The 72,089-nt window shown below is 40.5% G+C and overlaps 1 protein-coding gene across 1 annotated transcript; it reads right to left on the reverse strand.

Annotated features, from left to right (window-relative positions):
* Positions 1-7,272: 7,272 nt before the first annotated feature.
* On the reverse strand, positions 7,273-37,551 carry UGCG (UDP-glucose ceramide glucosyltransferase). Its single transcript, XM_082074869.1, has 9 exons — positions 37,194-37,551; positions 17,704-17,845; positions 13,961-14,063; positions 12,976-13,077; positions 12,485-12,597; positions 10,444-10,622; positions 9,964-10,050; positions 9,358-9,547; positions 7,273-8,334 (listed from the first exon to the last, which is right to left on the reverse strand). The coding sequence occupies exons 1-9, from the start codon at positions 37,289-37,291 to the stop codon at positions 8,164-8,166; spliced, it is 1,185 nt and encodes a 394-aa protein (XP_081930995.1). The 5' UTR covers positions 37,292-37,551; the 3' UTR covers positions 7,273-8,163.
* Positions 37,552-72,089: the final 34,538 nt, after the last annotated feature.

A 72,089-nucleotide genomic window follows, 5' to 3' on the forward strand; every position in this document is an offset into this window, starting at 1 on the left:
GGACATGATCTGTGTTTAGACTTACAGCAACATCAGGAAATGCTACTCTTGAGATGTAAAATGGCATGATTTTGTGGCCAGCAAACAGGCCTCTGTGGTCCTGCAGAACATCAGACACCACCATCCCCTGGAGGTGTTTTAAAGACATATAGACGAGGTTCTTGGAGACATGGTTTAGTGCTAGAGCAAGGTTATGGCTGGACTCTATGATTTTAAGGGTCTCTTCCAACCAAAATGATTCTATGATTCTAACAGATGTCACCAGCCATGCCATTGAAGGGTCATTTCTCCAGGACAGCTGTAGCAGTTTTACTTCGAACTGCTCTATGGTGCACGGCCTCTGGGCACAACTCTGCTGCTGGGTTCAGGCTGCTTCGCTGAGACTGCAAAACCAGCCTGGAGACAGACCCTACGCTAAGTGCAGTCTGTTGTGGTTCATGGACTTGGTTTTATTACTTTTGTCCTGGTTTTGTTAAAAACAAGACCAGTCCTCTTTTAGTGAGTTTTCCTTTCAGCTGATTTCTTCTAAGTAATTGCACTTTCCTGAAGTTAGCTGCATATTTTTTGAGATGCTGTTTGCTCCAGGACTGATAAGATGACCTGCACTACCCCAGGACATTAAAGATTGGGTTTGCATATTTTGTATCATTTTCTCTGTTTATTAGTGGCATTAGTAAAGCCTTTAAAACCTTTCCAACTTGAAGTCTCTTTTCCTTTCTCCTTGTCACTTAGGTAACAGAAAGCATCTGCCACAGTTTATTGTCATGTTCCAATTAAACCCTGACATATTTAATTAGTGGCCTGCACAGGGAAAGAGAAGAGAAACCGTGACAACTTTATACATCGATAAAGAATGGGTTCACTGTTCAACAGCAGCAGCAGACTGACAGGCAGAAATGCACCACCTTCTCTGTTCATCATAGCGCAGAGGGCTGGAAATGCCAAATTTCACTTCTGGTGCTCATTTCAGCTATGGCTTTAAGCAAAATGAAATCACCTCTTGAGCCATCACCTGCTGCATACAAAAGCAACCTGTTTGACAGAAAAAACATGAAAATATTATGCAGTTGTACTCTGGCTGCACAAAGACTGTCTTCATGAAAGTACTACTGGATGTCAAATATGACTGTTCACTCCTAGCACAGTCAGCATATTGCTGACACGTTATGATGAGATCATTGTTTATATCAGTCCGCATACAGACAAGATACACTTTATATTCACATGCAGTCATCATTGGCCATGTGCTACACAGCTCAGTTTGTCATCATAATCGTGGGGCATGCCTGAAACACACTGACATGTTAAGTATCTGAAAAAAAGAAGGGTTGTAGTCCACACCACCAGGGCTAGACAGGTTGAACTCACAGGACAACACTCCTAACATCTGCCGGCACCCTTCTCCCTCCCTGCTACACCATCTGCTTTAGACAAACAGAGTCCTCAGGTCCCACATCATCAGCAGGGACCCTTCACAGTAGGGAAATTCGCCAGCAGCAATTTCAAGAGTAACCCACTGGCATCTCAAATAAAGCCTGTGGCTGCAGACACTCCCAAACTTGGAGAAGATCCAGGTTTGGCCAACGGGCCAACAGTGACAAGCCATCCTTATCCTACAAGTCATGTGCAGGAGCTGGCATGTGACCGAACGCTCCAAGACATGGGGAGCCAAACTGAGAAGGTCGCAGAGTGATCTGTAAGCAGGAGAAAACAGCTGCAGGTTCTCGTGTGTTGCTAATCAGCTGCAGGGTGGGCAGACACCCCTGTTGACCTGCCTTCCTCCTTTGCCAGCCACACAACATAACCCTACAGCAGATCTTGCTGGAAGCCCCATGCAATTCAAGGGAAACAGGCCTCTTCTAGAGAGCTGGCCTGGAGGAACACCCCAAAGGTCTGTCTCTATCCAAGCAAGAACCCTCAAAAACATTCCTAAGGTTTCACCTGTGTGATATTCTTTCCTATTACCCAGCTTGTTGCAAAAGCACCCAGATTTGATGGTATTCCTGCACTCTGGAGCATTAGTCACAGGCAAATTTAACTACTGCATTCACTACAGTTCCCTCCATCTTTCTGTTCTTTCTTCTTCCCACGTTTCTGTCCTAGGAGAAAGCTACTTCTATGAAGAACTTCAGGGGCAAAACAGTCATCCCAAGAGGAAAGAGGAGAAGCCAGTGAAACTGAACAGAAAGGAGACAAGTGACGAAAGTATGTGCCTTGCCTTGCTCAGATTTTGCAGGGCTGCCAGGTAAGGAAGCAGAGTTTCTGAACTCTCCCTTAGTGGGGACTTATTGAGATGACCCCAGAGACAAAAAAAAGATTGTTCAGGCTTATGACTACGGAGTCCAGAAAAAAGTCTCTGACGTTCTTTTGAGCCCTCCTCTGTCTGGTTACTGAGAGATGAAATGAAACTGGATACGAGCCCCAGTGGTTCATGATTTATTTGAGCTGCTGGCTTTTTATATTCAAAAAATGTTATTTTACCTGTCTAGTCCACCCACAGAAAAGAATGGGCTTTTCAAATTCAAGTCTTCTTGCAAGGTTTTATTTTGGTATTAGTACAGATACGATTTTATATAGAAGTTCATATAAAAAAAATGTATGTACTTATAAATTTTTATATATAATTTTATGTATGTGCAAATAGAAAAATAAACTTTATTATCTATACTGACAGAATCCCCCAAAGCCTTCATAATTTCTCCATATTTCTTTATTTGCACAGGGCGGTGGGGGGGGGTGTCACTTTTGAATATGTTACTGCATTTTACATGTGTGCTCTGAGAGTCTTCTGTCATCTCATCACCTCCCCCAACATTTCGGTATCAGAGAAAGGAAGGAGCCATTACCACCAAAAATAAGTTACTGTTGAATACATAAAATACACCCTTTCCAGGCAACAGACGAGCCTTAGAAGAGGAAAAGCTACGCCTCTACAGTAAGGGTGGAGGGGAAGGCTAGCACAGCTTTAGATTCAACTGAGCTCACTACAACCCTCCGAGCAGACCTAAGTTTAACACAGGCCCAGAGGATGCAAAGCCCAAGTCAAGAACAATAACCCGCTTCATGTGAAAGCCCAGTGACGAGATTTCTCTCGACAGCTCCCGTTTCCTGCTCCCAGTGAGCTGGCTCGCTTCCTGCACGAGCACACGAGCTGACCTCTCCCAGTCACCCACAAGTTGGCTGCCTATAAAATGGCCATTAATTCCAGCTGGCACGCGGGTTTGGCTGGGGCCCTTCCTTCCTGTCAGCTACAGGGAAAACGAGCTGGGGGGATGCACGGAGGGATGAGACGGAAACATGCAGCAATCCACAGACTTCCACTGCCAGCTGCCTGGTTTGCACCTCTCAATTGATCATCTGCAGTCACACCAACAGGCAAAAATACTTAGAGCTGATTAAGATCAAGAAGAGGAAGCACATCCTCCCCAGAAGCACAATGAAGTAGCAGCCCACTCTCGATCTGATGAGAAATTAAGAAATAAAGCACTTCAAAAATTGTGTTGGAAAGTATGAGGAATACTACTTTTTTTTCTTTTTTTTTTTTTAGTCTTAGTTTACAGGAATAAGCTGATTAGTTATTTTAACCTAAGCAAAGTGTGAAGACAAGAACCACAAACATATTCCCCTGAAAAGGCTAGTCAGACACACTTGTTTCCATACAGACTGCAGGGCTTCAGCATAGAACATATAACACATACAAGACACTAACCTATATCTGTTTTTGAAAAGGAAACATACTGGACATAATGTTGCAAGGTTATAGCTGAACATCAACAAAGCCTAAGGATCCCCAAGAATGGCTGGTTTGCTTGTAGCTGAACAAGACAGATTTAAAAGGAGAACTGGCCACTGATCTGCATGCAGGACTTAGAACTGAAAACAGAGCCAGCTGTCAGTTGAAACTACCACCAAAATAAAAAAATTCAGCAAAGATCTGCAATATAGTCAACAGCAACCTTCTACATGAAACAGGTAACCAGACTAACACAAAATGGCAAGTGACTGAACTGGCATGAAGGGATTCAATAAACTTTGCTTCCATAGTGAAAGATTCATTCTCTAAGGAGCAGACAAATAAGCACTAAAGCAGAATGTGTGGAATTTAACCATAAGAATTGTAACTTCTCAGTTGTCTGATAGCTGGCAACAGAAGTTCACTTATGCAGTGCAGAAGTAAGAACCTTTAAAGTAGTCAGACTTCAAATGCTCAGCATCTATAAGATACACAAAGCCAGTGGGGTTTGGTTCTGTGTTTTGTGGTGGTGTTGATTTGTTTTTGGTTGGTTTTTTTCTGTCTTTTTTGGTGGGGGTTGTTTGGTTGGTTTGGGGTTTTTTTGGGCACAGGGGGTGTATTTTTTTTTAATATACATTTTTTAATATACATTTTTGTTAAAAGCACATCCCAGATCTCCCACTTGAGCCACAGCGCAGTTCTACAACACTAAGATAGAAATCATACATGCCTTCTCCAAGGCCAACATGAAGGCAGAGATTACCTTCCCAGGGCAGGTTCTCATCTGCCCAGATATGCAGCACTAATTGTTATGGAGCAGTTTATCTGGAGAGCTAAGAAAACACCTTTAAATAAACTTGTGTATTCACCCTGAATATCCAAGTAGTAGACCAAAGCAGTATGATCTGACAGTTAGAAACTTCAGTTTATGCATCCTCAGACCCAAAAGCTGGACTAAGTTTGACGTTATTACCATTCTATACACTGCCATCCTTTCTTCCACATATTTACACAAGCCTGGAGAGTATCCAAGCAGAAGTCACTTTGTATAATTGTAAAAAGTTCATCTATTGCCATCTATTTCCTCAGCCTCAATAGCCAGAATTAGTGTCATAGCTGTTGGGGGACCAGTTCAAGCCAAGACCAGCTGAAGCTCAAACCTACCTTAGAATTACATAATTAGAAATCAGGTGTGAGGATTAAAAGAAGCCTTTAAGATGAATGGAACAGATTTCAGAAGTGAAGCAGAAGGCTGGAAAGAGAGAAAGTTTTCCAGCTGACAGGACAGAGGAAATGCAGGCAATCAACTGTCAGTATCAGGAGACAGAAGCGTGGCAACAAAAGGAATTCAAGTGGGAAAGATTTCATTTGAAAACACAGAATAAAATCAAAATATCATTTGCTATCAGGTAGGAAAAGAATAAAAGGACTCAGGAAAGGGGACTTTAGTGTTGTGCTGTGTGTCTACAAATGTACTGAGCACAAAACACACTCAGGAATATTTACATTTCTATAACTAGTTTTCAAACAACTCCAGTGGTGTTTGTCTAATATGTCTCCCAGATTGCAATAACCATCATATACACAGTCTCTTATTAAGTTCTGCATGAAAATATTAATAAGTGTTAGGAACAATATAAGAAAAAGACAAGTCAGATGATAGAGCAAGCACAGTGTTTTCTTCATGGAGTACGTAAAAGCAAAGTATCAACGCTACTCCTCAACTTCAAGTTTTGTTATAAAAATATCCATCCATCTCTAAAATCCAAATTTAGGCTGACCAGGTACAATACACAGGGAACCATCTGTTCTGTTGTGATGTCTTTATACACTGAAGTTATTTTAGATAATAAGGATAACTCAAAATTAGATTTAGGCACATGTGAGTTAACTACAGCAAAATATAAAATCCAAAACAGACAGCCCAGGTTTAAAAAAAAACTCAAAAGAAAGCCACATCCATTTATTGCTGTTAAGATTAACTAGAAATCAAATCTATTAACACTCTATAAATACTTAAAGCTGTCATGTTAAAGCACTGAACAAAGGGCAAAAAAACCCTGTATTCCAAACAGATTGTATTCTAAATTTATTTCTAAATACAAGAAAAAACAAGACAATGATTTTAAATAAACATGGTATATTCTACACATCTGTAGATCAACACAACTTTACATTAGCCACTTTTAACTTTTAGAAGTTCTGCTGCAGCATCTTCTACAACATTTGACAGTGTTGGTTTCCATTTCATCATCAACTGAACAATACCCAAATGAAACTATTTGCTTAAGTGAAGCTTTATTTTTCGTGACCAAAGATGGTTCTACTAATACAAAAGCACCTCTTAAACAATTATCCCCATCTATTTTTTTTCAAATGAAGTCTGTTCAGTTTTTTTCTTTCCTTTTTTTTTTTTTTTTTTTTTTTGGTTCTGTTCCATTGCCTGCATAGAAATCAGCATACAGCTAAGTTGCAAGCTAAGCTTCACTTTAGCAGTGCAATGAATAGCAAACTTCATAAAACAAACAAAGATACAAACATCAGCAAAATTCAGTATCAAAACCAGAATGTTTTTGTGGGTCACAACTAGACTAGTTTTCAGTGTGCAACCTTCCTCAGGAAAAGTGCTTCTTCCTGATTCACATGAAAAGAATGAAGCATGCAGCAAAAGCCTTTGTTCATACATAAATGCCCATTAAAACTGTTCCATGGTATCATAAGGCAAAGAGATAAACATGGATGAACCATTTTGGCCCAGAGTATGTTTTATGACACATACATACGCATTATACCCGTGTAGCATATGACATGTTAGGGATTGGCTCAGTAGGGTAAAAATGTCCGTTTTTATAAATACATGTCATTATTGCTAATGTGCTACACGTTATCATCCAACTTTTAAAGCTGCTTTGTTGGCATTAGCCTTGTAATTCGCAGCTCACATTCCTAGTGACAATATGCTATTCCATATGAAGTAAAGCAGCATAAATACAATTATGAAAACAAAAGCCTTATGCAACATCCCTCTCGAGCTTTGCTGTGTTTAACTAAAAACTGTTCAAAGAAAACAAGTCCAGTTCACCACAAATTAGGAAGTCTCACAATGAGGTTGGCAACCAAGCTACAGGGAGCAGAGAGGGGAAAAACACAGCATGCATTATAATCTAGTCCTTTTAGTCATACCAGTGGAATACAAAAGTCCAATTTAAAGGCTCGACTAATGGTAGAGGCAAAAGCCAAGAGTAGACTTAGTTTGACAATTAAATTAAGATTACAGTTTTAATAGTAACAGCAAACTCACCTGGCCCTTTAATATAATCACAATATCTACTGCAATTGAATACGTAATTATGACTAGTATAGGTATGTATGTTTACTTTAAAAAGATATTAAATACCTGCATCATGAAATTACATTCTTAAGACATTGTGTAAGAAAATAGCTCATGTGTGAAATGTTCCCAAAATGTGTTTCTGCTCCCTTCTACCCCCTACTATGTCCCCCACACAACCACATCCCCCCTCCCCCCATCAAAGCATTCACTCACAGGGGAAAACAAACACCCCTTAAAAAAGGATGGAAATATTGAAGGGGACCAGCTTGGCTAGTTATAGCACAGTGCTTAACAAGGTTCAAGACAGAACCAGATCAGAGTTGGCCAAAAGATGCCCACAACACATGCCTGACCAGTAATTCCTTCCAACTCATTCTATCAAACTCAGTCCACTTTTGGTTCATTGCAATGACTACAGTATTTCATATATACATTAGATAACACAAGACTTCAGCTTTACTTTAGTTTGTTTTTGCAAAGCATTTTCACCTTTCCATTCATTTTGTTCTGCAGCAACTACAAGAGGTAGGCATAAAGCATTTAAAAGCTTCTTTCCCAAGGTCCTGTCACTAGCTCAATTTAGTGGGATGAAACAGAGTTCAGCTGTACTTCTGTGACTTTACTAGGTACAGCCTTGCACAATCCAGACACAAAATAGCTATATGAACCCTGGATTTGCTAGGCTAGCATACCATGGAGTAAGAAGCTGTTCATATCCAGGAGGATACTTTTTTGTTTTTTTGAAGAGTTTACTGCAGAGTATTCCTACAGAAAGTACATGGTGTTTCAAAAAGATGGACTCAATTTGAAATCAGTATATTTGAAATTGGGTCCATCTTTTTGAAACTCCCTGTAGATGTCAGGACCAATTCTCTCCATTTCTATTTGTACATAGGAGCAAGGTACCATTTGGCCAAGACTACAGATGTATTTTCACAGATGCAAGTGCCATGCAAAAATAAATTAAAGAACAGATACCAAAACATACAAGTAATAAAACTACTGAAGGTAGATCTTTTAAGTATTTATATAAACAATTTATAGTACTTTTCTTCTCCCCCTTCTCTTTTTGACATTCACAGTTACAAAGCTGAGGCTATACGTCAAGGATTTCTTCTGCAGTGCCTCCACAACGTAATCTGTAGCGTCCTGTCCTCCAGCTAATAGTGGGGTCCCACAAAGCGGATAGGAAAATATAAATTGTCATGGATTCTCTGATGAACCAGGCTACTGCATAATCAAGTTTTGAAAAACACAGAGCACCACCCTAGGAATACAAAAAACAAGTATATAAAATAGTGATTATTCAAAAGCAATTTTAAAGTAACTTAAAACATTTGTATTACAGATAAATCTATGCTAAAGCTTATTATACAGATTTACATATCAACAGCATATTTTTTTATAAGCCAGTGACATTTTCCTGGTCAAGACAGGATTACCCATATTAAACATGAGGAGCTTGGCAGAATGATCCAGGTTCAAAAAGAGACTTGTATATAGAGTAAAAAGCAAGGAAAAGTGTCACAATTTCACTTTTTTCTTTGTTCAAGCAGACACTGGGTTTTTGCCACAGACCCCAGAAAAACAGCATCTTGACAGAACACTCCTGCATATTCCCAGAGGAGTGAAATTCAAATAAATAGGCCTTTGGGCTATTGCATAGCAGAAGTGGGACCAACAAAAAAAACACACACAAAAACACACACACACTTACACACTTACATCCTCTCTAATTTTCTGCTCCTTTGAGAACTTCCAGCTATAGGCAGAGCAGGAAATCAAAGAGGTTTCAAAAGAGGAAAAGTAGCCACAAAGCACTTTTACACACTGCACATGGTGAGAGGAGTAATCAGAAAGGTGACAGCTGAAATGACCTTCTGGAGTCCTACAGAATCAACACAAGGCTGACTTTTTTTTTTAGTGTGTGTTAAAACTATCAAAAGAATACTTTCCAGTACGATGAGAACTATTTGATTGAATATACAAGTAATTATAGATCAGGTTTGGATGGAATATGGTCACAGCAGAATGTTGTCCGAATAGTTCCTACAGCATTAGAAAAAGAAATGCTGTTCCGATTTGTGTCAGAAACAAACTTAGAACAAAGCACACTTAACTCGTTTTTGTGCTACTTTAATTGAAGCTGGAAGCCTGAGAAGTAATGGTGTCTGAACTGTTATTTCCTTGATGTCAAGAAAATATTTTTGTTATAATTAGGCTTCACTTTTTACTGAAGTAGGTGGCACTACTAAGTTTAATAACCTCCAAAGAAATTGAAGCTACATACCTGAACACCTTTTAGTTGAATGTAGTCAAATATAAACCACGCCAAGCAGTGACACATGAAAAATACCATTATATCCCATCTAAACACATGATGAGCTGCCCATCCAATAACTAGACTGGCAACAAAGCACTCCGAGATTGGCTCACAAATTATGGTGGCAGGCAACATATTAATTCGCAGTTTGGCCCACCTAGAAAAGACAAACAAATCAGTTCTGACTAGACATTATTCTTTTTGCCCTCCTCCTCCACCTCATCAAATGATAAGCCATCACGGTCTTTTCTGACAACGTTAGTTCAAGTCTCATTTAATTTAGACCTCTGAAGAAAATATTGCAAAATTTTCCCTTTCAAGGATACTGTACGTAGTGTTTAAAAGATACTAAGGAGTTTTTTAAACGTTTTTTTAATACTTATCAGTCATGCTTCTGTGGAAAGTCAGTACCTCCCTCCCAACACTAATGAGAAGCGTGCCTCAAGCTGTGCATTGGAACTTCAGCATTCTCGACATTAGATAAATTAGCTTGGAAAAAGTATTCCCTCATTATCAGGTTATCTGCATCAGAGGCAGGTGACAAGGGTAGGTGGGAGAAGAATAAAATTTTACCTGATCATTCTGGACTGAAACTGAGAAATCGAATATGAACCAGAGTTTTGCATTGCAACTTGTGTGGCCATCGCAAATTTCCAGCCCCTGGAACATGAATTTAGTATTATAAAAAATGTGCAAATGAGAGATGCAAAAAACTAGTTAGAACACCCAAAGATTTTATTAGGCTTCAAAAGCTTCTTTGCCACATATGCCATATTATTACAACAGGTATAAACAAAAAAAGAAAAAAAAAAGCAGCTGTATATAATACTTAAACGAAGTTCAAGTTCTCAGAAACCTTTTTCTAAACAAATCAACAATGATCTGGCTTTTTATTTCTAAAAGACTATATTGATAAGACAAAGCACGTATCATAGGCATGTTTGCTATACACATGTGAAGCTGACGTGAACGCTTATAGTATGTATCGTGTGATTAAAAAGAATAAATTTAAACTACACTTAAAGCAGTAAGCTTGCTTCAGAGTCAACTTACCGGTCAGCTATAGCTTTGGCCATAAAGTAGTCTTCAGCAATATATTGTGCAAAAGCTATCAGTCCTCCAGCTTGGTCCAAGACATCCTTCCTCATCAAGCATGACATTCCTGTTACACACTTAAAGCCAGTTAAGTTGGCTGAAATGTATGACCTTGGATGTGAAGTTCCAAAATAAACCTGCCAAAAAAAGATAAGGCATTTAACACTCCATATGTATTTATGCAAGTACTACTCACTGATGAGTTTTTCTCCACGAATATTTGGAGGGAAAAGAGTGCTAGACATGGCCACTTATAATGGTGTATCTGAAAAGATCTTTACCACCAACCTAAGAAATGTAGTCTACCACAAAATCTGACAAATCTAGTATGATATAGGCCATATTTTTACAAACCTATAAACAGGTTTTAAATCTACATATTAAACTACCACATTATTGAGGTTGTTCTCAGGGAATACATACATTAAAGTCCATTAAGTAACTTACTAATCACTAAGATTAATACATTATTTGGTGACAGCTGACAGGGATGCTGTCACCCCTTCCTCTTTTAAAGGTAACTGCATTACTGCATGCACGTTCTTAGAAACTTACCACATAATTGTACAGAAGCAGGGGAATTTTGTTTACTTAATGTACTTGCTAACAGAAATAGTTAAGAAAATATTCAGACTGTGAGCAAGTCTTCTTACAAAATTCAATAACTTTAAACCAGGAGGGTCCTATAAAGGGACAACAGGATGAAGTGCTAGTGGTTGTCACTATTATTCTTCCTACATATGACCTTCACACTGGTATTAGCAATATAGTAACTCATTCAAGAAAACACATGCCCATCTTGCAGTATACTTGATTTGGAAGCAAAAAGCTATGGCTGCTTTAGCAAGTAGCAGTATTATAGCTTTGTGCTATAGCTGCTTGCTCCTCTTTTGTAAGAGGAAATACAGACTTCGTGTTACAAAACAAAAACAAACAAACAAAAAAAATCACTTGAGCTACCCTCTCTATACAATGAAGAAGGCTTAATGAATTTCACTGCACTTTCAGCTCACATTTCTGCCTTTGACACACATTAGCTAGCCTCGGGGCCAAAATACCTTATACATGTCAGCTTAGAATAAAAGATTGCTGATTAAATTACGTGCCTTGAGATACAAGGAACAAACGAGAAAACTCAACTTCTTCATTCTACAAAAGAGAACTTACTGAGAAAGAAGAGAGGGAAGAATAGGTTAGAATGAGTGATAGGTGGATAGAAATCAACTCTTCACCTTCTCTTCCAAAACAAGTATTAGGAGACATGAAATAGCACTATAGAGGAACAAAGGTCAGAGTGAACAAGGCAGTGGTTCCTGTAACAGACAGTAGATCTACGGAACTGCCTGGTACAGGCAGTTACAGATGTTCAAAATCTATATGGACTTAAAGAAGGAACGGAAAAGTTCATGTAAGAAATTTGTTCTTACTAAAATACTAATATATTGAGGATTAGTAAATATACAAGTCTACTTCCTGCTCAGGAAGTCTCTCAGCTTAAAATTGCAGAAAGTTGAGGCAGTATTACAGGAAAACAGGATATAAAACTTGCTTGTGTTCTACTGTCTTCAAAGACTCCGCTTATAACCTCTGCTGGAAATAAGATACTGTGTGAGCTGGACTTGGCTCTGACTTCTCATGGCCATTTCTGTGTTCCTTTTCATACATCAAAATAAAAATTAGTGGGCCTCCCTGACTATGCACTAGAAAGAGTTCTTCAGTTTTAATAAATTTTTAAATAAAATCCATAATTTTCATCTGTAATCTTTATTATTTGTACTGCAAACTTAAATACGGAATCAATGTTCAGAGCACCACAGTAGAATTTTGGATCAAGTTATCCTAGACGGTTTGAAGTGCAAGTGCAGCTGAAAATAAACATTTCTTCACGTAAAAGGTGCAGGACCCACTGTACAACTTTAGGTCAGCAAGGTCTTGCAAAAAAAAAAAAAAAAAAAAAAAAAAAACCACAACCAAACAAAACCAGCAACATGTCACTCACCTGTTCGAGGGTAGCTGCAAAACCCTGTCTGTCTGCCACATAGGGAAGCCCATGGACCAAGCCTACTTTTTCAGTCATTTGGTTGGCCATATCTGTCAGTGTGTCCGGCGTCACTAAGTGACAAATGAAAAAAGACAGTCCATTGAGCAATTGTGATATTAGCATACTACTCTATAGAGACACTAATTCTCATTCGATTAGCAATATCAAGAGCATGTATACTTTGATGCAGAGTATTTTGGAGCAAAGTTTCAGAAAAATAATAGTGATTAACACCATTATTATGGCAACAAATACAATGAAGCAGTCTGACAGTATATTTAATGGGATTTTTACCTTCAGAGAGTAAACACTTTTATACCATGAAAATAATTTTTCCAGATTTTTAACTTTTAGTTCTCCCTGTATTTTGGGAAAAAAAAAAATCTCCAACAACTACTTGCTTATAGGGAACAACAGCAACATAACCGTACATTACGACACACACCTACCTCTAATTCCGCTATCACAAATCCATATGAGATCATATTTGGCAACTTCATAGCCAGGCATTAAGTTGTTAATCTTGGGGTTGATGCCAACTTTCTTGCCACCTAAAAAACACAAACATCACACTCAAATAATGTTTGGGGTTTTTTTACAATTCAGACTTAATACCCAAAATACTTAGATACACTGACTAAAGAACAGTAGATGTCTACCCATCAATACTTAAAATTTCAATTCTTCCCATAAAAGCGGACTAAGTATTCCTTCACTTCTGTACTTAAGATCTTACTACAATTATGCAGAAAATTATGAAGGGAGAAAAAATTCAAATGCTTCTTCAAAATGGCAGAATAACAATATTAATGTAATTAAAAAGGTAGGAGAACTACAAAGTTTACCACATTCTGTAAGGTAAATATTCTCTACCTTTTATTCCTTAAGACTACTGATTATGACCACTATACTCTACAGTAATTTCAGCAGAAAAAATAAAAAGGAGCAGAATAAAGTGAGACACACTCTTTTGCTTCCAACTGACAGACATGGTGCAGTGTGTTTCATGTTAGAAATAAAAAATTCACATTCTACCATCTAGTTTTAATATCTCTTCCCTCCTCTAATTCAAACGTAAAGTGAAGAAAGACCCCTACAGCCTAAGGTGATGAAAAGGGATTGTTGCAGCACCTCGAGGTCAAATACAGTCCAAGTCTATTTCTGCACATTTAGTTCAGTGCAAAGACATGATCTAAACTGCAGTTTCAGACTTAGACAGAAAAAGTTGCATAAATCATTCTTCCAAAAGTTATTTTGGTGTGACGTCACAGATTGTGACTACAAACTCACTTCTTTACACCAAACTGATGATTAAGGTACAGAGCCAACACGGGCTGAAGATGACAACCATTTATTTTAGAATATTGTATATGGTGTTGAAGGCCTAAAAACATTTTACAAGTAAGAGTCCCACCTTTGCGTTGCACTGCTTACCTATGAATAGTCTAGCATCAACATTCGGGTATTTGCCAAGGAGCTTTTTGCACACATCAATAGCTGGATCATCATGATCTTGTACACAGAGCAGTACTTCATACTAGTGAAAACAAATGTATACACACACAAATTTACTTACAGATACACACTTAGTGTCAACATGATCTAGGGAATAAAGTGTACCAAACTGGAAAAAAAAAACCCAACACAACACTGAATATATAAATTCATATACATAAAAAAATTTATATATAATTATAGAATTTAAAATAAAAACAAAATGAGGGTTTTTTACAGCTAAATAAGTCTACTTTTAACGCAGAACCAAGTATTTGAGAAAAAAATCACCAAGCCTGTATCCCAGTAAACTTTTGTATTGAGGAAGATTAGTTTTCCTATTATTAGAAGAGTTTCTATTACACATGAATGAAAACATCCTGTTATGCATGGTAAATTTTTTCTTTAAGTTTCCATTTTTGTTCACATATGAATCTTAAATCTAATCTTTTATTCAATGAAATTACAGCACACAAGATGTTAAAGGAATGATATTATGATACACTTGACTGTACATCTCAGAACTACACCTTCCTTTCCTTTACTTTGTAGATGCATATGCAGAACAGAGCTGGAAGACAACCCACAGAGACCAGTACATGCACACTGAATTGTGTAACAAAATTACTTCCAGGAACTGGTATATGTATGTGTAATGCATATGTATTTACCTCATTAATAGAATAATGGTTAAAAAACTCAAGAAGAGGTAAGTGAAAACTGCAGTTGTTTCAGCAATCAAACTACTTGCTTATTACACATTAGCTACAGACAGTAGATGAGGGAATAGCATTTTAGAAATTCCACAGAATTTTGAGAGAGCTTTGCAAGCTTTGATGGAGGCATTTCTGTTTCTGCATTACCAGCAAATTCCTTGAGTACTCTTTGCTTGATATAACCCTCCTCTCTCCCAGTTAAAATTACTGAACTATTTATTACAAGTTAGAAATCCAGTCCAAACAATAAAATTCAGAAAAAAATGATTTCTCATCCAGACAAATAGAAGCCATTTTTATAGTCCAAGATTTAAAAATTCACTGTCAATAAAAACAATTTTATTGGATCTCATTTGATATAGCACCTGTAAATAAGAGACCCAAATAGTGACCAAAACAGTTCTTACTCTCCCTTACACTATTCTGTCATCTTGCTGAACTTTACTTTTTCTTAAGTAGTTTACTGAAAGTGATCTGAACTTCAAAAGCTGCCTGTGGGCTCAGTGATGACAATCCCTGATGTTCCCGTTCAGTTAGAACTCTTTCATAAAAGAGAAGACATCAAGTTAATAGATTCTTTCAAGAAAAAAACGATACTGTTAAACACAAAAAACACAATTACTCTAGCTGCATTCAGAATACTGTGGAAACTTAAAATCATTACCACTAAATGGGAGTCAGTAAGACTTGATCCAGCACTGCAAACTATCAGACAAATACATCTATACCTCTGGGAACGCAAACTCAAAGCCAATTTGCCTAAAGAGCAAGCAGTATTTGCTTCCTGTCACTTTACCAGAATGGAAAATGGAATTTGAAGGGTAAAAGACATGTCTCATTATGCAGACAAGTCCTTCCACCACAACAGAACAATTCTGAGAACATGAACACCATAGAAATTACCAACTGAAGAAATCACTTATTTATTGCTCATCCAATTAAATATGTAAAAGAACAACTAATTTTGCTACTAATTTATTAACTAATCTTCAAACCACAGTTGCTGTGACACTTCTATATCCATATTCTCCAAGAAATTCAAGCAGAAATAATAGAAAACTTTGAGACTCCAATACTCAAAACCAGAAAAATGCACAATATATGGCCTTCGTATGCAGTAAGAAAATAAAAAAACTACAAAATATATGACTAAAGGAGAAGAAATACAAAGACACTTATCTATATAAACATTACAATCAGGTTCATTTGGACATAGCATGAATAGAAAGGTTTCTGCCAAATGACCAATATGCACAGTATGTAAGAAGTGTTCACTGATAAAAGTATTATGTGTAAGTCCTGTAGTTTAGAAGCTGTATGACTGCATTCCATGCAAGATCAGATTATTTCACACATGAGGTATCACAAAAGAGTATCAAAGAATCAGTATCAGTGCAGGTTGAACTCAGCCTCACTGGAACAAGTTTAAGATTATTCTTTCTTAATAATTTTTCCTTGGGCAGGTGAACTTTGAATACAAGGCAACACTGTTGTTCTAATTTTTGTTGTATAATGACGATCAATTAGGTATTTTTGTAGTTATTGTACAGAAGTGTTTTCAAACAGCTTGAGGATCTTGCTTGCACTATATAATTTGTGCCCCAGCAAACCAAAGCATTAATAACTCCATTTTTACTCTCCTTGAGAAAAATATGATTGTCACTATTATTTTCTGAAATTCAGATTTGTGTGGAGTAACAATCTTTTGATTGTCACCCATATGTATAAGTTCTCAGAAGTAAGAGTCAAAACTATCTCTCAATGCAAGACCCAGCATTAACTTTTTCTGAATTCTCAAATTGTATTTGCAGTCAAATATTCCAGCTGCATAACACTGATGCTCACTATAGTAATAAAATAGCTTAAGATACTGTTGCAGCTTCTTTGCACTGTTTGCAATATTGGCATACACAGCATGCCTCAAGTATGCTTTAAAATTATCTTGGCCACACAATCCTTACTGTACTTTCATGGAGTTAAAAGGATTCAAATGTTCATGCCTGAAGCTTTTCAAAAGGTCCCAAGCTTCATTACAGAAAAACTATCCAATTTTCTATAAGTTCCAAATGGTGGGGTTTTTGTTTGTTTTACCCTGCCTACTTAGGAGTACGTTTAAAGCCTTTGGTCAGAATACACAAAGGAAACTCACTGTAGAGCTTACACATACCTTTGACCTCTTACAACTAAAGCAGCAGTGTTAGCAGCAGTTTCAAGAAGAATTAAGAGTATTTTTATTAAAGGTAAATTAAAAGTTTTAGAATTCAGGAGGTATGCAGTAGAAAAATGTCCTTTTTCTATCCGCAGGAGCATACACCAAGTAGTAAATGATATAGCAAGCATTTGCAGGTTTCTCCTTTAAGTTGTAAGCTCCTTAGAGCAAGGACAGCATCTGACACACTTATTACTTACATTACTTATCACCTGTATTACAAAGTCAAACAGTGTTCAAGAGCAAATGCAAGTTTTTATTAACTATTTGTTTCCCAACACCAACAAGGTGTCTTGGAGACTTATCCTACCTACCAAAACTGGTGAGGTACACTACCTCATCACTGAGCAATTCTTCATGAGATAATCCGCCAGTAAGAAGCAGCAGAAAGTCCCAGGCTACAACTCAACTGTTCTCCAGTAGTAGCTAATTAGGGAAGGTATCTGGCCTCTCAAGTGATCTTTTATACACTGACAGGTTTCATATAGCTATAAACACCACAATATGGGAATAATAATTAAACAAACTTAGTGAAGTGTAGACAATATTTTGCCTCTAAGCCTTGCTCATGCCTTTATAGACAGCTTTTTAAAAAGGAGTAAGTTTTGTTTGCAACATGTAAAATGCACGACTATGTATTTGCTGTCGAAGGAAGAACAATCCAAGACATAATCAAGTTGCATAGTTCTAGCCCAAGCTCCTGATACGACTTTTGGAGGGCATGAGAAGGAAAAACAGACATTAAATAGTATACATACTTTGGGATAATCCAATTCAAAGAAGGTTTCTAAGTTGTTGATCAGGTTAGGATCCACACCTTTTAACGGCTTTAGAAGTGAAACACCAGGAAGCTTGCTATATGGCTGCTTGTCTGTGACTTTCTTATTGAGGTGGAGCCGTCTGTAGGGAGAAATAATGTATACAACCACGTAAAGAAAATATGCTAGAGAATTCAATTCAAAATACAGTCAGAAATAAGCAAGATTGGGAGTTAAAATTACTGAGGAAAAAAAATCAAAACAACACACCAGTTTTGGTTGAATAAACAGCTACGTTTATATCTGACAGCTGATGTGTCACAGACAATGTCTAAAAAACCTTTAGCATCATACGTAGGTTAAATTCAACTTAGACATTTCAGATTAATGTATTTTGCACTAAGCATTTGAAGAATAAGAGTATCCCTTTTTTCAAACTACAGAGACAAGATTTTTTCTGCCTTCCTCCATAGCGTTAAGACTCATAGCATTGTAACAAAATTACTAGATAAACCAATTTACTGTAAACGAGGCAAAAAAATTAAACAGGTCAGGTGGTTTTTCCTGCATTAAGTTATGTAAAACTTAGAGCAAGCTGAAAGCACAGGGGAAACAGTTGATTTTACTAATCAATTTGTTAACAAACACCTCCAAGAAAAAGATACAGGTCAATCAACTACAGTATAAAAATCCCAGAAACTGGACATCAGGCTGGGTCAGAAATCTAGATAAACTGACAACAGAATTTCAAACAGTCACTAGTATTTCAGTAATGAATATATGAAGTAAATTGATGATCATGTCACAACTCAATAGCATGATTGTTTAATCCTATACTACTGCATGAACTAAATTTAAAACTTTCACACTTTAAAATTCACAAGATGCTGCCTCAAAACAAACAAAAATGGGAGTAAGGTTGCTTTATGGAGTACTTCATCCTGGTTAAATGGTAAAAAAGTAGTTAAGTTCTCAAGAAGCATGCTCCTGAAGAATCTGCTTGACCAAGTGAAGTTACTGAACTATGAAGGAGCTCCACTAGGAGAAGAGATTCCAGTAGCTCTGTAGAGTTATTTCTTCCTGAAATGGGATAGTGACATCCTAACGTGTCACCTCATCAGCCCCACCTCCAGCATACTCCTTTCAGCCAAGTTTGCAGCTGGACACCAGGGGCATAATGCTGTTACAGAGAATGAACACTGGGTTCACCACAAAGACATCAAAGAAAAGCAGATTACATCCTTGTATTGTTATTGAGTCCAAGCTTGGGCACTGCAAAGGTAAACTGAAATAGTCTTGCTGAGCAATTAACAACCAAGGACAGTTAGACCAAAGTAAGAGAAGTAATAGTCAGATAGCTACCACAGAGAGAGATTGCCTTACCAATTTTCACAAACATAACAGCAAACAAAGGCTTTAGTGCCAACCTGAAGTGAGAGTCTCAAGGATGCAACTTGGACAAGGAGGGACAAAAGGTAGATAATGCAAGGAAAGAAAAAAAAAAAAAAATCTATTTAAAACAGACTGACAGACCGCAGCAATGCTCACAGCTTTGTACAAAGGCCTTGATGAAGAAGAAATAAGTGGTAGAGTTAGTGGAAAAAAGGATGAAGACAGACTTGAGGCAGGACTGTGATAAAAAATAAGTACCAAGTGATAACACTGCAGAATATTGCAAGGCATTGTATTACAAACCATATTGACACACAGGACTATGCAGATGACTGAATTACATAAGAAAAAGCCTACACATGGTGCAAGAAAGAAACCTTGGAAAACATAAATGGGGGATGAAGCATTGAGGATCTGCTCAGCTATGAAACACCATACACTGAGACAAAGAGTATGGTTTGACTGACTCTAATATGCTATCTTAAAAAATAAGACTCCAGTTCATGTTCTATTCATAACACTGCACAGAAGTGGCAGCCAGCCATCCTGAAGGTACTGTGGTATTGTGACACTAAGGTAATTTCTACACCCGTAATTGCAATGGTTTGTTAGACTCTACAGAGTAAAAGGCAAATTAACAGTAGACATTTTCATGTTTAACATTCTTATTTTACACTAAGGACTACTTGTGAAGTCATATATTCTAAAGAATCAAAAATTGCAATTGAAAATCTACCATCACCCAAGAAGCAGACCAACCATTCTAGAATCATACCAGATTTTATGCATCTGGGACACAGCAACCCTAGCTGTACATACAGACTGGGAAACGAGGGGCTGGAGAACAGCCCCATGGAGAGGGATCTGGGGGTTCTGGTTAAGAGCAAGTTGAACATGAGCCAACAGTGTCCCTGGCAGCCAAGAGGGACCCGTGTCCTGGTGCATCCAGCGCAGCATCACCAGCCGGGCAGGGAGGGGATGGTCCCGCTCTGCTCTGCACTGGTGCGGCCTCACCTGGAGCATTCACTGTGTGCAGGGCTGGGCACCACAGGATAAAAAGGATAAAAGCTGCTGGAGAGCATCCAAAGGAGGCTACGAAGATGGTGAAGGGTTTAGAGAGGAAGCCATATGAGGAACAGCTAAAGTTGCTTTTTTTGTTCAGCCTGGAGGAAACGTCATTGCAGCCTACAGCTTCCTCACAAGGGGAGGAGGAGGGGCAGGCACAGAACCCTTCTCTTCAGTGACCAGTAACAGAACCCAAGGGAATGGCAGGAAGATATGCCAGGGAAGGTTCAGGTTGGACATTAGGAAAAGGTTCTTCACCCAGAGGGTGCTGGAGCACTGGAACAGGCTCCCCAGGGAGGTGTCACGGCCCCAAGCCTGGCAGTGAGACTGGACAACACCCTCAGACACATGGTGTTAATTGTGGGGTTGTCATATGCAGGGATAGGAGTTGGACTCAATGGTCCTTGTGAGTCCCTTCCCATTCAGGACATTCTATGATTCTACAAAACAAGTTACAATATTCAACTAAGGCTGAAAGTCAAAATAGACTAAATTTAAACAACATGAACATTGTTGATGAAGTTGAGTGTTACAAAATATGCAAAGTTGCCAAAGTAAGATGAAGCAGTAAGTTGGTACTTTGAGCACAAACTTGTGATTGTGGTTCAGCTCTCTCAGGCAGATGATGTGATCATAGTGATGATCTTCACTTCCACAGAGCACATATGACATGTGCAGTTCAAAATTATAAAGGAAAGCAAACCTGTCACAAAGTTTGTATTACATATAGAATATATTATTTTGCATTGAAATTAGCCCAAAGCAGTCATAAACATTAACTATACTGTACATGCTTAATGCATTTTTTTTCTACCTCTGCCTAATGAAGCAAGGTGCAGAAAAACACTACACCAAGGAATGTATAACAACTTTGAGCTCTGAAACAGATGCCAGCAGAGCACTATGTAAAGGCAGTTTCAGATCCTATGTGCGAAAGATGAGTAGCCAAATTACCCATAGGCACTTCTGTGCCAACACATATTAAATGGATCAGCCGGCAATCCCCAGGTAGTGAAACTGCGAAATTCCCTCTAAGCAGTCTGGTGATGCTGTAGTCACATGAGAAAAGAAAAAAAGCAGCAGAATACAAAATGGTGTCAGGAGCTATATTTCAACTATCCTATATCATGTAAGACGCATCTGCAAAATTTTCTCAAACTTAAGTTCCTCACCATGATAATAACTAACCAATAGAAACAACTACAATTTAGATTTCTTCTCTCAGACAAAAATAACTGTTTCCAAAAACAAAACCTAAGCTACCACTGCCCAGTACACTACGTGATGAATTTTTGCTAACCTGTATTAAATTAAGCAACAAAACTTACTTCAAAGGCCAAGACTACACTTCCTCTGCCTACCTCATTGAGGGCAGGAGAGTATTCCAGGAAAAACAAAAAGCTTGCTACAGCAGACAGACTGCTGTGTCTCTCAGCTGAGATAGTAACATACACTTTCTCAAAGCAGCTGAAAAAAACCTAAACACTCTTTATTCAGTCACTTCAGCCTTCCCTCAGCAGTGACTTTACTTAAAGAACTGCCCTATTAGAGGGAGGTAAGTAATTCTTGGTCATAAATTTGTATCAGATCCTTAAATATTGCAAGACAGCACTGAACACAACTTGAAGGCTACGGTTCCACAAACCACCAACATACGCTAGCAGATCCTTCTGAAAGGGGCTGTTTTCCTGCTTCTACTTCTGAATTTACATGCCCCTCCTTTCCCCAGTTTGTTTTCACATTAGTGAGCTGAACCATCTCACACAGGTATTTGTATCAGTCTGCTATGGAGTAAGAGACAGGAGATCTCAGCTTGCACAAGAGAAATAAAACATAATATTATCTTTCTTCCTTTGGCAACAGAAAGGTAAAAAGGACAAGCTCCCCATATCTTCCTTTTTATACGTATCTTGTGTTAAAACATTTCCAAATGTAGGTACCTTTATCCACAGAAGAAAAAATAAAATTTGCTGTGGGTACAACACACTGCTCAGTGCATTAAATACAACTGAAAGACTGGAGGAGTCCAATAAGTATTACAGACAACCCCTAAATTGCAACCCTAAGTTGCAATCACAGAAACATAGTGGGATGACTCGTACAACTGGAGTGCTGCATTGGATGGCTATTAACTCTTCAGAAGGGATAGGCAAAGAAGGAAAGGAGGTGGGGTAGCCATGTACGTTAGGGAGTGGTTTGACTGTCTAGAGCAGGGGTGTCAAACTCATTTTCACCGGGGGCCACATCAGCCTCACAGTTGCCTTCAAAGGGCCAAAGTAATTTTAGGACTGTATAAATGTTGAAGGCAACCGTGAGGCTGATGTGGCCCCCGGTGCAAATGAGCTTGACACCCCTGCTCTAGAACTTAATGACGGTGATGATATGGTCAAGTGCTTATGGGTAAGACTCAGGAGGGAAGGCTAATGAGGCAGATATCCTGGTAGGAGTCTGCTAGAGACCACCAGCATGAAGAGGCAGATGAAATATTCCGTAAGTAGCTGAGAGACATCCCACAATCACTAGGCCTTTTTCTCATGGGGGACTTCCAACCTACCAGATGTCTGCTAGAAATACAACATAGCAGAAACAGCCTAGGAGGGTCCCGGAGTATATGGAAGACAATATCCTGAAACAGCTGGTCAGTGAGCCTACTAGGGAAGGCAGCCCACTGGACTTGTTTGCAAACAGAAATGGACTCACGGGTGACATGATGGTTAGAGGCTGCCTTGGCCACAGCAATCACGAAAGAAGAGTTTGATTCTCAGAGAAGGAGGGCGGTCAGCAGAACTGCCACCTTGGACTTCCAGTGGGTAGACTTTGACCTGTTTAGGAAGCTGGCTGAAAGAGTCCATGGGTGACAGTCCTGAAGGGCAAAGGGGTCCAGGAGGCTGGTTGTTCTTAAAGAAGGAAATCTTGAAGTCACAGGAACCGGCTGTTGCCATGTAATGACAGACAAGCCGATGGGAAAGAAGACAAGCCTGGCTGAACAGAGAGCTTTGCCTGGAACTCAGGGAAAAAAGGTCCACCGCACCAGGAAGCAAAACAAGACACTTGGGTGTGGAGGCAGACAAGCACAAGAGGACTCTCCGCAATGACACAACTAAGTCTGAATAATACACTATTATCAAGTACTTATTTCTTATACCCAGATTTATGCACACAAGCATACCACTGTGCATTAAGAGGCCTATTACACTATTACCCCAAGACTTCAGATAAATTTTAAAACTGCAAAATAAATAAAACAAACAAAAATCACCTGTGGCCAGAGGCCTCCTAGTAAATGAGCAGAACTATTCTTAAATCAAGAATTAAACACCTTTATCTTGTTTTCAACCTTTTTCCCCCCCTAGAGTGATGCTTTGTAACATAGTTGAACCAGTTTAACTAAAGACTACTGCTGAGAGGCACTCCCTCTTTCCTCCTTCCCCCTCTTTTTCTGGGATGTGCCGTGCTTCTCAGTGGCGCTGACATTTGTCCAATGCCACAGTCACCCAGTTAAGATACTAATATCAACACATAACTATTACCATTTTGTAATGTTACCATTTTGTCAGTTTAACTTGGCAAGTATACAGTCTGAAAGGACATGGCAAGGTGATCATGCAGCTTCACTAGCAGCAAAGATCTCCCAGCATTCCTTCTCTATGCTGCCATCAACACCAGCCAAATGAGACATCATGTCAGTATCAATGCCCATACAACCCTGCATCAAGTCATTGACTTTACAGAAGATTAAATGTGACTTTTTTTCTCCTGTTTCAGGTTGTCTTATGCCAAATTAGAGTTAGGGCACCTTAGGGAAGGCTGCAAGAAGTTGCAGAGCATGTTCAAGAAGGAGGCTGTGAATGTGGTATCAGGATCACAGGAGAAGAGGAGGAATAGGGTCTCCTTCCTTCTCAGACTCCAGTGAACTTCCAGAAGAGCCAAGCTGCCAGTGGATGAGAAGCATAGACCCACTCACCATGAAGTCAGAGCAGGACCAGTGTCAGCACAACTGAAGTACCAGGGGTACAACACCTTCCTCTAGAAACATACATAAGGAATAGGGTCAGGCTCCTGAAAACTCTTCCATAGCCAGCTCTGCATCAGTTTTCCTTTATAGCATTCATATCCTTATAGCTTGCTCCCTGCCGTTATCTGCCTGGGTCAACCCTTCCCAGCATTCAACCAGTGTTCTCAGGTCAGCAGCCTTCCCCATCTGCCATTCTTGCCACTCACCTACATCTGATTCAAAGGCCATAGGGACACATGACAAGCCGATCCACCTACACACCAACCTAGAAGTTATACAAGGGTTAGATCCAACAACACAGAGGAGCAGAAATGCACAGCTCAGGATCAGTGGAAGGGACTTATGAGGAAATCCTAATGTCACTTTTAAAATGACGGCAATTGTAATCAAAAACTATTACTATCACTTGGCCTTGATAAAATGCTCAGAAATAGAGGGAAGTAGACAAGTCAGAAAGAAGGAAATGTTGGGTAAGATTCAGAAGCCCACTTTGTAGTACAGACTTCTTGTGGCTGACTGCCAGCAGAGAAATAGTCATGGGTTTGTGCATGCCTGCAAAAAAAACTGAAAACAAACCATGTAATCCTACTGTTTGCATACTAGAAGTTTATGTCGAAAAGCATGCTGCCACTAGTTACAGCTTCATCACATGCCAGCTCAGGGCAGAAGGCAGACCAAACATTTCATTCACTTTCAATGCATATTTTCTTCTGTACTACATATACCCCACAGACAGGGGGGAGGGAGGGAGGACCGTAGAAAGCTTTACCACCAAAAATAAAAAGTTGAACTAAAGGTCTTCAGAAGACACAACTGAGAAAGAACCTAGATTGTGATAATTTTAATTTTTCAGAAGGTAAATATTCTCAAAAACCAAACATCAATTTGTTCTTAAAGTTTTGGGAAGTAGTAGTTCAATCAGTGGCTAGTAAAGACAAATAAAATCATACAATGTACAACAATAGAAATCCGATCTAGTGCTTTTCAACATTATCAATTTGACATATTCATACAGAGCTGAAATTCTTTAAGCAGCATCTTCCAAATGTTATCACAAAAATCATGTTCAGTAGATGCGACCTATGACTTGACAGAGCTTTTTTTTTTTTCTTTCTTTTTAAAGGGAGGGTGCAGGGGGAAGTAAAACTTTTTTCCAAGTGTGTTTAGGAGCTTTAAGTAAAAAAAGACCCTTATTCAGGAAGAAGAAAGAGCCAACACTACAGGCCTCATCCTAAAACCAGAAAACACTGCATTTTTTTAATCTAGAAATCCCTCCCCTCTCCCTGTCCTCACACACCTACATGATAAGAGAAAAAAACAGGCTCCCATACAATAGATTGTAGTTAAAGCTGAAGTAATGGGAACCCTTCTACTGTCCGAATCCTAGACAGTTTACAATTCAGCAAGCTGAAATGAAACGTGCTTAACAAAAACACAGCAAGTTGCCAATAACATGGATGACACCAAGAATTAAAATGAACACAATTTTTCCTTGCAGTTTATTTGCAGGCTGCCATTGAAATAGCAATTCATTCCCTGTTCCTGCTTTCCCACACCCTCAGCCTACTGGTGGCTTAAAGCAGTCGGCACCACAAGATAAATTAGATCAGGCTGCTGATCAAACAGAGAACTATCCCACAGAAAAAGCTAGCTTGCTGATCTGAGTCACCATGTAGCCACAAGCTCACTAAAGGCAGATTATAAAGGCAGAAGTGTTTGCAAAGGTGTAGGGACAGGAAGTGATTTGGATTATCCCTTTAAGCATCAAACTGAAAGCCATTGAGACACAGATATAACAAATGCTTTTTGATACAGACTCCTTGCAAATAACATTATGCAACTTCAGGGAACTGCATCAAGCATGATTTGTATTTTATTTATGAAATCACCTCCTGAGAATGGCAGTAACTGTGGGCCAGACAAACCAACCGCAGTAGACAGCTTTAATACATGATCAACCCTTCACATTTTAAGTATGGGATCTTTTAAAATACAAAGCCTTAGAACATTTGTACTGTGAAACTAAAATTCATTTTTCTGACCTTTATTTTGCAAATCTGTAGGATTAAAATACCTTAGCCATATTCACTTTGTAAGGCATAAGTTTAAATGACTTCATTTGCTAAACATTAATGTGCTTCCTACAAGCTCCAGGTTGCTTTCTACCATTCCCTGTGTGCCAAAGATCACTGTGACCCATCATCATTTTCCAGTTTCTTTTCCCTAAAAGCTTCCAAAACAGTTAACTGCCAGCAACAGAATTGTGTTAATGACTATACAGAAACTACATTAACAAATCATAAAGCAGATACTATGCCAATATTATTTTTTATTTTCAGTGGATGTCTTCTATGTAACTCAGCTGCAAGTGTTTCCAGAGTACAGAACAGCACACCACTGAAACAGAAACCTTACCCAAACACCAACTCTCACAAGTTTGAACACACAGTTCTAGGCCCTGTTACCCCAACTGAGGATAATAAAAATAGCTGTAAACCTTGCCTGGACTACACAATTGTCAGCAAGACATCCTTGCTGCCCTTGTGCTGGAAATGCCTTGGAAAGCTTGAATAAGTCTCCTGTAAGGAACATCAGAAACTGAAGAAATCAATTAGAAAAAGCCTTCCAAAGAAAACATTAATTAAAGTAACAATTCTACACTCAACACCATGTTTGACAGCATTTCAGAAGAGCAATTTTTTTGTTTGTTTCCAACAGATAAAAATCAGAAAAACTAACTTGGTAAATATCACCCTCCTCTATTAAAAACAAAAACAAAACAAGCCACACAACACTGCGTAAATAGACCCTCAAGAAAAACATTTACCTTCCTCACCATTACACATTCTACTTGGAAGTGCTGTTATGAAACTTTTGTACCATGCCTCTTAAAACTGCTTAAAAGGAAGTGTGGCGTGTCTTAATTTTGAAGCACCTCATTAGTATTTCAAAGCGTTAACAGGTACAACCCTCAACACAGTGTCTTTCAACCAAACACTGTACTGCCTCATACTGTGCATAACAGGTAGGTGAAAAAAGCAGCCAAAAAATCCCACAAAATCCTGAGGCCTGAAAATCCTGTCTGCTCCCCACTTTGCCCTAGCCCATCATAGCTATCTGTGACAATAAAACCAGGAAGAACTTCTTACTTTCTAGTTGCTACTCCTATAATTATTTTCAACAGTTCACACTATATGTTCTCATGAAGATGAATCTGAAAGTTTTGCACCTCTTTTTAATGCAGAATCTTAATTTAGCAAGGTTTGCAAGAAAAATGCTTGTTGATTTAAGCTAAAAAAGTAATTCATTGGAAATTGCTTAGGATATCTCCTCAATAAGAGCTCAGTACATTGACCAAAAGCTAAATTTCAGCAGCTTGGTTGTTCTGTGTCTAACAAGGTGAGCATATGACTAGAGAAACATTTTTTCTGCTTCATAATGAAATGTAGCACACGACCCATTATTAAAGCAAAGCAACAGTCACCTGGGAAGTCATCACTATACATGCACATTGAACAAAGACCTCAAGAAAAACAGGACATTTGCAAACAATATAAAAATGCATGTTTAACTCCATTTACAGATTCCTCCTCGGGGACTGTACTGCTCAAAGTTAAGATGAGCCATATCAAGGGGAGAAATAAAGCCCAGTCTTTGGTTTACAAAAAAGTGTTTCTGAAGAGGGGGACAATAATACGAGTGTGCTAAACCAGATCAAACCAACTACCAGCAACAAAGATACATTATTCATTATCCCATTCAAAGGTACATTATTAGTTAGCCCACTGTTTTAATAAAAAAAGATTAGTCCACTTGAAGTACCTATCAAGTGTTCAAAGATTACTTTAAGAAACACAATTCCAAAGCAAAAAGTTATAAGTAGCACTGCCAAGATGGTCCTGATCTTTCAGTTACTACAATGCCTCATTTTGGCTTTCTTTGTCTGCGCTTGTAAAGATGTTTTTACCTTACTTGTCCAAAGGACAGCATGTAAGACTTTCTCTATGCATGCTGCAACTTCAATAATTTGACTCAAGGTACGAATTCAACCCAGGCCAATTATGAGAAGCTATGGTATAGTCTAGCCTAGGTCCTCAACTATTATTAAAAGCAACATATTTAAGAAAATGCAAAACTATTCACCTTGCAATTAGCAAAATGAAAAGCTTTTTCTGATCTATAGCAAAACACTTCTCACAATTAATAATTTATTTTAAATCATAGTCTTCAGTAAAATGCAAAACCACTGTTAAGTGTGTCAAAACCACAGAACCTCATTTCAGTTAAAATAAAATGTAAAAAGCCCAGTGAACTGTGAAACCATTACTTGACATTAAGCAGTTCCCAGGGAGTGACGGACACAAATACTGAAGGGTGCCCTAGTAAACCAGTAAAACTACTTACATACTTAGCATGCCACAGAGCCGTTCTCACAGAAATTTCACAAATTCATTCACTTATCATCTACCACTCTTCTTGCCCATCTTAATCCAAAGTTATGCCTTTATAGAAACATGGTTCATGTAAAGCATCAGCTTCGTTAAAATTCTTTTACATCTTTATATCCCAACAAAAGGAGACAAATAGTTATATTCTTCCTTATCCTACTGTTCAGCTTCTTCCACTCAGCTGACATACAAACCTGGATGCTTTTTTCCCTCCAAAAGCTTCATGGGTGGCACTAACCTAACCCATTTCATTTCCACTTTACCTACTCTGATAGTGTTCTCTCTTCGCTTTCCACAAAACCCCATTTTTTGGGGGTTTTAAAACCCAGTTGTCACAACTATTGCACCATCTTCCCTCCTCTCAACATAAGCATACTATCCAGTCTGCCACAATTCCTTGCCTTTAAATCTATGCTAGACAGTCTAATCTAGGCCTTGATTCCTTGCACTGTGAAATCATTCATGTTCAGAGATGCTACTACCATACTCTCACCCCAAAGTTTCTAGTCTTTCTTATCCTCACAACTCAAACCATTAAAAAACTGGCCTTGCCCTAACTGCCTCCAACATTATGGGGTTTCTCCCACACTATTATCACTCTCAGATTTCTGGCTCTGCACTGTTTTGCTTTCCCTAATTATTAATCTTTTAATACAGAAACTCATTCAACCACAATCTTAACATAAATAACAAAAAATTAACTCCTGCTTTCTCCAGATCTGTCTTCTCCTAAATTTAGACCTTGTGACTACATAGCATCACATAAATTTCAGCTTGTTGAAAATAAGCAATATATACAGCTTACACCCTCCACACAACCTCCTTCTGAGTCTATCACTTCATAAGAGTCCAGGCAGCAGCCTGGCTCTCATCTTTCACAAAATCACAGCACAACAGGGGTTGGAAGGCACCTCTGGAGATCAGCTACTCCAACTCTACGGCTCAAAGTGGGGTTAACTAGAGTAGGTTGCTCAGGACCGTCCAGTCACCCTTTCCTGTCTCCAAGGATGGAGCATCCAAAAATCTCTCCAGAAAGCCTGTTCCAGTGTTCAACCATGAAAGCCTTCCTTTGTTTAAAACAAGGGTCTTTCACTAGAATGAGGCTTGTTGCCTCTCATCCTGTCACTGGGCGCCACTAAGGAGAGTCTTGCCCTGTCTTCCTTACATCTCTCCACCCCCTCAAAAATCAGGTATTTACTCACACTGATGGGATTGCCCCCCCAAGCCTTCTCCAGGCTGAACAGCCTCAGTTCTCAGTTCCTCCTTTTATGTCAGATGCTGCAGTCCCACCACCTCCATAGCCCTAAGCCAAATCCATGTTTCTCACACCAAGAAGCCTAAAACTGTGCACTGCACCCCAGACATAGCCTTACTGTGTTGCATAGAAGGTAAGGATCACCTCCCTCAACCTGCCAGAAATGCAACTCAGGATGCTGACGGCTTTCTTTGCCACGACAGGCACACTGCTGTTCATAGTTAAATTGGCATCCAACCAATTTAACCACTTTCAGGTTCTTTTCTGCCAAGCTGCTCTCTAGCCACTCAGCCGCCAGCCTGTGCTGATGCATGGAGCTATTCCCACCAGATGCAGGACTTGGCATTTTCCTTGGTTGAGTTTCATGCAGTTCTCGTCAGACCATTTCTCCAGCCTGTCCAGGTCCCTCTGAATGGCAACACACTCATGTGGTGTATCAGCCACTCCTTCCGGTTCTGTATTGTGGGCAAACTTGCTGCTATATCCCATCTTCCAGGTCATTAATGAAGATGTCAAACACTACTGGTCCTAACACTGACCCAAATGATTTTGGGCATCTCAAGCTTAGCACCTCTTCAGTGGTCTCCCTCTTCTATCACAAGCTATCATTACTCTATCTATCTACTGCACATACAGCAAACTGCTGAAACTTGGTCCAGTTTTGAGCAGGTGGTTGGAACTGAACCTCCAAGAGGCATTTCCAGCCTGAAGCACTCTGATTTCCTTCTCAATGCTGGAAAACCGACTCTCACCCCTACCTCTAACAGATTACTAATACAGATCATGAGGTTGCACTGTTCCCTGTTCCACACATGCAAGATCACAGACAACAATCTATTGTTAGAGCTACCAACAATTTACCATCAAGCTTATCAGCTGTGTAACTGGAATAACTATTTACCCTGAAGTAGACAACCCTCCTGGAAGACTTCAATGTATGTGGTTCAAGCTCAAAAAACATTCAATTAAGGAATGAAGACAAACTCAAACACAGGCATAGCATTCTGCACATGCTAGACGTCTTCCAGCCACTGCATGGAGAAGCTCCAGTACAATCACGCTTCTCAGTTTTCTGTTTGATCATCAAGAAGAGGGAAGGGTACCTCTAATCTCAGAAACAAGTATTTGCATTATCTCCAAAGTTAACCAAAATATTAGTTCACTTGTGCCTGGTAACACTTGGCAGTAACAGGCAAGTTCTCTAAAGATCACCTTCTAAACCAGATCTACACCACATGCCCTCCTGGCTCCTGTCTGTGACAAGACTGCCTCTGAAGCACTTCCACAAGTCAAAGTAAATGCAACCCTATGATGGCAAAGTGAATGACTACTATGGCTCTTAACAGCTACTTTAGCCAATCTATTGCCAGACACTGACAGTGGAAAATATAAGACAGCTCAAAGGAAGACACAGCCCCATCAACAAGCAAAATGTCAAAAGGAGATGATAGAAGACAAACAGACAGGCCAGAGAACTGAGCAGGGTAAGCCTGGTCACAAATCATGGGCTGAGCAGCAAGGGAGGAACAAAGAGAAAAACAAGGTGGCACGACAATCGAATACTGACAAGAGAAATACAATTATTTTCTTAAGAATAAAAGGTCACAATTATTATACAGTAATAAATTATTAACCAGAAGATCTAAATGACTTCAAATAACAAAAAAGAAGTCAAATGTTGGCTATACAGGGTTTTTTATCTAGGTGTCAAAGCCACATTCAGAAAGCTCTTCAGTCCTGCAGAAGTACTTCAGGAAACTTAAGTTTTATGCCTCTGTACAAACTGAATTTCCTCCATGTGTGCATATGCATTACGCTAAGTCTATTAATTGCTTCTAGTTAGATTCAGGTGTGTTATTACATTTATATGTATCTGAAAGTCTCAGGTTTCACGCACAGACACGGCACATGGGCCCAATTGTCCAAATGCCAACATGAGTGCAGAATTCACTATTTCTTCATTGACTAGTGTAACTTACAGACAAAATTATTTTTAAAAGGTAAATACAATAGTGTTTATCAATTAAATGACATGCACTACCATTCCCACTTATACCTGGGAACTGAGAACAACCCCAGCGCCAACTGACTGTAGATGCTTTCAAGAAAGTAAGTTATTTACAGCAAGTGCTATATTTAAATTGCGATCAACAACTGTTATAAGAACAATGGAGACTCAAAACCAAAACACAACTCCATGAGTCTGGTTTTGGGGACCAGACAAATAAAGCAACAAGATGTAAACATATTAAGAGATTTACCAAACATTTCCTAGGAACTCTGTTGCTATGTTGAGTGCAAGTCAAAGATTTAATTTTACTTCCTTAACTTATAAGCCATTCTGTTGCCTCTCATCAATCCCAGAATAAATTTACAATACACACCTCTACTTCATGTTCAAATTGAAATAATCATCAGCAACTAAAAGTGAGTTATTCAGAGAAAAATAAAATATAAACTCAATAATTCATTTTTAGACTAAAGCCTGAAGACATAGTAAGGAAACTGAGATCAGATTGATTATGCTTAAATAAGGTATTTTCTAGGTTCTGTAGGCTTCATTTGCCAGCTTTATTTTAGAAAGAGGCACATGTTCAGAAAGCTCCTATCATTATTAAACTAGAACCACCTATTTTGAAATACAGTTAAATCAGCAAATCCACTGTCACAGCTCTTACCAGCTAGTGATTCAGAACTAAAAGATCTGTTAGAGTGCCATAAAGCCCAAGAAAAGAGCTCTAGTTGTGGGGTGGGGGAAATTTTTTTTCTTTTTGATGTTTTTTGTTTGTTTGGGGTTTTGTGAGGGTTTTTGGGGGTTTTTGTTTGGTTTTACTTTTTCCGTGATTTCTTAAGAGCTCTACTGTGCCCTTTGTACATGCTTAGAATGGAAGTTAGTAAGAATCATTACTTAAGCATTTTAGTAGTCTGCTACAATATCAATATATACTCCTCAGTTTCCTGAACAACACTTTAGCCAATACTTATAAATCTGTTTCCGTTATTAGCACATCATACCCACAGTCTTCCATTTCAGATACAGCTATACATCTGGGTTTAGTTCTCAAAGTTCATTTTAGTTATCCACACAACTTCAGATGGTTTCAGAGTCAGTATATCAAATAATCTCCAACACTGAACTCTTCCTACTGGATCAGTTGGTGGCTGAACATCCTATATACAAGCAAGAAGGGGTCTTAGTCAAGGTCCCAAGCTGGGTATAAAGGACAACAGCTCCAATAAGTCAAGCACAACAGCCTTGCTTTGTATAGCAACACATACAAACTGCACTAACTATAAAAACCTGCTTTTTGCTCCATGTTTATTGCCTTTAGTTCACTGCCTGTGTATTACTTAGAGAACACCAAACCAAGACCCATTTCATAATCACATACATTAGACAATTTATAAAGATTTGCCTTTTGACTTAACAGTGTGGCTATTTGCCATTCATTGATTTGGCCCATCTGTTTATTTTAAAGGAATATTAAATCAACCCATCCTACTATACTTATTTATAAATCAAAACCACTCAAAGTGGGGAAGGCAGTAGGGAAAGAGGTGGCAAGAACCAGATTCTGCAAATGGAGTCTGGAAGAACAGATACTCTTCCTCAACCAAGACCTTGTATAGTACCTTAGACATCCCAAACTTACAGCTCAAACCAACACAGCTGAAATGCTGTCATGACCTTAACCCTGACAACTGCTGACAGCACTTCAAGACAAAAAAGCTTACTTTCTTGAACAATCCTATTTATCTACTTAATTCACATATGTTCCAAGTATTTTGCCAAATCAAACATCTAAAATACTAGTGGGGAACCACAGGAGGAGGACTGCCTCGGCCACAACAGCTTTGCTGACATGTTGCAACATTATCTTAGTTCTTCAGTGGCACAGATCAGCCCTTCCAACTCACTAGTTCAGCACTGCTAGAAGCAGTGCAGATGAAGGACAAACAGCCCCTACCCCAATGACTTTAAAAAATAGTAAACCAACAACACTGTCCACCAAAAAAAAAAAATTAACAGGAAGACCAATTAGTTTCATCTTCTTCACTTCCTGTAACAGGTGCAGTGTCTAATACTACATCCTCCCACTGACATCAAAAGGAGTTTCCATCTATAACCGAAGACTCCTTCATACCTCAGTGGTCTAGGAAAGGGTACAGTAGGATGTGCCTGCTGTCCAGGGCAAAAGAGTCTCAATGAGATGAGAGATACTAACGACAATGTCCAGCCACCAGAATTTTCAGGCCATGGAATTAACAATCATCTATCTGTGGTCCAGTCCCCATAAATGCACTCCAGAAGTTGACACAAACACAGTTGGTTACCTCCCTCTGCTAATTCCCTTCACAGGGGTGTCTTGCTTGCAGGACAAGGCCCTTCCTCCACATACCATTCCACTAGACAAGCCCACAGCTTTCCTCCCTTGTGCAGGTCAGCGCTCACAAGAGGCACAGGCTCCAAACTCAGAGCAATGCTTTCTTCAGCCATCAGCTATATCCCAACAGCTTCAGTTTCCCAGCACCACCACAGCCACTGCAAGGTCATCTCCCTGGGATGGCTGCTGTAGGTGTCCAGCATCTCTTGAATTTCACTGGAAGCAAAGGGCAGCTACGTGGTTACACTATGGGGAGCAGTGGTCCTGTTTCCACAGATCTGCCAAATCACTGTAACTGGGGCAGCTCCAACACAACAGCCTGCCAACCCGGCACAACTGCAATTCGGTGACTTCAGTGCTACCAGCTGCTCAGCTACAAGGGCCACCTTTTCGCAGTGAAGACTATGTTGACCTGTTATTACCAGCCCATTACTCTGACAAAGACAGTCAGCTCCTGGCTCTGAACCTGCTGAGACAGTAACTTGAGAGCCCTACTGGAAGCACACTTTTCTTCTGGGTCTCACAGGCTGGGACAAGATCACCCCAATTCTTATCCATCCCCTTGACAGCTGGCAAGTTTTCCACCTGTTAAAATATTGCTTGGATTAACTCACCATATACAATATATACATTTGTAACACAAATTCCCAATTTAAAAAAAAAAAAAAAAAATCAATCACATCATGGCAAGTACTTCAGCCCCATGACACATCAGGTCCAGCTGCTGCCCACATTCCCAACTGTTTGCTGTCACTGGTATAAACAGTCTCAACTCAAGGAACTCTACTTAAGCTATTGCAAATTAACAGCCAATTAGTTACCAATTTGGTTACTGGAAAAAAAAATACAAACAACCAACCTATTAGGGAAGCAGCATTTGTCCTCCTTCCCCAGGATCAGCCTCAGTCAGAGGCCTTTCCTCCCCACCTTTCTGTCTGAACTGTTCTTGTTTCCACTGCTTCTTACACTCAGTTCTTCCCAAGTCGTTCAGCAAGGCAATACAGGAGGCAAGGGTCAGTGCATAATGGTTTTTCTGACACATTTCTTACTCATTTTCTCCACTGCCAGTTGCTTCTTAACTGTTCCTCTGCTGTAGCAGGTGTATGTGCTCCAGAGTGACTTACCTACAGGCTGCAACCCTTCTGTCAGTCTCTGCCCCAGTACGGGTCTGCTATGGGCTGCAGTCTTCTCACAGGTGGGTCACCCACCGGCTACAGTCCCTCAGGGTGTCTCTACCCCAGCATGGGTTGCCCACAGGTCACTTCCTTCAGGGGATGCTCTGGCATGCATGGCCCTTCAGGCCATGCTCTGGCATGACCTACCTGCAGCCCACAGACCACCCAGGAGTGTCCCTGCTCCCATGTGCAGCCTCCACAGGAGGTACTCCCTTTGAGGGTCACAGCTCCTGCAGTGTGCACTGCCCAAAAATGTCCCCTTCCTCTGGTTCTCCTCTCATGTCTCTTAGCGTATCTCATCCTTTTTTCTCCTGTTTATCCTCTCACACATGTATCTCCTGGACCTCACAGCTGCCACTCTTCCTTAAAGATTTATGAGCAGCAACATCACACACGCTCATCTGATAGATAGAGGTTTCAGCATGAAATGGGCTGTTTTCATCAGCTTCAAAGCAGTCCAGAATCAGCTGTGCACATGGTAGTCCATGTTCTCTTCCCCTACTAGGCAGCTCACGAGTTCTGAAATCCTGCCATTTGTGCCCAAGACAACCCATACTGCTAGTTTTCAAGAAAGAAGTTAGTTACTTCAGTAAATATAAGATCTAAAGACAACTGAACTACAGTACAGGAAGATTATTAGAGCTTATAAGTGATTTCACATAAAGAACAAGGCAACCATGACCAAGAGTACCAAAAGCAATTCTCTAGCATTCACGAACTCAAGAGGAGCTTTGCCTTCAACAAGGGCTGAGGTTTATCACAGATACCTATCAGATGCATGTGTAACAGCAAGAAAGGAGAACAGATAAGCACAAGTAAAGCAAACAGAAATTCAGATTTTTTTATTCCCTTCAGTGATGCAACAGTGGCCTTTTATTTAAGAGGGTAAAAACATGGTCTTCACAGAAAGAGGGGTGTGTTCTTAATCCTTTCCCCACGTACCCACAGACAATTCCTCTGCCAAGCTCAAGCAGGAATCTGCTTTCTTTGTTGGCCACCAAAATGCAAACACTCCTCATAAAACGCTAAAGCATTTTTTCCTTGGAGTTATCCAAGGGTACGGACACACCATATATATTTTTACTAGCCCTACCATTATTTCTAAAAAAAAAAAAGGCGTACTTATAGCTAAAATTCTGTCTGGTCAGCACAGGGTACTGCGCTGCTTTGGTTCTACTGTACACTCAGCACACAGTGAAAAAACACACACTTTGTAACTGCTGCTTACGTTTGTCCCTCACCACCCGCAGAAAAGCCTGGCTGCACAGGTGTACCAGCACACAACAAAACCCGAGCCTTCCCTACCAGCGCTGAGGCAAAGGAACAAAGATCACGGTGCAAAAGCAGGCGGCAGAAACCTGCGCAGAGCGGGTTTTACCCGAAGGCCGATACCAGCTGTGCCCCCGCAACCGCCAGCCCGACCGACCCCCGGGGTTCCTCCGGGCCTGACGCCGGCGGCCGCCGGACACGGGCTGCGGACGCTCCCAGCACGCCGGCCCTCAGCTGAGACCGCCGGCCCCGGGGCAGGGGAGGGGAGACGGGAAGGCCCCCCGTGCCTGACACCCGCGGGGAGAGGAGGAGAAGAGGTGCCGCCGGCCCGCGGGGGAGGCGGCGCGGTGGAGGGAGACGAGGCCGCTGCCCGTCTCCTCAGCAGCGGGGCCGCTCTCGGTGCGATGGCGGGCGGGTGGGTGGGGTGGAGGGGGGTGAGGGAACAACGCCGGCGCCATGTGCCCCCTTCTCCCGGCCCGCGCTTACGTGTAAATGATGGACATGAAGTGCATGAGCCACAGCACGACGAAGAGGATGAACCCGAAGATGGCGAGTCCCGCCAGGGCCAGAGCCAGCACCGCCATCGCCGGGGCGCGGCGGCCCGAGCAGAAGCCGGCGGTGGAGCGGGAGCGAAGCGAAGGAAGGCGGCTCGGCGGCCTGTCGGCGTGCGGAGCGGCGGCTGTCGCGGGCGGGCTCCCGAGCTGCCGCTTCTGCTGCTGCCTCAACTGCTCCGCCGGCCTCCGCGCCGCCAACCGTTCGCGCACTGAGGGGCCGGCGGCCCGGCCCGGCCTGCCCGCTGCTGCCGGCGCCCGCCCCCTGCTCGCGGCTGCGCCTGGAAGGGCGGGTGGGGAGTCACGGGGCTGGCACTGCTGGCGGGCGGGCGGTTAAATCTGTTGCCGCGCCTTCACTACCCCGGGGCAGGGCAGGGCCCGGCCCGGCCTCGCTCCCCTCGGCGCCGCCGGCTGCGTGACCTTGCGGCGTCCCCCTCGGGCCGGCGGCACCGGGCGGCGGCAGCGGCCGGGACCGGAGCCGGAGCCGGGGCCGCGGTGGCGGGCGGGTGCGGCCCGGAGGTCACCCCAGAGAGGGGTGCGGGAGCGGAGCCGGGGCCGCGCTGGCGGGCGGGTGCGGCCCGGAGGTCACCCCAGAGAGGCGTGCGGGAGCGGAGCAGGCGCGCCCTCCGTGTCCTCCAGCTTTGCTGGTGGCTTTTGAAAACGCTCCCTGCCCCGGCAGGTCCTTGTTGCCACCGCTGACGAGACCACAGCGCTTTACATGCAGAAGCAGGTGGGCTGGCAGGGCTGCATAGCCTTTCTTATTCAGGCTCGACATGAAGACATTTTTTACAGTGAGGGTGGTAAAACAGTGTCCCAGGTTGCCCAGAGAGGTGGTGGATGAACCATCCCTGGAGACATCCCAGGCCAGGCTGGACGGGGCTCTGAGCAACCTGATCTGGTGAAGATGTCCCTGCTCATGGCAGGGGTTGGACTAGATGAGTTTCAAAGGTCTCTTCCAAACCAAACCATTCTGTGATTTTTTTTATTTACTTTTTCTGATTCATAAAGCTGTCTTGGTGACAGCCGCAGGACAGGATTGCTGTTTCCGGCATAGGTGTGCACCTGAAGGGCACTGAGGGTGCTGATCCTCCCAGAGCCCTGGGCTGGTGCCAGCAGTCTCGCTGCTGCCAGCATCAGCCAGGCCCAGGCACCGATAAAGCAACCTGGTGATTACCAGCCTTGGCTAGCTTTGGGCTAGTGCCCAGTTAGTGAGTGTCGTGTGTTACTAATCATCTAAGCCATCTAGTCTTGCCTTTATTTCATTGCAGCATTTAAATCAATTCCTGTTACTGCAATGTTGCCCCTCTTTTTGATGGGTTTTGTACAAAGAAACTTCCCAGTGCTTCTGTTCGGCTTTTACAGTTTACACTAGCATTTTTGGTCTGGGGTCAGAAATGTTAATTTATCTCTTCTGCTAATTGTGTAATAGGCAAACACGTATTGCGTTAACTGTTTTAAATTTAACTCCATTAATCTGGGCTATGCTGTGGAAAGAACATTACTTGAGTGCCTGTACCTGTGTACTGGGCTTGCAAGATGCAGGTTCTTTCTAGTCTGGAAGAAGCACCACCACACATAAGAGATCATGGTTACTTGTACATGTGAAGGTACACTCCGTCCTCAGGACTCTTGACCAGCAGCACAAGCTGAGCACTACAGTGTATGCATGCTCTCTAATAGGTTTTTTTTCTTTCACAGCCCTCAATTATTAATGCAGATGAAGGAGTGTTCATAAATTCTGCTTAAGAACTGAGTCATGTTTTTTCAAAAAACATTCTAGTCACCATAATGCTTTGAAACTAGAAGAATTAGGTTTCAGGGTAGCTCTAGTTGTGTATAAGAAGTTAGGATGTAGAGATTTACAGGCAACTTATTCTCAGAAAAGCTAGGATCTTACATGGTGTTGCAAGAAATTGGCTAAACTTGAATTAAAAGCAAGATTTAAAATGGAAAGTGAAAAGTTACTGATAACTCTGGTGAGAACAGGTAAAGTATCGGTCCATACTAGAGCCAACACTGGCTGTGTAGTCTGTTAGTTCCTGCTTCACATGGATTCCCACGTTTACACTGGCTTCAGTGTTTTCTTAGTAAAGCTTCCTTAAATTTTCAAGTAAAACAAATCACCTTGATTTTCAAATTCCCCTGTCACAGAGTGTCTCTATATCTCATTTGTAACTGAAAGAAGCAGGCAGTTTTTCATTTTTCTATTTGTTCCTGCAGTTAGAGACTAACAATCACATTTATATTGACTTAAGATTGCCTCAGTGAGGTTTATATAAATTTTTTAGCCATGATTTGAGTTGTCATGCTCAGTTTTGGCACTGTCACAAGACTAGTCTAGCTGGAGAATTATGAGCTGATCTGTATGATTTGTTAGAATATAGCTGGTATAACCCTTATCTGCTTGGATTCCATCGCTCTTACAAGGCAGAAACAGCCTATGGAAAACAGTAGCTTGCATTAAGATATGAAGTACAGTGAATTTACGAAGATTGAGGGCCTGTCTTCAATAGTCAGTTGAGCAAATGATCACAGTTATTAAACTTTTTTCTTGTTTTTAGTAGCTATTGAGCTGAATAACTATTCTTTGTTCTAGAAGGTGTTCGCCTGGGAGATCATGTTGACAGGCTACTTATTTTGCAATAGCTAGGGTCAATGGCTCCATGCAAACAAACTTAGCTGTGGCTTCTTCATAAATAAAATGCAGAGATGTTGTTTAACCTGCTGCTGACTATGATAGTTCAGCAAACCACACCAGTGTATGAGCAGTCTTCAAATAATATTACGCAGGAAACTGCCAAGCTGGCCTAAATAACTTTGGTTTAGCAAAGGACGCATCTTTCTGCCATCCTCCCTTGGACAGCATTTTGTCCTGCTGGCTTTGTTGTATGGGGAGAAAGAAATCTTTCATGACGGGTTTAAGGTTAAAAGCTGCAGCACCCAACACTCAGGTCAATGTCTGGTTTCAAATGGAAAGCTCCAATACACTTTCAGGAGATTCTTTGGGAGCATGGTGGAGGAAAATCAGGTGGGGTAAGGCCTTGGATCTGAGTAACCTCTCTAGTCAAACCCTGCCACATGGATTCTTTAATCAGGTATATTAAGCTTAGTGGGGGAGCAAGGAGTAAAGGTTCCCTGGAGCAAGGGGCCATCTGGAGCTGTGACAGTTCAGTGGTAGAGGATGTGCTCCTGCTCTCGCCTCTGTTAGTTGAAATGCAACAATTCACAGTGTTCTTCAGATGGTACAAATCTGCCTCCTCCTCAAAGATGCCTCATCGTGCCTCGGAGGCATGATACACCCTGGTGTTTTAATAAAATGCTTTGGACTTATGCTAATTTGTGCTGTGTTTAAATTAAAAACAAACAAAAAAACAACCCTTCCATGTGCTATAGGGCTGCTGTTCTTGGTTCATTCATCATTTTGCTGAAAGATTGATGAATTTAGTTAACAGTGTTTGAGTGTAGCTTTGTTGCAGACTGAAAAATATTATTTTAATAGAAATCTCCTTCCTAAGGGTCCTAAATGGCCTAGATATAAGACTTGTTGCTCCAACAGCAAAATGATGTGATATAAACACTTAGGTAATTTTGCACAGATATATATTAGATACATATTAGATCACTGGGGAAAAAAAAGTCAGTATGCTAACCTGTAGTGAAACTGGTATTATTTCTGAGAAGACTGTGGAAACCAAATCCACAAAGTGTCTCGTGCTAGTATATCTGTAGAACCTTTTAACCCCTACACAGACTTTTCAGTTTCCTTCTGAACCGTCAGAGTTTCTATTGAAAACCATCATTTACATAAGCTCTGGAGAGAGAAAATTGTGATTTATTATACTTCTCCGTCTTCAGATGGCAAAAGAGTTTGTCACCTGAATTCCAGTTAAAAATGTATTTAAAATCTGCTGAAATGGTATCTCACAGCCTGTGTGTGCCTTTGTTAGTGTTTCCAAGTATACACTCCCCAGTTCACTTTTCTATTACTCTTTCTGCTCAGAATTATATCACTGAGATTCTGGGCAAATAGAAGGCAAGAACAAATTAGCTTTATCTTGCTTACATGCATTTTTCTTTATGAAGATATGGAAATAAGGAGGCAGACAGTGGAAGTTTTCCCTGTGCATAATGATTAGATCCATTCATGCATCTGCACTCTGAAACTGCTTTGTAAAATACCTTATTATAGAGGAAATATGCATTGGTATGAATTGTGTGTCTTTGAAATAAAGTTTTAAGTTTTAATAATTTAAACTCTGAAAAGTCTGCCTCCAAGGCCAAGCAGAGTGTTGGATATCTATGAGTAACCTCTTATTAAAATAGCTTTTTGTTCCTTTTCTTTGAACAAAATGTGTATGTTACCACTCAGCATGTTTTTTATTATACAAATGTTCTATGTTGCAGGTTCTTCTTGTTTGGATCCATTTGTATGCAATCATTAGTTGGATTTGATATAAAAATGTATGCAATTGCTCTCTGCCTGTTAATCTCCTTGCCTAAGTGAGTTCAGAATTTTATTCAAGTCTTAGAGCAAATATTGAGAAAACATCTGCCTAGTAGAATGGTGAGAGAGAGACTAACATTATCGGACAACTCTGCCTGTATCCTCTTTATTTGGCAATAACAAGCTCTCTAATCAGCACATGTAATGTGGCCCGTGAGGTTTAACAAATGCAGTTCTAGGGTAGCTGTAGTGCAGACTGTCTCTTGTCTGATAGAGTGTCTCAACAAAACAAACACCAGAGCTCTCACAAATGCCCAAGAACAGAAAAAGTTGATCATACAGCTTACAAAGAAGCCTCAAAGTACAAACCTGTGAGGAAGGAGACTTCACTACTTCTGATCTTCAAAAATCCTTTTGTAAGAGAATGTGAAAGCACTTTTAAAAATAGTTCTCAAACAATATTGTAAGATCCATGCAAATGTTTCATTTACATGTTAATTTTCTTGAGAAACTAATCCAGGTCTACACTAACATATAAACTGTCTCCCAGGTATTGCTGTTGAAAACAGTTATTCAGTGAGCATTGAACTATGGAATACTTGGAGAAGAATTAAATTTATAAAACCAAAGCAAATAGTTTCACAGGGTCACAGAACAGTTGAGTTTGGAAGAGACCTCTGTATATCACCTATTCCAACCCGCTGCTCAATCAGGGTCAACCAGAGCAGTTTGCTTAGTTTGCAGTCTGCCTCCATCTTCTTTACTTCTCTCAATCAGGTATTTGTGCACATTGGCAACATTCCCTGGAGCCTTATTTTCTCCACGCTGAACCATCCCAGCTCTCTCAACCTGTGAGATGCTCCAATCTCTCCATCGTCTTTGTGGCCCTAAGCTGGACTCACTCCACCATGTCCATGCCTCTCCTGTAGTGGCAATGCACACACCAGTGTGAACCAGAATGCTGTTTGCCTTTTTCTTCACAATGGCACATTGCAACTTGTGGTCAACTTTGTGTCCCCCAGCACCCCCTGGTCTTTCTCTGCAAAGTTGCCTTCCAGACAGCAGGCCCTCAGTGTGTACTGGTGCCTGGGATTGTTCCTCCGCAGATGCAGGACTTGCCATTTCCCTTTCTTGAACTTCCTGTGGTTCCTGTCAGCACTTTTCTCCAGCCCCTCAAAGTTCCTCTGAATGGCAGTCCACCCATGTGTGGTATCAGCTGCTCCTCCCAGTTTTGTATCATCTGCAAGCTTTCTGAGGTTCCACCCTGTCATTAATGAAGATGTTGAACTGCACTGGCCCCACTATTGACCCCTGATGTACTCCAACAGTGACTGTCCTCCAGCTGGACTTCTTGCCACTGATCACAAGGCTTGGAGCCTGGCTGTTCAGCCAACTTTCTATCACCGTACCCTTATCTAGTTCATTCCTTGTCAGTTTATCTATGCGGATATTATGGGGGAGACAGTAATGAAAGCTTTGCTAAAGTTCATATTCACAACATCTAGATGTCACCCCTTGTTCACCAAACTAGTCATTTGGTCATAGAAGCCTATCAGGTTGGTTAAGGATGATTCACTCTGCATAAATCTGTGCTAACTACTCCAAAGTGCTTTTTTGTTCTTCACATGTTTAGGAATTGTTTCCAGGATTAGTTCATCTGTCATGTTCCCAGGGATTGACATGAGGCTAAACAACCTAAAGTTCTTTCTGTTCTGTAAAACAAGAGGGATATTTGCTTTGTCCCAGTCTTAAGGAACCTCCCTTGTTGTGCTGGACCTTTCAAAGACAATCAAAAGTGACCTCATGACTGTGTCAGCCAGCTCCCTCAGTACTTGTGTGCATCCCATCAAATCCAATGCTCTCATGTGTGTCCAGTTCTGTTCAATGTTCCCTAAATTGATCCTTCTCCACTGAAGGTAGCCACTGAGTACTTCAGTCTTCTCCATGTCCTTTGTTACCAGGTACCATCCCCACTTCAGCAGTGGTCCCACATTTTCTGTAGTATTCCTTTTGCTACAGGGTACTTGTAGAAGCTTTCACAGTGTCCTTCACACTTCTCATCAGATTTAACTCCAGATGGACTGTGGCTTCACCTGCATGCTCAGAGAGTGTGTCTGTATTCCTTCTGGGTTGCCTGTCCTGCTCTCCCCTCTTGTAAGGTTCCTTTTTATGTTTGACTTTGGTCAGGAGCCCTTGCAGGCTTTTCAATCTTTTTTCCTTCATACGTTCTGAATATCTACCCCTTCTTTACTACTTTTCCCAGACTCTCTTTTGATGTTCTTGTTCTTTACTCTGGAGCCCCAGTAGAGCTCAATCTCCCTTGTATTTTAATGGCTCTTTCTCCTACCTTGCCCAGTGTTCTTATCCTCTTGTTTTCTGAGTCTCTTCTTTATCCAAACTCATTGCATCTTTGCTTACTCCCTAGATTAAGTTTTGACACGTTTCACAGGGGTTTGTTCTCCAAGGCCTACCCTCAAATGTGTTTGCTCTTTCTGGTCCTTAGTTACGTACTCCAGAGTTTCTCCTGTTAACTTCCAGTTATCAATGAGCAAAACCAGTGTGGATTTGTTATAAGTAAGTGTTAACAGCTCCTCTTTTCCATTTTCATCTGCCTTTTTAAAAAAATATTCCTTTACCTTCCCTTGTCTGCATTCATTTTTATTGTGACATGTTCAGGACAAGGATAATCTCTCTAAGATGAAAACCCATTATTTTCCAATATACAGACTGCCAGAAAATGGCCATATCTACACACCAGTTTTTTCTTTTGCTTTTTAAAAAATGTAATGTCCTATAAACAAATTACACATTTTTTCTGGGTAATATGATGCTATTGCCACCTCCTGGAAAACAAAACCATCTGGCCACAGTATTTCAATTATTGCTGAGCTACAGGCTAAGGAGAATGGCCAAGATTCTCCCTGTGTGGTGATCTGAGAAAAAGAGATGGCGATCAGGGGTAAGAGCATCTGGTTGAAACAGCTTGATATCGGTGATATTTTTCACATCTGAAGTTTTTCCCATGGAATTAATGCAAATCCTTCATGGACAATGATATCTGAGGTACAAAAAGGAACAGTATATATATTTGTAGGCTCAGGTTGTGGATTTTTTTGTTTGGGCTTGGTTTGGGCTTTTTATAAGACTAAATCCTCTCACTTTTGGAGCTAGCTTTGTTTCAAAAATAATCTCTGTGTTCTGGTGTTTAGAAAGTCACCCATCTAATGAATATTAAGCAAACAGCTTCCCTTTAAAAATTAAAGCTGTTTGCGGGTATGTCAATTGAATTTTACATGCTGAGCAGTATATATGTGTGTGTATATATATATATATATAAAACAAAAAAAAAAGCACAGTAGAGAAATACTGAATATGTACATCAAGAGAGAAAGAGAAGGTCGTGAGGTGTTACAACATTTTGCTCTGTTTAGATACTGGTTTAAATTTATGTTCTTCATTAATAGTTACGAGAATCAACTTTGATTTTTTCATGAGTATCTTAAAAAAAAATGTGTATTGATCATTGTCCAGTGAGATACACACTATGCATGGACTTTTCACTCTGACTGATTTATTTTTTCATTGACATCACCTCATAATGGTTACTGTCCTGTATGGACAATTCAGTTTTATAAATACAGGGAGAAGAATCAAACAAAATTGCAAATTGATTAGACAGGCAAATATTGCACAACTTTTCCAAGAGTAAGCTTTCACTCAATGGGACAGTTTCTGAGAGTTTCCATCAATACAAACATTAGTGTAAATAAAAATCTCTCATAAATAAATGCTGAGTGCAAGTTAAAATGCATACTACCAATAGCAATACATAGGTTGCTTTTTTTGAAACATTGGACCCAAGCAGACACTCCCAGTTCTTGGCATCTAGCAACCCTTTTTGCTTTTTGCATTCTTGTTAACCCTGCCAAGGGCACTCAAGCCCAATTTCAAAGCCTTAGTACATTCAATAAAGGCAACATTGTTCAGGGAGTTAGGAACCAAAGGTAACCAGCAAGAGCTAGAACTGGGGGAAAGAATTTAGTCTGAGAGCAACAGAATAGAAATTGGGGTTGGAGGGCCCTCTTGGGCTAGAGAACCAAAAGGTAAGTGCTTTTTTAACCTGAGAACAAGAGTCAGAAAGGATGAAATAAAGGGAAAACATGATAGTGAGAGCAGATTCCAACCACAGAAGTGAACACTGATGCTTCTTGACTGAATATGACACTACATTTTAAACTGTCTGATGCTTTCATCAACAAATGTTTGATGCTTCCATCAACAAACTCTTGATGGTCCAAAAATATGAATAAATACAAATAATATTGCTAGATGCATCTATAGAAACTAACACAGAAATTAGTCCTTTAGAAAGCAACTGGTGTGCTCCTGGGCCCAAACACTGGACACATTAGGTACAAAAATGGTGGCGAGGGTGGGATGTGGTTCCTGAGTTCAGTGGAAGCAGATCCAGGAGCAGCTGGAAAGCCCTCAGTCCTCTCTCACTACTGCAGCCAGGAGAGACTGGAAGCAAAACTGCCTTGGCCAGGTAGGTGAGCAAAATCTTGAAGATGTTTTTGTCCTTACTTATCAAAGCACCCCAATATATGGGGAGTGGAGGAAATATGTGCTTTGGAAAGATATCTGGCTTAGAAATCAAGTTCAGCCCCGCCTTGAGGTGGAGTGCCTGGCAATTTCTCAAGTCCGCAGTTAACACCTTGATTACAAGATATCTCCTGTGGTTGAATATAGTCATCAAGACACTTCACAGGGTTTCCTACTAATGTCTCAAGGGTCAGAATTACAGCATGGTCCACTAGCTTTGTCAGAAGCATCCCTAAGGAATGACTCTTTCACAAGCACCTGCAAAGATATGAGCTGTATTTGTGTCTTCCCCAACCACTACACATCTGCCAAGCATTCAGGAATACTCCCTCATGGAGTGCTGAGATCTTCTTGATATCTGCGAGTGTTTGCATGCAATCTCCCAGAATTTGAGTGGAGGTGCAGGCTGAAGACAGAAAGAACAGTTCTGTACGAGTAGCCAGAGCTCCCTGAGACATTGGTTCTGCCCCTGTGTTGGTTCTCATTGCAGAGTCACAGGTTCCTAGCAGTGATTGAAAGGGACAGCTTGACTTGTCCAGTTTCTACATGGGTGCTACTGAAGGAAGCTGGGGACAGTGTAACCTGAGGATAAAAATACACAGCTGAAATTGCTAGACAAAAACTCAGCTGGCTTTTTCAGACTGCTTTAAAAAAAAAAAAAAAAAAAAAAAAAAAGTGGCTATTACCTAAGTGTTTTAGAAACTACTGCTTTGTAAATAGTTGTTAACATGATATTTCAATCAATCAAATATGAATGATCCCAGAGTTGCTCACTTAGCTTTTACTGCTCCTTCTCGTTCTTACCACTTTGTTTCTGACATCCTGGTTTCCTTATTTTGTGAAACCAAGCTCAAAAACTATAGCTGTCTTCATAGGAATGTGATGAAAACTGCTGTGCAAATTTCACCACAACCCTGAGAAAGTTTTCCCCACTCTTTCTCAGGATCGCGTCATATTAACCATGTCAAATACATGTATATGTCCTGCAAAAGCATTACCTGTGTTTCAAGTAACAGGCCTGGTACCTAAGAAGCTCTGCTTCCCAAAAAATGTGTTTATAGTGTAGTCCAGACCTGCTGTTTAAACAGATAAATGTTTTTTCCAGAACGGTACAACCACCCTTTTGTTGCAAGGTTGCAGTTGTACGCCCCTTTTCACAATTACATGCTGAACTGGGCAATGCTAATAGGTCGTGATGACCTGGGTGGCCACTCCTGCACAGAGTGTGATGAGCTGAGACTGGCTGAAACAGTGGGGCACCCGTCACACAGAGTTTCAGATCAGTGTCTCAGATGTTCTCACCACGCTCACACATCTATGCCCATTTTCCATGCTAGTTACAGGCTCTGGCTTTGCACAGGGATGACCATCCACTTAGACACAATGACAACAGGGAACTAACACAGTGACCTGACATGTGTGAGCTGCCAAGTTTCCTGTGATGTCTTTGTGGTGCTTTGTATTTCTGCTGTGGTTATTTAATTAGAACTCTCACAGTGAAGCAGCTGTTAAGTGGCTCAGAAGACTAATATACATTGAGTCTAGACAGGCACAGTTTGAAACCAGAGCTTTCAGTTTCTGTCCAGATAACTGATGCTATCTGAGTTTCTGCTTCTAAAAATATTCAATAGTGTTTTTAGGTTCTCCGCAAATGAAAGATCACCCTTAATTGTGTTGTCACATCCTGCTTGACATGAGTTACTTGTTAAGAAACCAGGGAAAGCTGATGGGGAAATTAACAAGTTTTAGTTACCATTTAAGGCCATTACAAAAGCTCCACAGTTTAATGCTCTTCTAAATTTCTTCACAATGGAATATTCTTATAATTAAGCACACAGCAGGTGAGAGAGAAGGCTGAGCTTTGATGTATTACAGAGGATGTAGCTCTGAGAAAAGTCTAAGAACGCCTGCATTTTGAATGATGATTTTCTAAAATTCAACATATATTTTCCTTTCTTTAAGCAGAACATTTTTGTTTCTTCATTGTAGATATTAAGTTCTTAGGTGTTGTGTGAACTGCATGCACACTGGGGACTACTAGTTAGAAGAGACGTGGGATTACTAGAGGTCTTAGCATCATGGTCTTTTCATGTAGTGACTTCTGCTTTTACTCAGGATTTTTTTCCCCCAGCTCAGTTCTTGACATTGACCCAGAAAGCGAATGTTATAGAAAGGTATACAGACAGGAATGAATTTGATTTGGTATGGACAAAAGGGCAGAATGTGTCCAAAATTGTGCCCCTGAAGTGGAATATATACTTTCCTGCTTCTGGAGTCAACTGCCCTTACCAACCATCACTGTCTGTCATCAAGCATGCTGATGTTTGTTAGAGCAGAGTCTTGCAGGAACAAAAGCAGAAGCAGCTGCTTGCTGTTGTGTCAATGTTGGTGGTATCAACCCAGACATCAAGGAAGAAACAGTGGGAACAGCTGCAGGATCCATCAAAATTTTACATTGTACAGGAGCATGATCTGTTTTCGTTTATTGAAAAATGGAAGGCCAATTTCCCTCACTTTCTTTGAAGTCTGAGACCTCAGCCCAGAGTGTGAAGGTGAAAGCCACAGGGTTAGCGCTTGATTTTGTCCTCCTGCTTGTCTGTCTGTGCCCAAAAGCCCCGTGGCAGACAAAACTACTCTTGAATAGGTTTTTCCTTGAGTGAGCTTGGAGATGTTGTGGAAGCGTTGGCACCATGTCTGTGAGACACAGCTGGTGTGCCCTTTGCCTAAGGACAAGAAGTTCAGTCCATCACCAGCAAATCACAACTGGGTGGATTATCTGAAATACAGGGAACAGGTTCATTCTACATACTTGTCACCATGAATCACCATTGCTTTGTGTCATGTATTCCAACCCAGTGGTGTCGGTGTAAGGCGTGACGGTTAATTTTGATAAGTAGGAAGCAAATGTCTACAAATTACTGCATCCTCTGAAAGGGGCTGTTAACAAGATTGTATCTTCTCATCCATTTCTTAGTGACTTGCTCTGGTTTTTATTATATCGGGCATGTAGTTGTGGTAAGTTTGGATATGGAAATACTACATTTTACTTCTGGTATCACACCCTTAAGGACCAAGGCATCTGAAGCCAGTAGGCATTTTTTTCTTTAGCTGACTCCATCACAAACTTTTTGTGTACCCTCTCCTGCACTTTCTTTTTCAGTCTCAAGCAAAGAGAAATGTTACTCAGTCAACAAATGTGTTGTGTGTGTGTGAGAGAGAGTTCAAACATTAGATATGGCTAAATGCACAAAGTTGCTTGGCAGTCTGAAGACTGCACGTGTGTTTATGTGCTCATACAGCCTCGACTTGCCTTTCATTGGGGTGTGACATACTCTGTCAATTCCATGAGAGATCAGGAGGCTCACCTAAGAGGCTTATGTCATACAAACAGGTGTGGCTTCAAAAGAAACTCCAGACTGTCTCCAACAGGAACTTATTCTCCTCTGAGTCTTTTCACAGTTACCTACTGATAAGAATGGAGCTGGTAAACAAACTCTCACTGGGCAATAAAGCTATGTATAAAATCATAGAATCATGGAATAGTTTGGGTTGGAAGGGACCTTCAAAGGTCTTCTATGCATGGCATGAAGTAATCTGTTTTCCCAAAAGGCAAAAAGAAAAACTCAGACTTCTCTGGCTGGTCCAGATATTCACATGGCAACTTACTTGCCATTTGAGATCCCTTCGCAGGCCCTCGATTTTTAAAGAGAGGTAGCAGTTGTACTCCAGACTTAATGATATATAAATTACAGTAAAATGAAGTACATTGTAAGTCATACTTAAAATACAGGGTTTGAGATTTTCTGCTATAGGTGCGGGGCAGGCAAAAAGAAGGCCATGGTGGCTATAAACTCTCCAGATACTTAGCCCTGCAAGACTAGATGAAGTCCAAAAAGCCTCTGGCATGTTCCTATGTGCTGCAGGTCTGTCTGCAGCTTCCTCGCTATCCCCAGCCTTGATCTGCTGCAGGGTAGGTTTTCTGAGGAGGTCTGTGGCTCAGAGATCTGTCTTCTGAAGTGCCTGCATGGAAAAAATCCTCTCCTGGCTAGATACAGGAGTTTTCCAGTCCCCTTTTTATCACTCTTGCTTTACTTAGATCTGCTGCAAAGGAGCAAAGAACTCACCTCACATAGCTGAGAACAGAGGAGAGGTCTCATACCAAAAAAAAAAAAAGAAGATGAAATGAAAGGGTGGTTATAATAAAAAAAAAGCATAATTAAAAAACAGGCAAAGAAACAAAACCACCAAAACCCAACAATGACAACAAAAAGCAGAAACAAAACAAATAAATGTTTGTTGTTACAGAGCCAGCTTGGGTAGGCAACAGGAAAAGTGGATCAATCGGGGAGGTGGAGGCCTTCATAAGTCTTGACGGTCACTGAAATACATTGTAAGAATGTCATTCAGAAAAATATACAGCAAATGTGTTTGGAAATATAGCCATGTGCTGTATGGGTTTGGGGCACATCGTTGTTTTTACAAAGCCCATGTGTATGTCTGGCTTGCAATAAGCACTGTGTGTGCAGCTCACCAGAGAAATCGCCATCACCACTCTGCAAGCGGGATTTCTCACCAAAATGAATGAAGGGCCTGCTGTCACAGCAATGTGCAGGAATGTTTGGCCCACAGAATTACATATTTCTGGTGATATGTAATGAAGTGCAGCACTCGGAGTCATTACTGACTAAGAGCTTTACTGAGAATATCTGCAGCATACACTTGTGTATCTCTCGTGACTGTGATTGTGATGCATGCCGTGCCAACCATACCATCAGCAATACACAGGGCAGAAAAAAACCTTCTCCCTCCTTCCCCAAGGTTCAGCATGTTTTTCCTACCTTTTTTTCAACTTAGATTGATTTATGTTTGTTGTTGTTTTGGTTGTTTTGTTTTTAAATTTCCATTATTTTTCAAGTATACCAGGTCTAGAAAAAACTAATTTTTGCTCAAGGGACAGAACTGTGCTGATTTTCAGCCAGTTCAGAATGGAGTAGGGTTTTGTTTCCAGTCTTTCTGTCAGGGCAGAACTTTGGTTTTCGGACACTAAAACCATAGTTGCCATCACCCCACAAGAGATTTTTCCCATTAGAAACATTAACCTGAGTCCTAGAATTATGTGGTCTGTCTGTCTTAAGATTCATGCCTTTAAACATCTTTAAGAAAAGTTTCCAAATTTATGCCCAGACCTTTCTTTTTCACTGCCTTTTAATCCCATCCCCAGATGGTACATGGTATTTTAGTGCTAACAGTCCATTGCCTTCCTCTTCTACCTACATAGCAGATTATTTACAAACCTGCTTACGAGCAAGATGATCATATTTATGCAACACCTTTTGCAATCTTAAGTCTTAGAAAAAAGCTTATTTTTGTCACTGTCAGAGAACATGAATTCAAATGGTGTGAAATTTATTAGTGCTTAATCAAAACCTGACCACACTGATCTGAATTTTATGGCCAGGGAAAACATGAGGCTTTATTCCATGCAGATTTAATTCCTTGGCTCTAGCAGATGGGAGAAGCAGGAGAAAGGCTAATCAGAAGAAATTCCACTCAGTGCCTGGGAAAAATGAAATGACAACCGTTTGGCTGATGGACATAAGCAAAACATTGACATGAGATGTCCTGACCAAGATTTTAACTTCTCTCTATTACTCTACATCCATTTGGCATTGTTGGATTTTGACTGTAGGCAGAGGCCTAGCATGCCCAGAGCTCCTCACCTTGAGGAACAGACATACATACATTTTAGAAAGTGAAAGCCTTTCTGTATGGATGCAGAAAGCAATCTCAACTTGAGAGTAAGTGCCTTCAAGTGATACCATCCATACCAACAGCCAAGCACTGTCAGTACTGCAGTGGTTTACATGGCAGGGCATGTATCAGACAATTCGAATGTAAGAAGGTAGTGCATTTTGTGCTATCTTGCCCAGTGCCTTCTGATACTTTACTGTCTCTGTGGCATTTTGATGAGTCCAGGTGACAATAATATCTTTCTGTGCCTTTCTTGCTTGTACATGGGTGTATGAACATGCAGAACCTTGTTTCACTGATTGCACAGGTGAAGCAACCATGTCCCATTTCCTTTGCAAAGTGTATCACTATCTATAGGGCTCTGCAGTTTACAAATATTGTTAGCAGGACTACATCAACCATAGTATCTCATAACTGCTCCCTGTGGAAGTGTTCCCAGGTACCAGCGTGTTTTCAAGGAGGCCTGGGAGGAATACTACCCAAACCCATTACAAGCAACAGCAAACAGACGAGTAGCCCTCTTTTCCTTCGCTCTCGTGTGCACTTCCCACAGCGATCCTGATGAGCCGTGAGCAGGAGTTGCTGCAGGGCTGGTCTGCACTGGAAATCCTGCCGGGAGTGTCTCAGCACTGTTATCATCTGCCTGGCTGATTTTGTCCTGAAGTGATCACTATACTACGTGAGAAACAGTGGAAAGCGCACCCATGGAAGCAAGTTTTAGCTGTGATCTTTTCTTCCCTCTGCTCCTTTGTTGTTGGTGGGTTTTTTTTTGGTGAACGTTAACTGTTCCCTTCCCTTTTTGAATGTTTAAAAGGCATCTGTTGTCAGCCTGCAAGCTGATTATGAGCAATAATTTATTCTCACAACCCTTCAGTGAGGCAAGCAGGTACAATTATCACCATTTTACTGAAAGGATAATTGAGATACAAAGTTTAATGGACTACTTAAGGCCACATGACAATTAAGGTCTTATTTTTATTTACAGTTTTTGAACAATTTGGGAAGTCACATTCAGAGGAAAGAATCTCAAAAACATTAATCTACTTCGTAGAGCTGTAAAGATCATTGACCCCACTCTAAATTACTTTTTTCACGTTAGCCAGTGAGATCAACACTTGGTAAAACTCACTTAACATCCAGCTGTCTCCCTCCAGACCCAATACCATCATCCTTCTCTGTGGGAGCGGGACTCAATAGCACAAAGTTTAGATTAGTTTGAAAGCAAGGTCATGGTACCAGTGTGAAGTCTTCCGTCAGTCATCTTCACGCAGGGCCAACCTTTCTTCTGTCCCTCAGTTCACCCCGGTGATGGACTTCTTAAGCCACCTGACACTTACTGAGAATAGGAGAACATGCACAACAAATTGTCTTGGAGTAATGATAGTAACTTCAGTCTTCTCACAGATGTTTTACTCCCCTGTATCTACATGACCCAACCATCCAATGTAGGAAGAAACCCCAGAAGGTGCGAGCTTCTGCGCTCCTATTTTCATCTTTGCATCTTATCAGCTCTAGAGTAGGGTAGAACTGCGATATCTTGCCTGACAGTCTGTTTCATGGCAAAACAAAGCTGAGATGCCATCCCATGCCCAACAGAAACCATTATGCATCAGTCACTTCATGTGCTAGCTGAAGTATCAAATTACATTGCCAAATATATTCCTTTCTGAAGTTCTTTGAGGTGCTTCTGCATAAGACATACTAGATGGAATATTTTTTAAGTCCACCAAAGTTGAGACCTTCCAGGAAGGCAGAAATCAGATACACATTTAGCATTATTTCCTTTAATCCTGGCAGGATTTATCCAGGAATATTGCAAGAACAAACTCACCAGTAAGAACAGTGGCTTCCAGTTTTCATATTATAATTAATGCTTCATAAAATTCCAGGATACAACTGCGTGGTCTTAATAAATACACTGTACAAAACTAGGAAGTTATGTTTCAGAACAAGTAAGTTCCCCTTTTTGTTCTCATAGAAGGATTCAATCCATTAAGCTATTTGTTAATTTCTATAGATATTTTTATTAATGAGCTATATTTCAAGTCACATTTGTCCTTGTCTATTGTCAAGTCATTATATATTGTTTTCTGTACTTCAGAGGTGACATTCCCTCATTGGGTAGCAGTTTTAGTAGGACTGAAAGCACTGCCAGCAAACAGAGCCTCAGGAAGCCCTGCCCCAGCTTTTATTTCTTCTGGGCAAGAATGTCCTCCTCATGTGCATGCCCAACACTAGCACTGGTAACAAAGGAACAGGGGCTTGTGTAATATACATGAGTGTCATGCCTGGCACTCAAAGAGTCCAAGAAATACAGCATATTGCAAGGGAAAACCTGGACTGTAGCCAGGCACAGTTTCTCCATGCTCCGGCCAAAGCTAAGGATGCATTGCTGCTTCTTACTTCCACATGCAGTGTCTGAACTGCTTGCACATTACGCAGCAAAGTAAATTTTGCCTTTAATATGACAGTTTTCATAATGCATGGAGCCATAACTGTGCTACATACTTTCAGCTGAATTTTGCCCTATTTGTACTGATGGGATCAATAGGCTAAAATATAGATAACTGTTTTTTTGTAGTATACAGATTTCATTTAAAAATACTGTAATTTCTTCCATCCTGTGTCCTACTAAAGCTTCCATTGTCCTTTCTCCTCTATGCTTCATGAACAGCTTGCAGCTGCTCTTTTAAACTGGCTTAGCTGAACTTTCTGAATCTTTCCTTTCTCAGTTACCAGCAACAGAGCCAGAGGTTCCCGTGGAAACACTGGGGAAAACAAAGAAAAGCTTATAGGAGAGCTGCCTGATCCCCAGCTTTAACTGGAGCTTCACAGTTGTATCGCGGCTGTGCAAGGGTTGACGTTTGAAGTGCCCATGCTAAACTGTTAAAGAAGAGGCAAAGGACAGCACACTGACTTTGGGGATAAGAATTATACACAGACCTACACATTTTTGTCTAGTATCCTGGGACCACTTAAGGAAGGTTGCTATAATGTATGTTTTTTCTCCATTGTCCTGCATGTCCTTGTAATTCTAAGAACAAGTCTATTTTCCTCATTTCCATAGCAACACCCATTAGTGAGATGGAGCTCTTCAGCTCATTCTTTTCTGCTGCTGATTTTACCCAAAAGGCTGCTTTTGAAACTAACAGCTAAGAAGAAATATCCAGTTTGTGGTCCTTATGTCTCTACTCCTCATGTGATAAGTACTGTGGAGACTGGGCAACGTGACCTCTTCCTTCCAGCCATTACATACTTTATCAGAACATTAGAAAAAAATGAAATTTTCCAACTGTGGTTTTCAATACAAATAATCTTAGCAATGGTACCTTCATTTCTTTGCTGTTACAAGGACTTGGGCAGGATCTATGTAAACTCTAAGTCTTGAGCTTGCAGACTTGTCTGTGTCCTATGAGTAAATTCAAGCTCAGGATCATTCAGTTCTGTCTTCTTCCCTGAATAACAGTTTCCCTGTCTTCCTGAGCTTCCAGAGCTGGCTTGTCACCAGATGGGGGCTAGCTGAATGCCTGTCTTGTCAGTGTGGCTGTGGCCACAGGATTGGTGGCATCTTGGTCATGCATGGTTTGTGTCAGGTTTATGTCATGCACTGCTTCAAAGTTCGAATGGGATCACTGTCACAGTGGTGTCATCTGGCCATGCAGTGTATGAGTCCTTAATCCTTACCCCTTGAGCAAGCTCTGCAGTATCTACAGATTAGTCCAGGACCATTGTTGCCATTGTTCATATCTAAAACTATGAAAAGTTAAAAAGGGGGCAAAATTCTGTAAAGGATCTGACTTGAGATTTATAGTGTGCTACTTAAGAAGGGAGGAATCCACAGTTCTTTATGAACTACAGACATAAACACTCCAAAAAAACCTCAGCTGCTGGCACACAGGAATAAAGCAGACAGACAGCACTTACTCTTCTTAGTATTTACATTCTGCATAATGTATAGAAGCTGCAGGCATAGATAGAGATGCCAGAATGGTTGATGTTGCACTGACAAAGGATGGAAAGACAGCCCCTGCTCTAAAGAGCTTATAGTGCTGTTCTCCACACAGCAAGAAGTGACAAAGAACAGTAAGTGAAGTTTGTGATGCAGCCCCTTGCTGTCTGGACAGTGGGGCATTGCTGGTGCCAGAGGCTGTATATCTACTGCCTGTGTGCGCAGAAGAATGGTGCTCAGCTCACACTGAGCCCCACTGCAAAGGCAGGTGTGAACCTCTGTGCAGGTGTTCTTCAGCAAATAAACTGTGTATGTAAGTGATAAAGGAAGCAGACTTGACCTAAAAATATTTCATATTCATGGAGTTTTTCTTTTCCCCAAGGGAGACCCGTGAGTGCAGATGACTGAGAAGAGTGCACTGGACTTGTGTATCCCACCATAGTGCCTACAACAGGGCTCCACTAGCTGCAGACCAGAGGTGAGGTCACTGGCTAGTGGGAGTCCTGCAGCTGTTCTGCAGATAGACATGTTCCCACAAGATGTCCTGTTCTTATGTCAGAGTTCATGCCATAGATGTCACATATGTGGACAGCTTCTTGCAGTGACATGGCCTTTCCCCACAGCTACCGGTGACACTAAGGTCCAGCTGGCCTGACGGTTGGCAGCAGGCTGAGCAGGAAGATGTTCACTCTCCTCTGTGACCTTCCAGATAGTAAATATTTCAAGAAGAGAGCCACAAACAGAAGTTTGTTCCCCAAAACACATCCCCAGTCAGATGCCTACCCTGGTTCTTAACAGGTGCTGGAATCCACCTATTCTGTGAAAATGAGGTGACACTTTCACGATAGCCAGGAGGCAGGTTGAAAGCTGTTGTCTCTATGAGTACTACATTATTTCAGACTCCAGGGATTTAAAAAAATAAAATAAAATAAAATAAAATAAAATAAAATAAAATAAAATAAAATAAAATAAAATAAAATAAAATAAAATAAAATAAAATAAAATAAAATAAAATAAAATAAAATAAAATAAAATAAAATAAAATAAAATAAAAATAAAATAAAATAAAATAAAATCTTGAAGGATCTGATCTAAATTCTTTTAATTTTGACTGTTTCTTTCCGATCATTGCTTTAAGAGCATTTACCTTTTAATCATCTCCAAGAGCAAATAAACCTATTTTTGATGGAAGCAACAGCTGAGACTGTAGTGTGACCTCAGGACTACAGAACCTGAGAACTCAAGACAAACAGCAACAGTTACAAGAGTCAAAGAGAGGGTTGCCAATACTGTTTATCTAGCAGTAGTGCTTTAACCCACCAGGGGTTCTATTCTGCGAGGTATTGCGTACGCCGCGTTGAAGGGTGGTCTCACCCCCAAAGAGCTAAACATTTAGCTGTAGAAGACAAGCTGAAAAGAGGAATAACTATATTTTAATCACAGTTTTATAGATAGTCAACTTAGTTTAAACTCAAACTTACAGATAATATGTTTAACTAAGACCTATATACATATTACCTGCATCTGATCACACACAAGCTAAATATCTGTTCTAAGTGAGCCGGTAGATTTATTCAGTGATAAATGGAGAGAGAGGGGGACATGTCTGTAGAAGAGCATATAGCCAAACTTAAATACAGGTGAATAATGCCTTTCTTCTGGAGTAACTTATGCAAGTAGTTTCAATTAGACATTACTTCAGCAATAGCTGGGTGGGATGAATCACTGTTTGACTTGCGCAAGGTTACACAGGAAGTTAATTATGGACTATGACCCAGAGTCCTCAGTGCAATACCTCAGCCCTAAAAGCATATGTCTTTTCTAATGTTCTGTTTTTAACTTAGTATGCTGCAGTTTACCTCCCTTCTGATCCAGCAGAAAGTTCAAGTTGTTGATGTAACCTAAGAAGTAAATGGAAATTAAACCAAAATGTTAGTAATCTTGGGTCGTTTCTGTTCTGTCTGGGGTAGCAAAAGATAAATCTTTTCACAATAATATAGTCTGGGAAAATACTATGGGGTTTTCTTTTCATCCGAAGTATAGTAAGTTTCTCTAGAGCTCTGTGTGCTGTGCCATATAGTTTAAAAAAATACTGGTATTCAAGTATAAGGCCAAATCCACACTTAAAAGCAGAGAACAGCTTTTTAAATTTCAGTATCAAGAGAAGACACCTTTTCTCTGTACTGCTTTTATCACTGTGTGCTTCTAAAAATGCTCTAATATTTCTGGGCTGATCCCTCCCTGCCCTCTGACAGTAAGAGATCATCTGCGGTTATTGGAGACAGGCTAGGTTAACGTCAGGCTGGCATTTCATTTAGCAAGTAGGCAGCATTGCCTTCCTATTCTGAGGAATGCAGCTGTCATGAGTGTCAGGGGCTCGGGGAATGACACACTGGTCACTCATGTAATCCTCTGGTAATGGTCTGGAAGTGCAAACAGAAAAGATAAGGGCTTGTTGTTCCATGGCAGAGGTCCTCTGGCACCACATTGCACAGAGGTTGCCCTAACATCCCTGCTGGCCTTCAAATCTTTCAGCTGGTAGTCACCAGAAGTCTGTCACAAACCTGTGTTTCTTGAGGCTGTAAGCAGAGCATCAAGAGCCTCTCAGTCCTCTCACGTGAGAAAAACTAATGGATCTTGATCCAGATGGAGATTCTCCAGAAGCTGTTCATCACAAATTTGCAAATATCATGACCAAACTCATATAATTGGCTTTTTAAGATGAAAGGCAGTAGTGAAAACTACATTATACTGATGTTTGCAAAGAGCATAACCATTTCCTAACACCAGGCGTGCAGGTGTACTGGAAAGAGGCCTGTGGTCCTGCGGACACAGCTCCAATTCTGGCAGCAGATCGCCCAGCTTGCCCAAATTCCTTTTTCCTGTATTTTTTATTTCTTTTTTGTTTGGAAGAGACCCTCAGACCATTGAATCCAACCATTAACCTAACACTGTCACTAAACCACATTCCCAAGAACTTAATCTACACATTTTTTAAACCTCTCTAAGGATGATGACTCCACCACTTCCCTGGGCAGCCTGATCCAATGCCTGAAAACCCTTTCCATGAAGAATTTTTTCTTAATACCCAATCTAAACCTCCCCTGGTTCAACCTGAGGCCATTTCCTCTCGTCTTTTCACCTGTCACTGGGAGGAGAGACCAACCCCCTCCATGCCACAACCTCCTTGCAGGTAGCTGCAGACAGTGATAAGGTCTCCCCTCAGCCTCCTTTTCTCCAGGCTGAACAGCCCCAGTTCCCTCAGCTGTTCCTCATCAGACTTGTGCTCCAGACCCCTCACCAGCTTCATTGCCTCCTCTGCATTCTCTCTAGTACCAGAGTTGGTCTCCAGTTCCAGAGGTGTTCACAGAGTTTCCCATGATGTTTCCCATGTCAAGGCATGTTTCTGTCAATGTGCCATGCAGAGAAATTGTAGAAGTGGCATGAGCAGTGACAACATTTCAGACTATTTTGTTGTACAACCTCCCCACCACAACTGAAAGAATATGGGAGAGATAGTGGAGAGATGCCAAGAGCACCACTCTACTGGAGCAGCTTTCTGCACAGTGCAAAATGAGAAACGCCTACTGTCACTGGAAGGAAATGTAAATTTTTATCAGCATGCCTCAGCAGAGGAGTCATTCACTGTGCTGTTTGGTGGTGTTTTCAGTAAAACCTGGATGAATGCTCTGAGAATAGCTGGGACTCTGATCATCGCTGGGCTCTTTCATACCTGGAAAACAGCATGCTATGATGAATCTTGCAGTATTATTCCACAGGTAATAAAAAGCTGCTATGATCTTAGGCTGAGGATCAGTGACATAATGCCTTGAATTTTTCATTGTACCTGAATTTCCACCCTGTTTTTTTCCTCCTAGTTGTACGCCAGTTTTATGTCATCAGTGTCTGGGCTAAAAGACTGCGTGTTTGTAAATAGCTTATTTGCTTTGTTTTCTGTAACTACTCTTATTACAGGAAGTATTTTACACTTAAAATCACATATTTACTGCTTCCTTGAAGAGTTTCTATCTCATAAAAGACCAAAGAAATGCTGCAACTTTCTGCAGAATTTGCTGGGATGTTCAAATCACAGACACATGCTTGTGCAGGATCTATCATCTCTTTGCAGTCCACCTTCTGCAGTTATAACACTCCCAATATTATGACTTAAAGAGAGAATATATGCAAGTTGTTAAAATGCCAGCCTTCTTTTTCCTGACCAGCCTCTCCTGATGACACTCATAGCTCTTTTCAAAACCAGCATTTCTCCAGATACACACATCCATGTTGGTAAACTGACCAGACAGAAAAACATCTGCAGAAGCCACATAGCATCGTCTGGGTAAACAATTAGTACAAAAGTCTCAGTTAGATGAAGAGTATCCTTGAATTTTATTTGCTTTTCTCTTAGCAACAGCTATACAGTTCAAAACCATGAAGCTCTTTGTGCTGCCTGGTTATCTTTGTATTTGAGACAAGACCATGCAAACATAACTTCAATGCAGGATACTATAGATCATGTCAAGAGGAAAAATTTCTTCCTTCTTGGTTTAATTCCATGGACATATATGACTAAATGCCTCTCTGATCCTGATTACATTGAAGTATATATTTGTGACAAATAACTCTCCAGATCACTTTTCTCACAGTACAAGCTTTCCATGTTCTTCAGCATATGAAGGTTCAATATTTCATTAATGAAGTTCTATGTCATAAGGAATTGGCTATATTGCTGGGAGGAAAAAAAAAAAACAAAAAAGAATCCATGTCTCCCACCCGTTCACCTGCATTAATTCTGTTCAGATGAAGCACACAACTTCTAAAATTATATGAATGCTGTGCTTCTGATAGACCCTATCATGAAAACCCAGGAATGTCTCAGCTGTCTTGCATGCTCTATGCTCTCCATAAGGAGAGCCGTAAATTTAAAGATTGTCAGATTATCTTATTTTGCAGTAGGGTTTTTGCATCTTTTTACCCACTCTGGCAACATAACGGGAGTAAATAACAGCACTTTGAGCAGGAGACACATCAGCCAGGGAATACTTAATTGTAAGGATCATTATTATACTTAATTGTAAGATGCACTGCAAAAAGTTTTTTGCTTTTTTTATTCAAGTGTAGCCTGTTGGGACACAAACACATAGAGGATTTTGACCAGCAGGCTGCTAGTTCTAGTAAAAAGCACAACGAGCAGAAGAAAACGGAGTGAAAAAATAAGAGAAATGCGGACCCTGTCTGTTTATTGTGGGCTCAAGTATCACGGTGACACTCATCCCTTCTCTAGCCAGAAATACAAGCTCATCTGTGTGGCAGGACTGTGAACCTATTGTGCTTGCCTGTGTGATACTGCCCTCACCTAAGATCTAAATAATAATAAATGCCATATCAATAGCTTGGACATTTCATGTTTCCCACCCATCTCTTCTTTGGAAATGATGCTGAATGAGAGTGATCAGTTTGAACAGATCTGTGCTCCTTTCAGACACCAGTCTACCTTTGTGATTATGTGAGCTGTGCTGCTATTAAAATCAATGATTTGTGTGTACAGGAGACAGCACAAAACTCGGAATGCAGAAAGCCCATACTTGGGACAGTTTCCAAGCTGGAATTTTCCCAAATGCACTATGCCACATATTTTCTAAATTTTGGTTTTAAATGATGAACACATACGGTTAAATATATCTGTATATATGTTGAGCCATTTTACCAAAAAAGTAATGAGTCAGGACACCAAAACTATGATCTGGCTTAAAAATTATGAAGTTTGCTCTTTTCTTAGTAAAACAAATAGGTACCTAGTTGTATTCAGAGCTTTAAACCTCTTCAACTTGAATTTTTGACCATACATCAATGTAGCTCACATGTTCAGGCTTCTCTTCGCTTTGTAAAATATTGTATTTGTGGAAAAATCTCAAAAAAAAAAATGGCATCATGCTAAGAAGAAGGATCTTGCATAAAAGCAGTGCAAAATATGACAAAAAATAAGTTCACTCTGATAATTAGTAGTATTTTTTTCTTTGCAACATGTTTACTACACCAGATCATCTTGATGATCTTACAGTTCGGATGGAGTTTTAGCCCTACGTGTCATTTGCATGATAATGCTAGAAGCCAGTTTCACCAGAAAGTACTTTTGCTGATGAAATCTAGTTATATAGTCTTCAGTTCAAAGGAACCCTTTAGTGTAAAGCAAATTCAGTGGAACTGCCTTTATACTTGGAGCTACCTATATATCTAAATGACATCAGTGCCTTTCCTGTTCTTTCCCTTTCCACAAGAAAATGGTCAATATGGGGAAAAGAGAGGTGCACAAAACCTCCTTATTCAAATTCTTCTAGAGGTTGTACTTACTTGTGGCACATCTTCTCCATCATTATGTGCAAAGTAAAAGACAAAAAACATTTCAGCTAAGATAAACAGAAAAGACTGACAAGCAGAGTCTGATGGCCTTAGAAGTTTTTCTAAAATATCTCACTAGATTAAATAACTATCTTGTATTGAAATCAAGGAAGGTTTGACAATTGTGCTTGTAAGTATCTTTACATCTTATTATCATCCAAATGCTTTTAGAAATTCAGTCTGCACATGAGCTTATGTGTTACTTGTTCTTGTCTGTCTGTACAGGATACTATATGAAGCAGTAGGTGGTACAGAGTTAATTTAAAATTAATGAAATCATAGAATAGCTGGGGTTGGAAGGGACCTTCAAATCTCATCTAGTCCAACCCCTGCCATGAGCAGGGACATCTTCACCCAGATCAGGTTGCTCAGAGCCCCGTCCAGCCTGGCCTGGGGTGTCTCCAGGGACGGTTCATCCACGACCTCTCTGGGCAACCTGGGCCAGTGTTTCACCACCCTCAGTGTAAAAAATTTCTTCCTCATGTCCAGCTGAATCTCCCCTCTTTTGTTTAAAACCATTACTGCTTGTCCTGTCACAACAGACCATGCTAAAAAGTCTGTCCCCATCTTTCTTGTTGGCTTCTTTTAAGTACTGAAAGGCCACAATAAGGTCTCCCCGGAACCTTCTCTTCTCCAGCTGAACAACCCCCAACTCTCTCAGCCTGTCCTCCCAGCAGAGCTGTTCCAGCCTCTGATCATCTTGGTGGCTCCTCTGGTCCCTCTCCAACAGGTCCATGTGTGTCCTGTGCTGAGGGCTCCAGAGCTGGACACGGGACTCCAGGTGGGGTCTCACCAGAGCGGAGCAGAGGGGCAGAATCACCTCCCTCCACCTGCTGGCCGCGCTCCTTTTGATGCAGCCCAAGATACAGTTGGCCTTCTGGCCTGCAAGCGCAAATTGCTGGATCGTGTCCAGCTTTTCATCCTCAGACACCCTCAAGTCCTCCTCCGCAGGGCTGCTCTCGATCCACTCATTGCCCAGCCTATACCCATGTTTGGGATTGCCCCAACCCGTTTGCAGGAGCTTGCATTGGGCCTTGTTAAACTTTGTGAGTTTGCACAGACCCACCTTTACAGCCTGTGGAGGTCCCTCTGGATGACACCCCTTCCCACTAGAGTATCAACAAAGAAATACTTCTCTGTAAAAGACTCTGATCAGTATTAATCAGGATTGTTGCAAGTTGCTTTCATTTTCCATATACCAGACATGTAATGTTCAGTGAATGTCAAGCTGGTTTTTATTGTCACTTGCTTCAACTGAGAAAATACTTATATACGTTGCACTTCCAAATTATGTCAGGTGTTACCTAACCTGGGTGTTCAGTCACCTGCAGCAAATTATCGTTCACTCAGATAAAAAATAAATCAGGGAAATAAGTGAGAACATGCTAGCTATCGGTTGCCTGCACTGAGCTCTTTTTTTTTTTTCCATCAGATGATCCCAGATTGCACAGTTTAGGACCAATCTCTTGTACAAATGAGGAGGCATGTGTGGAGAAGAAGTAAAGGAAGGACATTCCCTGTTTTTTCTAACAAAACTCCATTTCTGTTTCCAGGAAAGCTGCCTCACATCAGTGCCTTTCTATCTTCTGTCTGTGAAAGACATTTCCTACATAAAATATTTCCAAAAGCTTTTTACAGCTTGCAGTTCTTCAAATAAGAGGATTTCCAACTCTTCCTCCGTGTGATCACCCTCCAGTCGGAAAGATGTCATTATGAAGAAATGTGTTTCCTGACAACCTACCTACGTATTCAGTTTATCTTGTTATGCTCTATTGTATGATGGAAATAAAGTGTTTCCTGGTCTTACAGCTCTAGGCAAAAGGCCTGCTAAGGCCTGCTAGTATCTATGAATATTATTAGAACTACAGGACTGAACTTGGATATATTTCAATTAAGCTGTTAAAAATTAAATTTTCACAGTGTTCTACATGCTAGCAAGTCAGACTTTACATCTAGCAGTAAATCAAACTTCATATGTAGCACCTAATATAAGGAACTGGGGTCTTTTTTCATTTCTTGTGTTTATATGTTCACATTCTTTTAGTTGATTAAAAAGTCTTTTTCTCACCCTCTGTTAAGAAAATCATTTTCAGCTTAATTTTCCCCATTTCTTTGAATCTCATTACTTGTTTACCTGAATCTCTTTCCTGCTAAGAACTGGACTTTTTGGTTTTATTTGTTTTGGTTTGGTTTTGGTTTTGGTTTTAAATTTGGGGTAAAAGGAAGACAATGAGCTATAAATATTGGTTTACAGAAAAAAATACTAAAAAAGTTGTTCTGTTTTGTTTTTTAAATCTTATCGGTTCTACATCCTTTAGCTTCCAATGTTTTGTGTGTGTGTGTGTGATTCGTGATCCTACAATTAAAATGGGTCTCTGATGGGATGTTGCATCAGCTATGGTGATGTGTAGATTGAGAACAACAGAGCACACCTGAACGTGTTCCCACAGCACTTTTCAGCCAACTAATTTACCTTTTGCAAACATGCTCTTCTTTAGGTAAGACATAATTTTTCAACAGGAACTACTGTACTCCATTCAAAACTTTGAAGATGACTGAAGGGCATAAGTTCAGTGAAAAAAAATCAGTTTCAAGCTAGTTTAAACAATATGACAATGTCTTTCATCACATACTTGTACTGAGGATCTGATCTCCACCGTAGCCTTTCAAGTGCTCTTCAATGCCAAGGATAGAAATAAAAAGACATACTTGCAATTGATTTAGGCTAAGAAAGCAGCCTTCATGCGGACTGAAATTATTTTACATGCACTTAGGCAGTCTTTACCTGCCTACATGTAGAACAAGGACAGACTAACTAAAAACATGAAAATATGGACAAAGAAAATCAAATAGGGAAATCAAAGATAGGCACTAAACAATACTTATCTTTAGTTCTGTCTTCATCCATGGTGAAATGTGTTTAAGGATATATATTACTGCTTCCCCAACTTACCTGAGTGGTTCTTTGACCAATACAGTGGAGATTCGAACTTTCACAATTTGAGCCAAATTATACAGAAAATTGTTTGTCCACTGGAGGTCAAACACAAACTATGGATATGGTGTCCAGGCCTTTTTTATATGGATGTACAAAGTGACTCTCTCTCTCCAAATCACCTTACCACTCTGCATAGTGCTCAGCTCAAGTGCTTTAAAATTAGGTCACAGAATAATTTACATGGGAAAATACACATATAGATCTTTGGTCCAACCCGTTCTCAAAGCAGAGCAACTAGATCAAGTTGCTTGTGGTTGTGCTAGAGCCTCAGGAATAAGGTTTCAAATAATTAAAGGGAAATAATCACATCCATTAAGCTGGGAGCACGTGCCTGATCAATGTGTTGTCTATGTCAAAGATGAATACATGCTGATTTTACCAGTCCTCACTGGCACACTGATTATATTATATTATATTATATTATATTATATTATATTATATTATATTATATTATATTATATTATATTATATTATATTATATTATATTATATTATATTATATTATATTATATTATATTATATTATATTATTGCAAGAATATATATTATTATATATTATATTCTTGCAAGAAGTTTCTACCACAGGACTGGCTGGATTGTTCCTAGAGAAGCTGATGCTGGCAAAACAGTGTATTAACTGAGATGCAAGAATTTTGTATTTTTACAGTCTGGAAAACAGGCCAGATGGGCCATCTTGGCTATAAAAGACACATTATGGAGGATTTGCTGAGGACTGAGAGTACAAAGTATTGCTCCTTAGCAGAAAGAGACTATCTACAAATAGCTCTGAAGCTCAGCTTCCACCAACCACCTTGAAAAACTACTGTCTGAGTATCGTACCTTCGTCACAGCAAGAACAGAATTTAGCAGGACATGACAGCTTCCTTTGGCATTTATTAATGAACAAATAAAATATTTTCTTGCCCCTTGAAAACACCAGTGTCTTCCAAGGTGCATTGCAACTCTGACTGTCCCTCATTTTAGGTTAAAAAAAAATAAAAACAAAAAACAAAAAAACCCAAACCAAAACAAACAAACGAACAAAAACAAACAAGCAAAAAAGCGGCATAGGCATTGAAAACCTCATAATCTTATTAGAAGAGTGGAACTGCGTTTGAAACATCTTAGCTAGCCACCCTGAAAAGTAAAGACCTGTGCCAACCAACTAGGGGCTTCATGAGAAGGCCCAAAACAGGCTTTTTCAGGCAAATCTGTCATCTTCATAAGCCTAAAGGCTGTATACCCCAGAAAAAGAAAGGCCTTGGACTTTGTAACATGGTCAGCATAGTTGCAAAGGACAAGTAGAACCTTTTTCTTCTACCACTGATGTGCTGCACTGACCCACAGGCATTGAGATGATTTGCATAAGAGAAGTGGTCTTCAAAGGCCAAAGAAAGACCAGAGGAGAAGGGGTCTTCTTCTCCACGCAGAAGCCACAACAATGAGGAGCCAGTTGTACTGAACAGTGTTTAACTTCTACCACATCCTGACACGGAAAGCAGCCAATGAAAATATGTGTAGTAACTGCCAAGCTACTGAGCAAAGCATTGTCTTGGGTCTAATCTTAAAAGCAGCCATAATAAAAGATCCTGACAAAAGACAAACAAATGCAAAAGACTGTACAGAATTTCAAACACCAATGTCTCTTCATCCTTGACCTTCCCCCTGTGGGTTGTTTTCATCATATACATGTCACCATTTTTCAGTCAGCACCCTGCTTCTGAGCCTCCCCAGAAAATACATGTTAATTCTGTGTTTCCCCCAGGATGTCTGTGAAAGCCTTCATTTGTTAAGCTATTTTTGGGAACACTAAATACTCCTACATTATTTATAGCATAGCTGAAGCTGTTTCCCAAATTGTAGCTGTTCTGTAATTATTTTCCTTCTCCTTTTATTCAAGGTATATGGCAATTACTGTAGCATTGCTCTTGGAAAATGTGCCAGAAACTCGCATCTCCGGGATTTATTTTTTCTTTGTTTGCTGAAACATTTCTAGTATAGAAGTATTTCAAGCATATGCCACCTTACATATTACACAGAAACAATTAATAGATATCCTTTCAGAATATTAATTCCTCTATTCCTTCATACATGCAAATTCATAAAACCTTGCTGATCCAATGTTTCTTTTACTAAAACAGATATAAACACTTACCACCCTGACAAAAGTTGCTAATGCTGTATCGTAATATAACTCAATCCATCCTGATAACTAAGAGGCCCAGCATAACTGCGCCCAGACATAACATAACAGGAAAAAACACAAGCAGAGATTCTTGGCATGTTTGCAAATTCTTCATATAGACAGGAGCACACACCTGCAAAGCAGAAGGAAGACTCTTCAGTAGTGGATATGCCAAATAGCACTGCAGTTCCTCTAATACCTTGAGCAGACACACACTTCATCCACCAAGAGCTCTGGGTGCAGTGGCTTAAGCTGCCAGGCACACACACATAGATATTCACATTCCTCTCTCTCTTTGCATTGTCAGTGCTTCTTCAAACACTCACTGATGAGATGGAAAAACCAGTCTTGTGTTTGTTTCTGCTTTTTGGTTACATGACACCTAGCAGAAGGAACTCAGACTGAAAGGAAGAAGGAGAGAAAGACTTCAGCCAAAACAAGATACTGCACTGGTAAGCTGCAGTGCTGTGGCAGTGTAAGGAGACCCAGCTGCTGGCTGTGCTTTCTGGGGCTGCAGGTTTTCTCCCTCAGCAAAGGGTCCAACAGGTGCCAGAGCTGGCCAAGGGAAGGGCTGGGATGTACTCTTAGGGTGGAGTTCCAACCAGGATGACGCTGTGTCACAGTGATCACCAGGATTAACACTGAACAGACTCATTTCATAGCTTCACAAGGAGGAAGCAAACTGTGTGGTAAGTCTTGGAGCTGAGGTCTGCATTAGCTGATACCATCACCAAAGTCAGTGTCTTCTAAATCCACCTCTCATATCCCTTCCAACCAGGAAAAAATTAGCCCTTATATGTGAAATAACCCTAAATAACCTTATAGACCTCTGCAACACCAATATAGAGCCCTATACAGTGATCAAAAGTGTCTTCAATTATGAAGAAAGCATATGCAGCATGTTTAGCAGTTTACACCACAGACTTTCACATTTGCAGATATGTCTGAGAACAAACACTTTATTCAAATAGGGAAGTGGTTTCGAAAGAGAATGGTCAGAGCTGATATATACTGAAAGCAGAAAGACAGCTATGGGAACTACATCAAAACTCAGAGACACCAAAGGGAAGGGGCAGTGCCTTTCTCTGAACCAAGAAATAAAGTAGCTAAGATATGTACATTCCAAATACTCATGGGACAATATTTTTTCCTGTAAGAAAACAAGACAGTAAAGCTAGTGGGATAACGGAAAGTTAAGAAAACTACATGACGGACCAACTGACAGTACTGCACACTGGGTAAGCACAGAGTAATGAAGCCTATCTTTGTGTAGCTGCAGTATTTGAAGCATTGTATACAGTTGTGATGCATTATTATAATTACAGTCAGTTGAACAGTGGCAATACGTGGATAATATGTCCTGCAATTAAATATCATCTCATATTCTCTCATCACAAAAAAGGTGGATGACTCATTGATACATTTGCTCCAGTGCTGAAGGTTGCCTGAGAACCTCCTGCATCCCTGTTCCTCCTGCCCTACTGCTTGTCACTGCCCTCCCACACCCCTACGCTCTGCCCTGCAGCTGTCTGGGGGCTTAAGAAATTACCTGGGTTAAGGATCAACCATTTTTTCCTATCTGAGAGGGCTTATTTGAAATGCAGATAATTGCAGAAGTAAATCTGATCTGCTTAAGTGTCCACACTTTGCCCCATTGTACTGTCTGAATGCCAAACATGTCATTTGACAAGCCTTACTTATGTTCCTCCTTGCCAGAATTAAGGGGTGGGACTCACTATTATAAGTAACACCAGTAATGTGTGTGGGGTAATCCCCAGGTGGATGGTCCTTGTAGGTGCCTATGAGTCACCTACACAGTACAAACAATAAATATTAATACTTACCAAATGACGTTAGCTCTTACTCATCTTTGCTGCAGGAAAAGAGGAAGTGCATTCAAGTGGCCGCCTCGTCGGCCTCAGTAAAGACAGCTCCCAGGGTTAGGGTGTGGTACAGGTGAACTGCTCTAATTTTGAGCTGCTCATGAAGAGATCGGTTAAAATATCCAGCTCACCTGCTCTCTCCCCTTTTCTGTGCTTGCTGCTCCTCTCTCATCACTTTTGGTGCTTGTTTGATCAGACTGATCATAGAGCTGAACTGATATAAAAACCAGCCCTACCAAATAAATAAGTGAATAGTTTTATCCTTGTTTGGTTTCCTAAACTGACTCACCTCACTCAGTTGACTCCTTCAGTGGGTCCCAGTTATTATGCAGTGTTTACGCACCATAATCATGACAGCAGTGCCCTATCTCAGATATCAGAAAGTATCACCATTAGCCTAATGTATGTAAGCCAGCAAATATTGGTTTGATTTGCCTGGATTTGCTAGCATTTGATCTGAGCATATCATCTTTAAAAGCAACTATGTAATACTGAGGAAATATTTTGCTGGAAGACTAGGCACAGAGCTTCTGAGGGCAGACAGGACAGGAACTGAATTCCTGTTAAGTTTAGAGAAACTTACTCAAAGATTTCTGCATCAAGCCTGTACCTTCTGCTAGATAATTTCCACACTTCTTTTCAGCAGATCTCCAGTCCTGGAGGAGGTGAAGAACCTCTGGATGAGTGTGATTTCCAGTGATTAATTGGCTTCATTGTTAAAAATTCATGCCTCACTTCCAGCCTGAATTTGCTTAGTTTTGACTTCCAGCAAGTGAACCTTCTTATACTGTTGGTCCCTTGACACTGGTGTCCGTTCTACATACCTATGGAAACAGAGCACCAGAAAAAAGCAGTTTTATGAAACTGTTATTTCACTATCAGGCTCAAATATTGCTGATAAGAAGTGTATTGCTGTGAATCTTCATATTGTCCCCTTCACCTCTTTCCTAAGGGCTTTAGGGAGAGCTGTCAGGGGAGATGCCTTACCGTAGCCATAGCATTTGTTGCTCTGCAAAGTTCATGCAGTCATGCTGTCAAAAAGCTGAAATGATTTTGTTTTTCTGAGAACAGCATACTCAGCTTAATGCATTATAGATTTTTCTTTTTAGCCATTATCTGACATGCTAGGCGATGGCCACAGCTGGATAAGAGACATCAGGTTGTTGAGACCACTGTGCAGGAGTGATGCCAAAATGTCTATTCTTGGATACTCAAATGATCTGTTAACCTCATCAGCAGACTTACAATCTGGGATGACTTTTCTAAAGTTTGACTGGAAGGACTAGCTGGTTTTATGCTTGTTTTGGAGCTGGAAGATAAATAATCTGATGGATCATCACTCATAAGGTCAGTGTGCCTTCACTGCATGATGAGAGGAAGAAAGGAGTCCAGGCTTGCCTTGTACCCATGCAAGCCATGCTGGTTGGCGATAGTGACTTCTCCATTAGTATCTCATCTATCATGAGGGCAACAGGCCCTATCTATGGTGTTCTCCAAGTCTGTGAGAGAAGCCTTTTTCTCATGGCATTGAGCTTCTGTACACAAAGCCCACCTTCTCAGCTTTAGAGCTGCAAAAGATATTCGCGACATTCAGTGAGTGAACCCCAAAGGGAAAACAGAAAGAAATCCTATAGAGTGGATCTTTTTTTAGGTTTAGGTATCAATGAGACTTTGTAGATTATTTTGCCCTTAATGTAACGCGTATATTAATAAAACATCCACAGATCCCTATGTAGACATGTGATATCTAATAATATAGACAATAAAATTATATTACATAAATAATAAAGAACTAATGTAATGTGTCCAAAATTTTCTAGGAAAGAAAATCCCAGAATACATAATAAGCTTTCATTTTAATGTCATGGTTTAACCCTAGCTGGCAACTAAGCACCACACAGCTGTTCAGTCACTCCTCCCACTTCCCAGTGAGATACGGATGAGAATCGAAAAAAAGTAAAACTTAGGGGTTGAGATAAAAACAGTTTAATAAGACCACAAAGGAAGATAAAATTATTATTATTATTATTATTATTATTATTATTATTATTATTATTATTATTATTATTAATAATAATAATAATAATAATAATAATAATAATAATAATAATAATAATAATAAAATATACAAAATTAGTGATGCACAATGCAATTGCTCACCACACATTGACGGATGCTCAGCCTGTCCCCAAGCAGTGATTCCAGCCTCCCGGCCAACTGGCGCAGTTTATATACTGAGCATGATGCTGTTTGCTATAGAATATCCTTCTGGTCAGACTGGGTCAGTTATCCTGGCTGTGTCCCCTCGCAGCTCCTTGTGCACCTTCTTGCTGGCAAAGCCTGGGAAGCTGGAAAGTCCTTGACTTAGTAGAAGCCCGTCTTAGAAACAGCTAACACTTCAGTGTACTCTCAGCACTATTCTCACAGTAAATCCAAACCACAGCACTATACCAGCTACCAGGAAGAAAAATATCCCAGCAAAACCCAGGGCACTTAGTTATGAATTAGTTATGAAATAATCTTCACCATCTTAAAATAAAGTTGTGTGCTACAGGACTTAGTAAGGGTTGCCACAGCCTCCAGGATATTCCTAGGATTTAGTAACGTGAAGAAAACAGC

Source organism: Streptopelia decaocto (genome assembly GCF_964273445.1).
Source record: "Streptopelia decaocto genome assembly, chromosome: Z".
NCBI classification, from domain to species: Eukaryota; Metazoa; Chordata; class Aves; order Columbiformes; family Columbidae; genus Streptopelia; species Streptopelia decaocto.

Bases quoted from the DNA above. Each gene is read 5' to 3' on its own strand.
- UGCG (XM_082074869.1), bottom strand. From the start codon at position 37,291: ATGGCGGTGCTGGCTCTGGCCCTGGCGGGACTCGCCATCTTCGGGTTC. The intron at 14,064-17,703 runs GTATGTATACTA...TGTTTTCACTAG, and splicing joins TTGAATTGGATTATCCCAAA to TATGAAGTACTGCTCTGTGT. The intron at 10,051-10,443 runs GTAAGTTGACTC...TTCATGTTCCAG, and splicing joins GCCAAAGCTATAGCTGACCG to GGGCTGGAAATTTGCGATGG.